The sequence below is a fragment of the Phaseolus vulgaris genome, chromosome 2 (genome assembly GCF_000499845.2).
Source record: "Phaseolus vulgaris cultivar G19833 chromosome 2, P. vulgaris v2.0, whole genome shotgun sequence".
Classification (NCBI taxonomy): Eukaryota; Viridiplantae; Streptophyta; class Magnoliopsida; order Fabales; family Fabaceae; genus Phaseolus; species Phaseolus vulgaris.
The window spans coordinates 33,585,888-33,646,835 of NC_023758.2; the positions used below are offsets into that span (position 1 = coordinate 33,585,888).

The 60,948-nt window shown below is 31.6% G+C and overlaps 4 protein-coding genes across 6 annotated transcripts; 3 read left to right on the top strand and 1 right to left on the bottom strand.

Annotated features, from left to right (window-relative positions):
• The first annotated feature begins 17,447 nt into the window (after positions 1-17,447).
• Positions 17,448-23,193, top strand: LOC137811585 (probable LRR receptor-like serine/threonine-protein kinase At1g67720). Its single transcript, XM_068613377.1, has 15 exons — positions 17,448-18,128; positions 18,249-18,786; positions 19,006-19,517; positions 19,605-19,734; positions 19,960-20,031; positions 20,109-20,177; positions 20,287-20,358; positions 20,481-20,549; positions 20,717-20,883; positions 20,960-21,213; positions 21,456-21,582; positions 21,672-21,737; positions 22,041-22,227; positions 22,309-22,441; positions 22,626-23,193. Exons 1-15 carry the CDS (start codon positions 18,059-18,061, stop codon positions 22,965-22,967), a joined length of 2,808 nt encoding a protein of 935 aa, XP_068469478.1. The 5' UTR covers positions 17,448-18,058; the 3' UTR covers positions 22,968-23,193.
• Positions 23,194-31,371: 8,178 nt separating this feature from the next.
• On the top strand, positions 31,372-33,870 carry LOC137811586 (E3 ubiquitin-protein ligase AIRP2-like). Its single transcript, XM_068613378.1, has 5 exons — positions 31,372-31,732; positions 32,109-32,271; positions 32,652-32,718; positions 32,838-33,078; positions 33,168-33,870. Exons 1-5 carry the CDS (start codon positions 31,644-31,646, stop codon positions 33,376-33,378), a joined length of 771 nt encoding a protein of 256 aa, XP_068469479.1. The 5' UTR covers positions 31,372-31,643; the 3' UTR covers positions 33,379-33,870.
• Positions 33,871-37,543: 3,673 nt separating this feature from the next.
• On the top strand, positions 37,544-43,026 carry LOC137811587 (probable mediator of RNA polymerase II transcription subunit 19b). Of its 3 annotated transcripts, XM_068613379.1 has the most exons (6): positions 37,653-37,837; positions 37,993-38,106; positions 40,567-40,877; positions 41,499-41,785; positions 41,882-42,118; positions 42,722-43,026. In XM_068613379.1, exons 3-6 carry the CDS (start codon positions 40,754-40,756, stop codon positions 42,767-42,769), a joined length of 696 nt encoding a protein of 231 aa, XP_068469480.1. In that variant the 5' UTR covers positions 37,653-37,837; positions 37,993-38,106; positions 40,567-40,753; the 3' UTR covers positions 42,770-43,026. The 3 variants fall into 3 exon arrangements, with proteins under 3 accessions (XP_068469481.1, XP_068469480.1, XP_068469482.1); XM_068613380.1 differs by lacking the exon at positions 40,567-40,877 and having other exon boundaries at positions 37,544-37,660; XM_068613381.1 differs by lacking the exon at positions 40,567-40,877.
• A 3,594-nt stretch (positions 43,027-46,620) lies between these two features.
• Positions 46,621-52,720, bottom strand: LOC137811589 (hydroxyproline O-galactosyltransferase GALT2-like). The gene is made up of 7 exons (XM_068613382.1): positions 51,231-52,720; positions 50,546-50,778; positions 49,891-50,181; positions 48,450-48,578; positions 48,147-48,320; positions 47,504-47,611; positions 46,621-47,394 (listed from the first exon to the last, which is right to left on the bottom strand). The coding sequence occupies exons 1-7, from the start codon at positions 52,135-52,137 to the stop codon at positions 47,185-47,187; spliced, it is 2,052 nt and encodes a 683-aa protein (XP_068469483.1). The 5' UTR covers positions 52,138-52,720; the 3' UTR covers positions 46,621-47,184.
• Positions 52,721-60,948: the final 8,228 nt, after the last annotated feature.

The window sequence follows — 60,948 nt, forward strand, 5'->3', positions numbered from 1 at the left end:
AGAAGATGGAAAGACAATTATGAAATTTGAGAGAAAAGGAGAGGAAAAATAAATTCTAAACTTGAAAAACTAAACATATGAATTCAATATGTTTAACTAGAGCTTATTTATTTGTATGTAAGATCTGATTAGCTGTATTCACAAATATAATTATGGCTCTAATTAGGTATATAAACTAAGAAAGTCAAATCTACATGACTTTTAATACAAAAATACAACAAATTTGCCTCAATTTTTTTTAAAATCATAAAAAATAGAAGAAAACTTTGAATCCATAAAAACATTTACTCATTTTGAAGCCTTGGAGATGTAGAATCAAATGCAATAGGATTCAACCAAAAATAATATCTATAGAAAAAGTTATGGCAAAAAGAGTAAGCAAATGTCAAATTGGTTAGAAATACAAAATTAAAACAATTATGTATATTGAATCCAATTTATTACAACTAAAAATAAATTATTTAAAAACTCTAAATAAAGTATATTGAAATTATTTTCAATGTACATTAAATCTATAAATGTGTGCACAAAATATGTGTTTCCATGGTGTGTTTCTTATATAGTTGTCCAAAATAGTTATTATTATGTGTACTTTTTGAGTCATTGCTTATTAGAACTTTTCTTAGAGGGTGATGATTTTATTTTGACATCCTCAAACTTGTTATACTTCGAGGTGATTAAAATAAAATTTCTTATCTTTACAATTCACTTTATGTCACTAACAATACCAAAAAAGGGTTTCACACATTTATAATTGGTATTTGTGTCAAGATCTTTTTGAGATAGCCATTGTGTGCTAATTGTAGGAAGCTAAGTGTTAAGATTTTTTACATATTAGTCTCTTTAAATTGTGTATATTCTACTTGACCTGGATTGTTTGATGATTGATGATATCATAGGAGACATTTGTTGATAAGTGCTCCATCACGATCATCTAATCTTGTTTCTCCTTAGAGAGATGTATGATCTTCAATATTAATGTCTAACATTGCATAAATCTAAGAATACTCTTGAGAATTTTCTCTTTATCTTCTTACTTCTCATGATTTTCTTCTTACTTCTCTTGATCTTCTTGTTGTTTCTTTATCTTGTTTGCTTCTGACACTTCACAATGAAAATTTGTTTCAACACAATTTTCTCAACTTTCATTCTCTTTGACTTAAAGGGCCCATGCCATGAGGATAAGTTTTGTGGTCAAGAAGAATATGGTTGTCTGCAAATGACAAAATCGTTTGGTGTTTTCTTACTTCTTCTTGTAACTCTTATTGATTTTTTTTTATCAGCAAATAATAAATTAAATTAATAGGATACTTCAGGGGTATCCCAACCCTTATACAAAAAACCTTGCTCTTCCCTCTTACTCACTAGATACACAAGTATGTAAAGAAGCTTAAAACTTGCTTCCCTATTACTAGATATATGAATTTGTAAGCTGGGAAGATTTTCTCAGAAAACCTTAAAAACAACATCCCTGTATTACATCAGGCCAGGAACCAACCTACTGATTCTTAAGACTTACCTCACGCCTTTTATCAGCCCTTTTGAGTTATGATCCAGGCCTTATAGCAGATTGTATTAGACCAAATTTCAGTTCCTTCGATTTGCTCGAGGTTCCTTTCACAAAACTACCCCACAACTTCTGAATCAGTTCTCCCCTATTGTGGCTCTAACTCGTGCCTTCCTGCTTCCCTCCTATGCAATACACCCTTGTGCAGATGCACTAAAGTCAGATCTTCCTAGGCCTACAGCAACCACTTATTGATGATACCTTTGTAGTATCGTCTAAGACTTTTGGAAAACTTTGTACTCTCGTGTAGCATTAATCTTCTTCTTTTGTGAGGTTGTCTAACATGACCTTCACTACAAGAAAATCATTAAATATAAATTAATTTTAGAGACCAAAATAATTAGTTATTATTTGACTAAATTAGAGATCATTAAACTAAAAAATTATTGGTATCTAAAGCAATTTCTATTATTAATAAAAATTTATAAAATAGTTTCTAAATTAGTATCTAACCATTAGCTACCAAAGTTTTAGTTACTTACTAATTTATAATCTAAAATATTAGTAGCTAAAACCTTGGTAGCTAATCTAGATACTATTGAACAATGTGTTTTGATGTTTCCAAATTTGCTTGGAAGACTTGAAGGATCTAATGCTGTGTGTGTGTTATTTAGTAGATTTTGAGTTGTCAATTTACATCTAATATTGATGCAAATTCACTTGATTCTTAATCTCTTTTGAAAGAAGTGTTAATTATATTTTCACTTATTGATGCAAGTTACTATTTTAAATTATATTTTCATTATAAACATGCTAGTTTTACATTAAAGATAATTAGGTCCATTAGCGAAATTAGTAATAATTTTTTATTTATTTAAAAGCTCCTACTAATAGAATTTAAAATAAATTTTTAATCTAGACCATGAATTTAAAAAAGGTTAGAATAACCTTAAAAGAATAGTGTGTCAATACATCATATTAAAGCCTTAGATTTGAAAAAATACGTTACACCTATTTTATTTAAAGATTAGCTTGACCCATTTTTATCTTATTTGTATATTTTAAAAATAGCTTTAAAGCATTCTAATTACTTTAAAAGGATATAAGATAATCACGTTTAATGGATTTTTTCTTGCATATTTCTAGTTTTATAAATTTGTTTTTACACAAATATTAAAAAAATAAAAAATACAATTCATGTTTAAAATAAACAAACGGCTATAATATTTTCCCAAGATATTATAATCCATACCTAATTAATATAATTATGGGAAAAAATTAAATTAAAATAGTATTTTATATTTAAGCTAAAGTAATCAATCACCCAATGGAGCAAATGAAGCATCCCACCACATTTAATTGGAGAAATAGTAATGCCCTTCTTAGCCAATATGCTTATGCCATGCATTCAAAATACTTGAGACTCTTTTTTTTTCTTACCACATACTATGTTCTTCTAATAAAATAATCACTGAAAAGTTACCCATTTCTTATACTCCAATACTACTATAGTATGAATAAACATAATTAATATGAGATAGAAAGAGAATAGAATAATTGAGTCCCTAATTAATTTCAGTAACTCAATGATTTGGGTCCAAAAACCTTAAAATATTAAAGTGGGTGTGCATGAAAACCCTATTTTTTTTTATTGTTTGATGCTTGGTAAGCCCTTATAATGCAAATCAACTTTACGTACTTGGAACTTTATTTTATGGTTATAAATGGTGGAATTTTATACGACATAAATGTGTTTGGCATCCAACATTTACAGGTTTAGAAGGTGATGATGTTGTCAAAGCCTAAATGATGGGTTCCAAAAAGAAGCATTCCAATTCTAACCAAGACATAACACATCAAAACGAAGAGGGACAAAACATCAGTGTCAGGTCAGGGCACACTAAAACCCTACTTCTTTGTCTCCAAACCATTGGTTTGTGTTTTCTCACTTTTTTGCTCATAAATTGTAACCTCTTCAATGTTACGTACACATGACGAAATCAGGATTATAGAGGTTTTTTATGAGAATCATCACACTTACACTCTAAATTTACAAAAACTTGTAATCTGTATGGAAATTTTTCTTTATAAAATATTTTTTATAAATTAACTTTTTTTTTCAAATAAAGAAACAAAAATATGAAAAATATAAAAGTTTTACATATTAAACTATAATTAAATATGTTTTTTTATATATATTTTTAAATCTAAAATTAATTTTTATCTTTAATCTAAACTTTGAAATAAAATTATTAAATAAGTAATTAAATTGACTTATTTCATAATTTTCCTTAGTACAAGTATTATAAGGTCTAAAATTTGAATTAAAAAAAATAATTTTCTATTATAATACATAGACGGAAATATATTTAATCCATTAATTTATATATAACAAATTTTAAACTTTACAAATATTTATTTAACTTGTTTGTTGTATAAAATTTTATAGAAAATTTTATTCAAGCATATTCTTAATGTTTTTTATAAATCTATATTATGTATTATTATTATATTCAAGACTTTATTCAGAGAAATAATATCAACTATAAATTCGTACTTAAGAATTAAGACTATTAGTTTCTCTAATATTTACAGTGATTATTTTGCTACTGTATCATCTAAGTTATTGTTTTTTTTTTTCAAATTTTGAACCTTTAACGACTCCGGGTTTTCAGAAAAATATTAAAACAAAAAGAGAATGAGAGACAGATAAAAGAAAGAAAAATGTTTTTTAAATGAATATATTAAATATTTAGAATATGTATTTATAATAAAATAATGGTTGAGTTTTATAAATTTTAAGAGTAAATAAATCTTAACTAATTACTACAACAATTATTTTTATTTTTTTACTCTTATTTTCTAATTGATAATTATTTGAATGATATATAATATTAACTTTTGAGAAATTTAAAGTGTAGAGTCGAAATGAACTATTTTAATAATATATAAGAAGAAAAACATATATATATATATATATTTTAAATATTGAGTTGTTTTTAATCAGCAATAAAAAATAAAATAAAAATTTAAAATATTGAGTTGAAGAAGATTTAATATATCTTATATAATTTGATTCGTGATTTATTCAATACAGTCTCTAAAATTAAAGTAATAAAAACTTAAAATTATAAATGAATGTAACACCAATAAATATTAAGACTAGATCTTGTATTACTATTCCAATTATTTAATCATTTGTTAAATAAATAAATTAAGTGTTGTATGACACTAAAAAATAGAAGTGTAAATATGTTGTAATTAACTCCAAGATCCACTCAATCCATTTTCGTGGACACATTGGGATGTATCTTAAGGAAACTCACTTAAATTTCAAATTCGATAAATTCGGTAAAAGAAGTATATAATAAGAATATAATAGCTTTTCTCCTATTTAATAAATATTAAAAATATGTATTTTAAGATGACTTTTTTAAGAGTTTATTATTTTCTTTTAAATTATACAACCCCAATTGTCGAATTCAACACAATCCAATTATAATTTAATTGCATAAGATCGATAAATTAAAATAGATACACTCAACATAATATAATTTAATTTAATTAAGTTGGATCAAGATTTAGATTAAATTCAATGTTCTAAATAATTTTTGTGTGCAATATGTTAGTTTTTTTAATTTATAAAAATGAATAAAAACTATTTGATTACATGTTACATAAAGATTAATTAAAGCTATGACTAGATTGGACTATGTGATGCTTTTTTAACTCCTATGGATTCCAAACTAACTCAAGAGCCAAACCCTTTTTACCTTCATCATTTGTAAAACTAAAAGTAAATGTTGTGGTGGAAACTTAATGACCACAACCAAAAATAAAGGTGATGATGACCACTAACAAGTCTAAACTTAATATATTATTTAAATAAAAATATAAACTTAATTAGATAAAAATAAAATAAAATAAAGGGTTTGAAATTGGAAGTGACCATAGATGATTACTAAATATTAATGGAGGTTGCACTAAAACAAAACCAAAATAAAAATCAATAGGTATCTAATTATCTCATCCCATTACAATCAATAGACACATTGCGTGCAACACAATGACATAAGATGATCCAATCAATAAAAGCTATAACCCACATTATATATATTATATATATAAACCTACTAGAGCAATGCGCACTTCATTTATATTCTCTTTCATTTTCTTTCCTCAGATGAGACTTGTCACATTTTAAAACCATATGCATTAAAGTTTATAATAAATAATACATCATTGATAGCATATTCTTTATATATTTTCAATTAGTTACAAACTAAAAACTAGTTAAGAGAATTAAATAAGTTTTTGATACTCCATTTTCAAATTTGTATCTAGCCTTTTTTAATGTTTTTTTATGTTCATTTAACTACCATGTTTAGTTGGAAAAAATAATTATTCTCTTAGTTTTAAATTAATGTCATGGCTAATTCAAAAGTAGAGTTATATTTTAAGACATTAAGATACCATCTTCCAAAAGTTTAAGATAATGAATTGTTTATGAGTCTTAATGTATGAATTGTGAGTATGTGGGTCAATTTTTTAGAGTGATAAAAAAGGGTTATTGAAGTAAAAATTTATAAAAAAGAAGAAGAAGAACATAGGAATGAAAAGTATTAAAAACTTTGAGGCTTATGATTGTGGAGGAAAAAGGTTAGTTTGAGAGGTTTGGGGGGGTGTTGAGTGGGGTGGAGTAGGGAGGGTGAAAAGAGAAAAGGAAAAGAAGTGTAGTAAGCAAAAAAATGAAATGAATGAGGCTGCAAAAGGAAATTCCCACTAAGAAATTCTTTATGATAAGGAAAGAATTATTTTATATAAAGAGAGGGTGGTGAGGCGGCGAATGATTGGCAACTCGCAAAAACACAAAGTGGATCAACTCCATGCAACCTTCTCCTTAGTGGAATTGCTTTTCATTTCTTTAATTAATCAATGAAAAGTTTACAAAATGTTTTTCCCTTATTCCCCTCTCTACACGATTCTTCTTTACCCCTTCTTCTTTTTTCTAATTTTTTACTTTTCACTTTGCAAATTTTCACTCTTCTTACCTCTTCTACTATGCATAGTGATGGTCTTAATAATGTTGAGAACTTAGAATGATAATAAATAAGTTCACTGGCATATTATATTATTAATTAATAAATTAAGTAATAGTCATCGGTTAGGAATTAGAGACTATGCTAATCTAGATCCTTTTTAAGTAGAAGATTCTTTGTTAGTCAAATATTATTACATGTATTCAAATGTTCGACAAATTAAGGGTAGAGCATATATAAGATGAGTACAGAATATAAGAGTTTATTTGATATTGATGACTTTTTACAATAAGTGTACCGCGTTGTCAGAAATAATAATGTGTCCTTAAGGACGGATGTCAAACCTATAAGGAACCGTTAAATATTCAAGTAAAAGTTCCGCTAAATATAAAACAAAATAATAAAAGTTTGTTGGGATGACAATGATTAACAAGAAAACAAAGCAAAAAGTTGTTGCTTCAATTGGAAAAATAAGGATTGAGTTTCATCTTTCTCACTCTTTTGTATTTAGATTAGCCTGATAATATTATGTCATTTGATTGATATTGATACCCGTATAAAAATCATTTATATTGATTTTTCGTATATTTATAAAAAAAACTTATAATCAAGCTCAGGTGTTAATAGCAATTAACATTTTAAGTCTATCCCTTTTAAGCTTTGTATATTCTCCTTCTGCCAATCATCTCCATTCTCCTTAGAATCCTGAAATCAACATCAAATTTGGGAATAAATCGTTCCTATTCAAATTAAAATCATAAAATATGTAAAAAGGTAGAAGTTCATAAATTAAAGATTATTTTATACTTATTTTAGCAATTAATACTCATAAGTGCCTATATTCTAATATGAAATATTAGTGAAATTTGACACTTATCAACTATCAAAGCTTGGAAGTGCAAAGAAAAAAGGCCAACATCAATTCACCATAAACAAATAATATAGACTCTAAACATTGATCAAGCCAAGTTCCTCTCGATTGAAGGAAGAGACATGAATGGCTCCCATATAGAAATTCATTGAAAATGGGGAATGCATCGAACAAGACAAAAAGATTATGCAAAAGAAGTGCTCTCATTTTGTAATTGTAGATGAGGAATTGTTCAAAGGACAATTGTGCCAAATATTTGAAGAGATGTATTAATTGTCAAGAGTATGGAAATAAGTTATATTTGAAAGACAAAGAGTTTCATCAAGTTAGTTCCATGTGGTCATTTGCAACATGGGGTATGGATAGGCTCATTCCCGCTTGATAAAGGCCATCACATGTTTATGTTGGTAGTTATTGGTTATTTCACAAAGTGGATTGAGGTCGACCCCTTAGCCAACATCTCAACTAAGAATGTTTAAAACTTTGTTTGGAAGAATATTGTGTGCCAATATTGTATCCCCTATACAATTGTAACATAATGGACATCAATTCACCAATTGAAGCCTCATCACATTTTATGAAGGTCTCATCATATGACATATTATTAATTCAGTTGAGCACCCTAAAACAAATACTCAAGCCAAGACAAACAATAAAGTTATCTTAAATGAGCTACAAACTTGGCCTCAACCTTCACCCTTTGTGCACATTGGCCTGAAGGGTTTAAGTGCAACATATCACACTCCAAGTGAAAAACTTATAAAGACATCAATTTTTCAATGTAGCTATGTCAACGCAACATTTAAAACCTGCAAAACACTCATGGTAAACTCATAGAAAGGAAAAAAGATGTGCACATCCGTGAACAAACACACATAGACACATATAGAAGAACTCATTTTGGGCTCCTTCCCTTCCATGGAAAACACTCTATGGCACAACAACGCTCAATGGAAACTATCCCGACCTCGACAATATTTGTCAACATGGGCACACTAGGCGAAAAAGACTCGACCATAGATGACCACCTATACTTAGAAAAGTACTTGGTCACATGTGTATCTCCCCAATCGTAACCTTACCTAAGGGGAAGGTTACTCTCGATCTACTCTGCAACGAGGTCTCTCGCTTTGCCAAAAGCATAAGCTTGACACAACAACCCCATCTTAAAAGTAAAACTCGCATTTTCAACACCAACTGAAAACTCACCATCATCACTCGATGACCACTCACTCAAAGAAACAGACATACTAGAAGAAAAAAACATGACTAACCTGGTAACATAAAGAATTCTCTGCACCTAGTCACTATTCAAATCTTAGGAAAGCCAAATGTGGTCTCATGAGAGTGACCCACCACATAGTTATAGCCAAAGAATCATGAACATCATGATGAACCACAACCATTAGATGGATTGAAAAATGGTTAGCATTGAACGCCAGTCACACTTCCCAAAAAAGATGTCCCAAATCACCCACATCTTATCATAAACTATCAAGTATGTGCATCAACATGTCATCCATGACTTTTCGAGATTACATCTCTCGAGAGCCCGGGGACTAAGAGAAATAGGTAGCCAAAGTGGTCTCGACCAAAAAAATCTTGGGATGAGAGATTTTCTTTCAAATCTAAGGAGAAAATTTTTCTATCAAATCTTAAAAACTCTCAAACTAAAACTTTCTGAGTTTGGGGGATTAATGTACTGTACATAGTTGAAATGGTCTCAAATGTACATGACCAAGACGACATTGGAATAATAATCAAAATGATCCAATAAACATATCCAAATACATATTGAAAACCTATAACAATATTCACTTACAAATTATACTCGTAATCAACAAATTAAACAATAATAATTCGATAAGAGACACAAATCTCACAAAGACTCGTTATAACTTTATAAATAAGTTGACATATTTTATATGTATAAAAATATTTTAATAACATTTACAACTTATAAATACACGTATACTAACTTAAAAATGAGTAAATTTTGCATATAACCCTATACTTAACTAAAAGAATTGCTATTTATATCCATTTGGACAAGAAGGTCTTGAAACACCACAGCATAAACATGAGAAATAGTATGATAATAGAAGAGGAGCCCCTCTTAACCCGTGTAAGAACACAGAATATGCTGAATAATGCAATGGCCTACTTCAATTGGGGGAATATTCTTGCTCCTAATCATATTGAGCCACTTGCTTTCACATATTGCTTTGTTATTCCTTAGAACATTGTTAAATACAACTCGTGGGCTTCTCATGTGGGTTTCTATGTGCTTCATTTTAGTCTTTTGTTTTTTATTTAAAATTTACCTGAAATTTATAAAATATTTCATTAAAGTAAATTTTGTATTTCATTTACATATTCTAATTTAAAACTCATTTATTATTGGACATACAAGTTAAAAATTACATAGTATGAATTTGTTTATATAAATGTTTTAAATATATTATTATCCTAAAATTTGGAAATTTCATTCTTTCTTTCACGGTATTTTGTTTATAGTGATTATTTCTGATCCAAATATGATGATATATAATAAAAGGCATTATTAATTGAGGCAGTTTCTTTTTTCCCTCCAACATGAGGTGTAATAGTGGATGTCTCGGCCCAGCATGGATGTCACTATTATTGGGTCTTTCATTAGGAGCTGATTCTGCCTGCACCATATCATATCTTTATTTGCACCCAACATACTCACGTGAAATGTTCATTTTGTCCTTAATGATTTTAAATTTTTATTTTTTAGATATTTATATCCATAAGTCAAATAACAAAGTTCTAGATATATAAATCCAGAACTAATATGTCACTTCTGGATTTCACCATCCGAAAACTTATTTGGACAGCATAAATGACTTTCTGGATGTCAAGATCCATAAGCAAACATAAATGAATTTCGGATCTTAATCTTCAGCACCATTTACAACACACCATTACGGATATAAAAATCAGGAACTCATTACTCACTTTCGAATATGACCATCCAGAAACTTAAATGAAATATGAAAATGACCTTCCGGATTTTGAAATCCAAAATGTATAAAAATGACTTCCAGATCTGAAATCCATAAGTAAATGTGTGAAAAGGGTAAAATAGGATTTTAAAATTTTTGTTGGGTGGTAGTCAAAATTGATTGGTTGCAGCAATTACCCAAGTTAGACCTGTTAAACATAATTTTACCTAGGGCTATTTCACTTCTTTAAGAGAATATTCTTGTGAAGACGTAGTTACAAAATCATCCCGAAGAGTGTATTCATCAATCTAACTTGTTGTTTCTATCGGGAAAAAAACACACTAATGTATATAAGTATCATTTGACTTGGTAAATACGTAATACTTTTTTTTTTCTTTGGGACAATTGTGATATCAAATATTAGGACAACAAAGTTTAAATCTTATCTTAAAAAAAATTATTAAATAACAATCAAATTTATAGATAAAAAATAATGAATTACTAATAAATATTATTTTAAAGATTAAAAAATTATTCGTATTTAAAATAGTTTCTATTATTAATAAAAATTTATAAAATAATTTTTAAATTGATATTTAAATTACTTATCAAAATTTTAGCTACAAATGTTTTAAAGACTAATAAATATTAATTTAGAATATAACTTAATAAATAAAAAAACTTTGATAACTAATAATTAGATACCAATTTATAAATTATTTTATAAATTTTATTAATAATAGAAACTAATTTAAATACTAATAATTTTTTTTAGTTTATAAAATGATTTCTAATTTAATTAAATAATAACTAAGTATTTTGTCTTTAAAATTAATTTATATTTAATATTTTTCTTGTCGCAACCGTGTGTTTTTTTTGACATAATTTGATATAATATAACCTTTCTTGTGTGTGGGAGAAAAAAATTAATATTTTATTAAATTGAAATATTGGTGAAGAGGAGTGAATTGAATTATAAAAAAATCTCCAAAACTTAAAAAAAAGGAGTAAATATTTTTTAAATAAATTAAATTTGAGAATTTAAAATAATTTAAAGTTGTAATGATATTATATTCAAAGTTCTTTAGATTCTAAAGATGAAAGTAAGAGAAAACATAAAGAAATATTGGTTCCTCTCTCAGGAAGGTCTGCATATTTTAGATTTTGTCATTTGATATCCAAATTTTGATGATAAAAAATAAAGACAATTTTAATGTGTTTAATGTAGTTTATTTAATATGTCATGAACAATAGACGACGCTTGTTCTTTGCACTAAGCATCGTGTGCATAAACCTGTTTCATGAATGGTAACTGCTCAAATCAAGGACCAGTGAGACGAATGGCGCCACTGGGTTTTCATTTCAGATGGAGATACAGGTAGGTTTGCGCAGGTTCTTCATCTTCTTTCCCATGCTGAAAAGAAGAACAAGAAATCAACAAAATAGAAATAGGTAAAATCAGCGGAAGAATGAAACAAAATTAAGAAATTGACAAAGATCAACGAAAGAGTGTAAGAGCAAGAAGAAGTAATTTCAAAAGAAAAATAATGAACAAAAGGCACAACAAAACTCTTATACCAACACATTAATCTCTAGTCGATGTGGGATCTCCAACACACTCCCTCACGTTGAGACTACCAACTCGTGCGTAGAGATATATGTTATGGGTGGTCCGATAACGACCGATAGCGGGTGACCTGATAAACCCAACAAATAATCGCTAGGATAAGCTCGAAATAACTCTGATACCATGTTAAGAAGTGAACTTTAGGCTTAACTCAACCTCATAAAACCGGCTCAATGAAGTGAGGTTTGCATCCACTTATATACTATGAAAGATTTTAATCTCGAGTCGATGTGGAATCTCCAACATCACCTCATTGAGCCGGTTTTATGGGGTTGAGTTAGGCTTAAAACCCACTTCTTAACATGGTATCAGAGCACCGATCTTGGTGTCATGACAACTTCTCCATTTTTATCCCCTAAATAAAAAAAAATCATGTATAGCAAAGAAGGCATGTCTGATACAAACCCCGTACAAGGCTTCAGTGCCGAGCAAATTCAGCAATTGGCAAAGGCTATTTACTCGCTCAACAATAATGGTAAAAGTGACACGTTTGTTAGCTCTGCAGGTCTGCTTGCCCATAACTTCTCTTCTATTTATGCTTTTACAAAACCATGGATTTTGGATAGCGGAGCAACGGTTCACATTGAATCTGATTCACAATTTTTCACACACACTTCATCATCATTTATTCAAAATGTTAATCTGCCCACAGGCTCAACTGTGCCCATCTCATCTACGAGCACAATTAAATTCAATGACAAAATCACTCTCAAATATGTTCTTTGTGTTCCTTCTTTTAATTTAAATCTCACATCCGTTAGTAAGATAATCAGTTCACTAAATTGTTTTGTCGTTTTTACTCCACATGGTTGCGTTTTGCAGGACTTGGCCACGGGGAGGATGATTGGCTCGGGTAAACAACACGCAGGCTTGTACTACATGTCTCCTCTTCCAAACCAAGCTCCCGCATCTCAAATATCGACCGACCCTTATTTATGGCACAAGCATCTCAGAAATCCTTCTCCGGCGTGTCTACAACTTGTATCTTCCTTACTACCTATCCCTATCAGTAAAAATCTCATTCCCATTCATAATAATGGTAGTATTTGTCCCAAAGCTAAACAGACAAGGCTACCCTTTCCTTTAAGCACAATAAAATCTCATTCTCCATTTAATTTATTGCATTGTGACATTTGGGGTCCTCATAAAACCCCAACTCATTTTTGGAGAAAACGTTTTTTTCTCACTATAGTCGATGACTATACTATATGTACTTGACTATTTCTTATGAATCACAAATCTGAAACTCATCATCTCTTAGAGTCATTCATTACATTTGCACAAAATCAATTTCAGGCATCTACTAGAACCATCCGCATTGACAACGGACTGGAATTTATTTCAATGTATGATTTTTTTATCAAAAAAGTATTGAATATCAACGCACTTGCGTCTACACTCCTCAACAAAATGGAGTAGTAGAACGCAAATATAGACACATTTTAAACACAGCACGAGCCCTCCTATTTCAGTCCAATTTACCATTAGAATTTTGGGGGAGAATGTGTTTTAACCGCCACATATATCATTAATCACTTGTCATTACCTTTACTAAAAAATAAATCACCTTTTGAGCTACTATGTAATCAACCACCTTCACTTTCTCACCTAAAAACTTTTGGTTGCCTCTATTACACAACTGTTGTTTCACCTAAGCAAAAATTTGATCCGTGCACTCGAAAATGCATCTTCATTGGTTATCCTCACAGTAAAATAGCATACAAATTATTTGATATAGATGCATGCACTTTTTTTACAAGTCGGGATGTCATCTTCCATGAAAGTGTTTTCCCATTCTGCCAACAGTCACAGACACAATCCTCACCTCCATTACAAGGTATTTTGCCCACTATTGACATTGACTTACCCACTCCTGTCCAACATTCACTCGATCAACCTTCTTCTCTTACTTATCACAATGCACCTGAACCTCCATCAAACCAACCTTCTTCTCCTACTTGTCACAATACATTTGAACCTCCATCAAACCAACCCTCTTCTCCTACTCGTCATAATGCACCTGAACCTCCATCAAACCAACCTTCTTCTCCTACTCGTCATAATACACCTGAACCTCCAATAGACCAACCTTCTTCTCCCATGCTAAGAAGTCTAGCACCCATTACCAAACCTTCTCCAACCGACCTTCCTGTTCGACGATCCAGTCGCACATCAACCCCACCTTCCTAGCTTCAAGACCATGTAACGGGATCCCAAGCCAATCATTCGACCACTGCCCAAGACCGACCGAATGGAACCAGGTATCCTATGCATCATTTTCTTTCTAATTCACGATTTTCTTCTACACATAGTGCATATCTTGCTAACATCACAACCACCAAAGAACCTCACACTTATGCTCAAGCTATCCTTGATCCAAATTGGCAAAAAACAATGGACGAAGAGTTTTTCGCCTTCCAGCTAAATCAAACGAGGACCTTGACACCGTTACCCGCTGGGCAGAAACTCATCGGATGCAAATGAGTCTATAAAATAAAGTACAACGCAAATGGTAGCGTTGACAGATATAAGGCGCGCCTTGTCGCAAAGGGGTACACTCATATTGAGGGTGTCGACTATTCTGAAACTTTTTCACCAACAACAAAATTAACAACTTTGAGGTGTCTCCTCATCATTGCAGCAACCAGAAATTGGTTTACTCACCAACTAGATGTGCAAAATGCCTTCTTACATGACACATTGCATGAAATTATTTATATGGACTTGCCACCGGGCATCATTGACAGGGGAGAACATTGTATGTCGACTCAACAAATCCCTTTATGGTCTCAAACAAGCATGTCGGACATGGTTTTCAACATTTTCTCATGTGATTAAATTTGTAGCATTTCAACAGTCCAAGACAGATTACTCTCTATTCACAAGACAAAATAACTCATCATTTACTGCCCTTTTGATTTATGTGGATGATATTCTTTTGACAGAAAATGATTTGACAGAAATTAAGCGTGTTAAATATTGTTTATTACAACAATTTTGCATTAAAGATCTTGGAGACCTAAAATATTTTCTAGGGATTGAATTTCCCCCTTCCAAAGCTCGTATTTACATGTCCCAAAGAAAATATGCGCTTGATATTTTGTAGGATATGAGATTCGTCCAGTCAAATTTCCAATGGAACAATACCTAAAACTGACACCAGACGATGGAGAGTTATTAAAGGATTCAGTCAAATACAGGCGACTCGTGGGAGGACTGATATACCTCACGTTACTCGACCTGACATAGCATTTTCGGTTCGGACCCTAAGTCAATATATACAGGATCCACGGAAACCTCATTGGGATGCCGCAATTCGATTCCTAAAGTACATCAAAGGATCAATCGGGCAAAGATTGCTATTGCCATCCGAAAACAATCTAACATTGACAGCTTATTGCGACTCAGACTGGGAGGTTATCAGACAACTCGGAGATCAGTATCTGGGTATTGCTTTTTCTTAGTTCTTCTATTATCTCATGGAAGTCAAAAAAATAGACAAACATATCAAGATCATCAGCGGAAGCAGAATACCGCGCGATGATACTGTTGCAGGATTTAAATGTGTCATGTAACTTGCCAACTCAACTTTTCTGTGACAATCAAGTGGCATTACATATAGCAACAAACCCAGTATTTCATGAACGCGCAAAACACATTGACATAGACTGCCACATTGTGCGAGAAAAATTACAAGCTGGATAATCAGTCCTTCATATGTATATCAACTCACAAATATTTTTATGAAGGCACTGAGCAAAGAACGGTTTTTGACGCTACAACAAAAGTTGGGGTTCATGATCTTCACCTACCAACTTGAGGGGAGTATTAAGGAAATAATAATTATCAAATTATATGCAATTATTGTATGCAATATTGTACGATATTTTACCCAATTATATGCAATTAATTTAATAATGATAGAATCTCATGATTAGGATCCCTACCTAATTAGATTGTAATTTAGAGAGAGAAACTCCCTATATATTTCCTATACATAAAGTGATGTAACCATGCACATAAAAGAATAAGAAACATCTCTTCTTCTTACCATTTTTTTATCATTTTCTTATATGGTATCAGAGTCATTTCGAGTCTATCCTAGCGAGTATTTGTTGGGTTTATCAGGCCACCCGCTATCGGACCACCCGCTATCGGACCACCCATAACATATATCTTCACGCACGAGTTGGTAGCCTCGGCGTGAGGGGTGTGTTGAAGATCCCACATCGACTAGAGATAAGGACATTTCATTGTAGATATAAGTGGATGCAAACCTCACCTCATTGAGCCGGTTTTATGGGGTTGAGTTACGCTTAAAGCCCACTTCTTAACACAAAAGGCACAATAAAGCTCCGATACCATAACAAGGTTACCGTTGTGCATTTGAGAATAACATTGAGTAAGAAGATGAAGAATGAAGAAAGATCAACAATAGAGGTTTGTTTTATTAAATTTCAATTATTATATTCAATTTTCACGTGAAACCATAAGCATTTTGAAAAATGTTTAAAACTTGTTTACCTTTAGTAACTGTAGTAAAAGCTTCCTCAAATATATTTTATTATATATCTTATACTATAAATGAGTAATGGTAAGAGTATATTTTGTCAATAAGCGCTTTTGCTAGAACACACAACTTCCTATAATTTTCTTTTGTGAACTTAAAAACCGAATGAAGGAAAAAGACATATTCACTGAAGTTCCTATAATTACATTCTTAATATTGAAGAAAATAAAGATAAACATAAAAAAGCAGAAATACTCAAACTTTCTTAAAAATCATTTGAATTTTTAACATAATACTCTAATACATTACCCTTTGAGGGGTACGAGAACTTTAGTGCACATACTAAATATTTTGTTTACTTCTTGAAACTATAACACTTTTTTTACTCCATTTTTGAGCATTGTTTCTAATCTCACCTCGTAGATATCACAGCTTTCAAGTTGTAATTTTTTCCAATTTTGGGTCTTGGGGGAAGTTGCAATCCGAGGAGTGAGAGAGATAAATAATATAGAACAGAAGAAAGTGTCAATGGAAAAATAAAGTTTCAGTAGAACATGTGAATGTGAAATCTGTGGCTTGGACCACTGAATAGATGCTGAGGTATATGAGAAGGACCACACCACACTCTTCTAGACTTAGTCTGTCTTCATGTCCACTTCATGCTTCATTTCTAATATGAAACTTACAATAAAGATCATAGTAGTATTTTTCTTTCTGCATTTTTCTCCAATTGAATAAGCTATTTATGTAAGAGTAGATTTACTCAATTCATATTGTGAGACTGATTAAAATAATATTTTATTCAAAACCATTCTTGTAAAAAAATCCATACAGATTTTTGGGTATGCAAAAAGCACCAATTGAAGTACATAATTGATGGCCCTCAAATCTACATTATAATCACTTCCTCCTTTTCAATCATTTGCCTTTGGCCACTTTTTTAGCTTGGTTTAAGCCCTTTTCGATTCATAACATATTACCTCATAATTTGGTTAACATTTTCTTGTATGCATCATAAACTAAAATGGGTGTGGTCTGAAAACACAAATTGTGTGCAACATAATGCTAAAAATGAAAAGTGGCCAAATGTGTGGATCATTAGGGTGGCGCATGGAAGGATCAAAGGTACAACAACATCTTATGTCTTGGTGTTGTTTTGTAGCCCCAAGACAAATTGTTATATGTTTTTAGGAGTTTCTTATAATAAAAAACAAGTACATGGGTGGCTTTCGTAGGTTGTGCCTGTGCCTTTCGTGTCACTCCTTTTTAGAAAAAAAGCAAAAGAAAAAGAAAAGGTGAACCAAAAATCTTTTGTTGGAAAAACAAGATTCCAAACATACGTTCAGATAAAGAGATGAACGTGAATGAATAATCAACATTCAACAAAGTCATCAATCGATAAAGTTAAAGTTGATTAGTGGGAGAAAGCTGGTTCAAGTTGAGATGCTGAACTGACTCAACTCAAACAAACAGTTAAATTAATCAACCACTTAAAATTCTTGTAGCAAAATTATTATTTTCTCTTCCTCACATCGATGGGTTTACCTTCTCTCCTTCTTGTTTTAACTCCTCTGCTGACATCATTGGCTATTTCCCAACCTGAAGGTGAGATGCATCTTTGTGATTCAGTTTCAGTTGAAGGAACCATGGTTCCTGAAACCTCCTTTTTCAATCATCATGTCATGTAATGATATAGAACACAGAATCTAACTTCTTCACATGCAGAGTTTGTGAGCATTGATTGTGGGGGATCAAGTAATTACACTGATAACAGCACGGGGTTGGCATGGATCTCAGACTCTGGGATCATGGAACTTGGCATTTCAGTGAAAGTGGAAAGTCCAAATGGAAGCATGGTGCAATATCAAAAGAGGAGAGACTTTCCCATAGACACCAAGAAGTACTGTTACACACTGAGGACAGAGGAGAGAAGAAGATACTTGGTGAGAGCAACGTTTCAGTATGGAAGCTTGGAGAGTGGAGACACGTACCCTCAGTTTCAGCTCTACTTGGATGCAACCAAGTGGGCTACTGTGTCAATATATGATGCCTCAAGAATATATGTTAAGGAAATGATAATCAGGGCTCCCTCAAATTCTATTGATGTCTGTATGTGCTGTGCTACTACTGGTTCTCCTTTCATTTCCACTCTTGAGTTGCGACCCTTAAATCTTTCAATGTATGCCACGGATTTTGAAGACAATTTCTTCTTAGAAGTTGCTGCCAGAATAAATTTTGGTGCTCCAACTGAAGATGCTGTCAGGTATGAAAACTGCCTCATTTTTATTTCCTTTAGTTTGATTTTGCTTTTTGGCAGATAACTGAAAGAAGACTTTCCAAAATTTTACCTCAGAATAAGCATCAGTATAAGTATACAACCGTGTTGCCTTTTTAAGGAAAAAGTGCAGCATGGTGGGAAGAAAATTCACTAATGTGATGACATGAGTTTGGTTCAATCGTTTTAAACAAAAGTATTCCTCAGGTACCCGGATGATCCATATGATAGAATTTGGGATTCTGATCTCATTAGAAGGCAAAATTATCTTGTTGGGGTAGCCCCAGGCACGGAAAGGATTGCCACTACAAAGAACATAGATGTAGAGACAAGAGAATACCCACCTGTTAAAGTAATGCAAACTGCAGTTGTTGGCAGAAAAGGAGTACTCAGCTACAGATTGAACCTGGAAGACTTCCCTGCCAATGCTCGGGCTTATGCATATTTTGCAGAGATTGAAGATTTGAACAAGAATGAGAGTCGAAAATTCAAATTAAAGCAACCTTATATAGCTGACTATAGCAATGCAGTGGTCAACATTGCTGAGAATGCCAATGGGAGCTACACTTTATATGAACCAAGTTACATGAATGTTACTCTAGAATTTGTTTTATCATTCTCCTTTGTTATGACCCCAGATTCCACTCGAGGACCTCTTCTGAATGCTCTGGAAATAAGCAAATATGTAGAGATTGCTGCAAAGACAGACAAACAAGACTGTAAGTTTTGAGTGGTAGTTTTTGCGAAATTAATTGGCTGATCCTGAGCCAGATAAACTGATTTCTAACCATACTTTCACTTTGCAGCAACCGTTGTAAATGCATTTCGGTTATTGTCGTCTGAAAGTTCCAAGACAAATGAAGGTGATCCTTGTGTTCCAACTCCTTGGGAATGGGTGAATTGTAGTACCACCACACCGCCAAGAATTACAAAAATGTAACATCTCAAATTATTTATGTGGGCAATTTTGTTTCATAGCAAGTGAATTACTGTTCTCTGAAACATTAATACCCGACACATGTTTTTGAATACTTATGAAATTTGGATTCCATAAAAAAAGTTGGAAAAACAGAATGGGAAATAGTGTTGTATTTTTTGCTATGCTAGACACTTACTGGAAGTTGAAAACAACTTTTTACTAATCGCAATTGTTTGTATTAGAATTATGTCGAGAAGAAATGTGAAAGGTGAAATCCCACCTGAGCTTAGCAACATGGAAGCATTGACAGAGTTGTAAGTACATCGATCTTCAAAATAGAAATGCTTCTAGTTTTTTCTTTAATGAGATTTCTCTTGTGTGTTTTGCTTAGGTGGTTAGATGGCAACCTTCTTACTGGACCATTACCTGACATGAGTAAACTTATCAATCTAAAGATTGTGTAAGTTCAGTTCATAGTGATGACAAACTTACTAATTTTCATAAACCCAAAAGCATTCTTTCTGTGTCCTCTATTTTCTTATTTTCCTTTTTCAATTGATGACATGCAGGCATTTAGAGAACAACAAGTTGTCTGGTCGACTATCGTCTTACCTTGGTAGTTTGCCAAGCTTACAAGCACTGTATGTAGCACTTATTCCCAAATCTTTCTCATTTCAAAGTTTAGAGCATACTTTTCCTAGTTAGCCTCGCTTGTCCAACTTCAACTTAACTTCTATGTGCTACCCTCATATGTTTGTGACAGGTTCATACAGAACAACTCATTTAGTGGGGAAATACCAGCTGGATTAGTGTCTGAAAAAATTATTTTCGAGTAAGTATGCTCAGCAACAGCACAAATTTTTTAACATAATGTAACTGCAGTTGCTTTAAATACTCACTGATTTGACTTGACAAAAAAATCAGTATGAACATAATAGAACAAGGATCTTTTCAGCTAGTCTTGTACCAAGATAATAGCTTATTTACTTTCTGTTCCAGCTTTGAAGGTAATCCTGGACTATACAGAGGGAACAAGAAGCATTTTAAGATGGTAGTGGGAATTTCAATTGGAGTACTAGTGATCCTTTTAATATTATTCTTGGTAAGTTTGGTGCTATTGCTCAATACACGGAGAAAGGCATCTCAAAAGAAACGTGAGGAAAAAGGTTAGCCATCCAATTTAAATCTAACTATTTTGTATAACTTGACTGCAATAAAACTTCTAACAAAGCATTACAACAGGCATTTCTGGACGGACTAATAGTAAACCTTTAACTGGATACTCATTTCTTCGGGGTGGAAGTTTAATGGATGAAAATACTACTTGCCATATTACACTGTCAGAGTTGCAAGAAGCTACTGAAAATTTTTCAAAGAAAATTGGAAAAGGAAGCTTTGGATCTGTTTACTATGGGAAAATGAGAGATGGAAAAGAAATTGCAGTTAAGAGCATGAGTGAATCGTCCTGCCATGGGAACCAGCAATTTGTTACCGAGGTAGAGTTCAAATTTGTCCCTCAAAATTTTCAAATTTGAATTCTGATTAACTACAAGTTCTGTTGTGAATATTTTTTACCATAAGAAGTTTATACCAACCAAAAAATATTATATCCCATGAATTTCACTAGTATGACATTCTCCAAAAATAAAAACTTAAACACCTCATGCCTACTTCATAAAACATGCATTTCTTATATAGTTACATGTGCAGTTATTTGATTATAGAATCACAAATGCAGGTGGCCCTCTTGTCCAGAATTCATCACAGAAATTTGGTTCCCTTGATAGGATATTGTGAAGAAGAATGTCAGCATATTCTGGTGTACGAGTATATGCACAATGGCACTTTACGGGATCACATTCATGGTTTATTGACTAACCTCGCAACCTCGTATGCATTTATTTACTTAATAGTAAATTTTGTGTCATGACACATCTTTCAAATCTTACGACAGATAGTTCCAAGAAGAAGAACTTAGACTGGTTAGCTCGTCTTCGTATTGCAGAAGATGCAGCTAAAGGTTGCTCAACAACTACCTTCATGGTCCTTAAGTAATTTTAGTATGGTTTAACATGCTTGTTAGTTCTTATCAGTAACTGTAATATTTTTTTTTGTTGATTTTGCTCAGAATTTTAGAAGTTTAGAAAATGATTTCTATCCTCTAGTATAATAGGACACACATTTAGTCATGTCACCTTCATGCGAAAACATGACATACAACTAGATTATCACATCATATGTCATTTTAAGGTGGTTCCTGACATATATACTAGTATTTTTCTTCGAAGTTAAAAGAGTTGAGTATGAAATTTGAATTCTACAGGTCTTGAATACTTACACACAGGATGCAATCCTAGCATCATTCACCGTGATATAAAGACAGGGAACATTCTCCTGGACATAAATATGAAAGCAAAAGTATCAGACTTTGGACTCTCTCGATTAGCTGAAGAAGATTTAACCCATATATCAAGCATTGCACGAGGAACTGTAGGCTACTTGGATCCTGAGTAAGTAATGGGTCTCATGCATGTTTGTGTTTTCCCAACAATGTGTTGAATTCAGTTTGTGTTTATTCTCTACAATTTCAGGTACTATGCAAGTCAGCAATTGACAGAAAAGAGTGACGTATACAGTTTTGGAGTTGTTCTGCTGGAACTGATATCTGGAAAAAAACCTGTGTCAGCTGAAGATTACGGTGCTGAAATGAACATTGTTCATTGGGTATGTGTGTCATCTGAAGATTAGGCTTACTCATACCATGACCTTAAGTTACTAATATTCATTAATAAAAATATCATGAAACATAGTTTTTTATAAATGGAATTTTTAAACTCTTATAAAGTTGTGCTTCTCAAAGATGTTGCAGACTTGGATGAAAAATCAGCATTGAGTTTAATTTTTGCAGGCTAGATCTTTAACTCGTAAAGGAGATGCAATGAGCATCATTGACCCTTCTCTGAATGGGAATGCTAAAACTGAGTCCATTTGGAGGGTGGTAGAAATTGCCATGCAATGTGTGGAACACCATGGTGCCTCAAGGCCAAAGATGCAAGAAATCATTTTGGCCATACAAGATGCTCTAAAGATAGAAAAAGGAACAGAAAATAAGCTAAAATCACCATCTTCATCATCATTTTCAGGTAGCAGCAGTTCAAAGCCACACTCTTCACGCAAAACTTTACTCACAAGCTTTCTTGAAATTGAGAGCCCTGACGTGTCAAATGGTTGCCTCCCATCAGCAAGATAAATTATATCTACCTTACTTACATTCCATTTTGTTTGTATATTTACTTCTTTTAACCAACCCTACTATACACCAGGAACAGTGTGACACTAACTAGTCACAGCATTCCCATTTTTGCTTTGCAACCAATGAAATTGTAATCTTCTTAATGATGACCATCACAATATGATTTACTGTGAATGCTATTTTCCAGAACATAAACAAAACATGGAAAACTAACTTTTTTCCACATTTCTTGAAAATGACGAATATTTATATCTTCTTTTATGTATATATATTATCGTACATATAAACCTAATTTTGTCTTTGGTGAGGTTTATGATAAAAAAATAATGAATTGACAATATGAAATCAAATAAGTTAAAAGTAGAATATGAGTAAATATAGAATGTTATTGGCATATAACTGGTGAACATTGGTTTGCCAACCTAACTGAGACGTTAAGGTTTATAGTAATGCCCTTTATAAAATGTTATTAAAATAATGACATAATACAAAATTAGTATCTTAATTATTTATCCTCAAATATGCTATAAAAAAGTGATGTGATGACAACTAAGATTAAGGAATAATTTAAAACATTTTTCGTTAAGTTTAATTTAATTTGGTGTGAATAAATTATCTGAATGTTTTTAACTGAAATTGTGTAATTTATTTTTAATAGATTGGATTTTTATTCATTTGGAAGGAAATGTTAAAAAGAAAAATATTGGAATGTTTTGACAACAATTTTATTACTATGATAAAATTTTGTCAAGGTAATGGTGACTACTTTCATAATGATGACAATGTTTGTTACAACAGTGATTGTTTTTGGAACACTTCTGGTTGGATACTATAATTAAATATATAATTTTCATTTTTTTTGGAGTAATTTGGAATGGAACAAACAAACTTTCGACTTGATTATTGAAATATGTTGGGTAAATAGATGTATATAAGTGTTGGTTAAAAGTGATTTTGTAAGATGAGTTGAAGCAGACACAACTGAGTGTCTCTTGTTTTCTATAGTAGGTTGGGATGTGTATATTATGAATTGTTCAATTGTGAAAGAATGTTTGTAAGTCTCTTGATATGGTTGATTTGATGTGTTTGTAGTTTGGAATGTAGACTCGAATGAGGGATTGTGTTATGTTTAGCACTTGACCAACCAGACAAGTTCAACTAGGTAAACTATTGTTGGAAGTACAAACAAGTATTCTTTACTCGTAACTCAACTCAAACATTCTTTCAACAAGCAACTCCTAACTCAACCATGATATTCTTTCAACAAGCGCCTCTTAGCTCAACAAGTATTCTTTGAACAAGTCATTCTTGGCTCATAACAAGTATTCTTTGAACAAATCACTCTTTATTGACTAAAGTGGATGTATTTGGTGTTCTCAAAGCTCAACCTTGAAATCTACAAAGTTGTGGATGTGTGTGTCTGTTTAGGTAGATTTTGTTGTATATTTATCACTATGCATAAAGGTTCAAAACATATCCAAGAAAACGTTTCTAAAACCTGTTATGTTTTAAAATCAAGTTATTCAGGTTTTTAATCAATTAAATCCATTTAAACCGGAGTCATGTGACTTTAGTAAAGCATTTTAACAGATTAATTTATCGTATCAACTGAGTAAAAATACTAAAATCTTTTAAACGATATAAAAGTCAAATATTTTTATACTTGACCTTAAGACTTTAATATTAAATGTTTTTGTCTTTTCTATTTAACGAAATCAACTAATTATTTTAGTAAATAAACCGAGTGGTTTAAGTTGATTTCTTTTGTTAAATAAAAACAGTCAAATATTTCGGAAAATCAATTAAATGTTTTTAATATATTTATGTTATGTTTACCAGTCTGATTTTAACTAACACAACTATTTTCGTTAATTGGAAAAAAATGGCAATCATTAAAACCTATATAAAGGTGTTTACTGATCATTTTAAAGGTAACGAATTTCTTAAGAAAACAGATTGCAAAAAGAGTCTTTGAGTTTTTGGAGATTATTTTTTCATCTTGGATCCTTCTGATACGTGAAGAAGCTTTTCCTAAATTTGTAATTCTCTGCTTTAATATTTTGTAAAAGATTAAGGTGCTTTCGTTTCATACTTTCTTGTATTCTATTTTTAGGAAGATCCGAATAGGATTTTTGGTTTTTCTGTTGTGTTTGTGAGAGTTTTTTTTTTTTTCTTGAAGGGTTCAAGGAACTAAGCTCTTTTGTGTAGTTCTTGTGTAATCTTTGATTATGTGTTTAGTGAAACCTCACTGGGAACTGGATGTAGCTCTTGGTTAAGAGTGAACTAGTATAAATTTCTTGTATGATTCTCTCTATCTCTATCCTTGTACTGTACTATTTTTTTTATTTTTTGTTTTGATCAGCAATAACAAAAATATATAAATACGAACCACTTCAGGGGTGGATCAACCCTTATACATACAAAGTCCAACATCTACCAATACCCACCAGAGCAAGGACCACATACACTGCCCATACTAACAACCCAAAATACATCAAACAAACAGTCACATACATTCATGAGGTTCCAAACACCAGTTGGAAAAAGGAACCGGAGCAGATCAGGATTTTGCAGAAATTCAAGACCAAACCTTTACTTGCATCAAGGTACAAACTTCAGACGCGTCGGCCACACCTCTATTAAAATTAATAGAATTTCTGTGAAGCCAGATTTCCCCCACCACCCCATCCCAAATTGTACTCCACACATCGTTAATTGAATCCGAGCACGAGTTCATCCTGAATTGAGCAAAGTTTGTCCAAGGATCATTGTGGTACACGAACGACACTCCCAACCACCTAAAACAAAAATCCCAGACCCTCCAGGCAAAACTGCATTAAAAAAACAGGTGACAGTGAGATTTTTCCTCCTTCCCACACAAACAACAAATAGAACTTTCAACCAACACCCCACGCCTTTCCAAATTGACCCTAGTAGCGATCTTGTTCTCCAACACCCTCCAAGCAGTAAATAAGGTTGAAGGTACTGCTTTACAACTCCATAACTTACTGCAACCTGGAGAGAAATCCGCTTCACAATCCCTCCTAACCAGAGAATAAGCAGAATTAACTGAGAACATATGATGGCCCCCTCCCTTCCACTCCCACCTATCCACCTCTCCCAAACCCAACCTCACCTCCACACACACCGTCAGACCAAGCCCCCATCTCAGCCACCCTGACAAATTTGTTTGAGGAAATAGAAAACAATCTTGGAAATACTCTCTTCAACTCACCACATCTAAGCCACCTGTCCTCCTAGAACGAAATATTCTTTCCATCGCTGACAAACCACTTGAACCCATCTTCAAAACTACTACCCCACCTCTCTGAAGCCCAAACCTCTTTCAAATCTTTCCACCAAAGAGAGTTTCTGCTACTTTTACCTTCCTCTCTCAAACTTCTCCAACCACCATACTTAGAGACGAGAATCTCCTTCCAAAGGCCACCCTTATCCAAACCCAACCTCCAGATCCACTTTCCTAACAAAGCCAGGTTAAAAAGCTTTAAATTGATGATGCCAAGACCCCCAAGATCGCGAGGTTTACACACCTTTTCCAAGAAACCCAAGCAATCTTCCTCCCTTCAGCGCCCCATCCCCAAAGAAAGTTCCTTTGAATCCTTACCAGCTTGTTAACCACCCCAGAAGGCAGTTTAAATAAGGACATAAAAAAAAGCGGAATAGAGGAAAGAACATACTTGATCAAACAGATCCTCCTTGCCAACGATAAGCACTTTCCTTTCCACTTGCTAAGCCTAGCCTGTACTTTCTCAACTACCCCATTCCAAAACACCCTACGTTTATGACTCCCGCCAATAGGCAAACCCAAATAAACAAAAGGGGAAGTCATCATATCACAATTAAGAATGGCTGCAAAACTCCGAAGCAACAGATGACTCACCCCCGTTCCGCCAATCTTGTTTTTCAAAAAGTTAACCCTAAGTCCAGAGGAAAGCTCAAAGCATTGTAGAATCTCTTTAATGTTAAAAATGTTTTGTGTTAGCTTCACAAAAAAACTAGGTATCATCTGCATACTGTAACATACTAACCTTCACTTTATCTCTGCCTACCTCCACGCTGTCAATCAAATTCTTTTCTTCTGCCATCCTTGACACCCCAGCCAGCCCTTCTGCCACGATAAGAAAGAGAAACAGAGCAAGTGGATGTACTATTATTTTTTAGTTTCTAATTAATAATTCAATCAGTTAAAATAAACATAACAAATGGTTTATATTCTGATTTTATGTTTGCTTCTCTTTTTACAATCGATTGAACAATGATTTCAGTTGGTTGAATTTTATGAAATTTTCAATCTGACTTAAACATTTGCGAAAATCTCTTGAAAACAATTCATCCCCTCTTGTTTTTAAGCCACATATTCTAACACTCTTAGCTCAAGACAATTTTTTTATCAATAGATCACAGGGTTTGCTTAATAAAGAGGATTTGTGTTTTTCAACGTTTACAAGGTAAGCTCTCTTTTTGTGGTTTTCTAAATGAACACAAATTTTGTTCTTACAAGGCTATTTAGGGGAAAAAAACATTTTAGCAGCGTTTTGACACTTTTGCAATATCTCTATTCTTCTCTGATGGCTTTATATAGGCATGGAAGAAAAAAGTAGTTGTAAATCATTTTCTGGCTATTGAGTCAGCTTCAAACTCACTTAAGTGTCTTTTTTGTGTCTGATGAACTTTATAGTGGAAAAATGCATTAAATGTACTTCTCTTCTTTAAGCAACATCCCGATAATTATTCTTGTCTTTGAGCTACACCCATAGGAGAATACTCCACGATTGGAAAATCGTGGCCAAACCATTTCCTAAAGTTTAGGCCACGATTTTTACGCTTTAGGTCACAATTTTATGTTGTTGCGTAAAATGATATTTGTTATAATGATCTCTCTTCTTCTTCTTAGATGGATTTATATAGGAATGGAAGAAAAGAGTAGTTACAAATTCTTTTCTGACCAGCTTCAAACTCACTTGTGTGTCTTCCTTGCACTTGATGAGCTTTGTAGTGGAATATGCATTAAATGTCTTTTTCAAGCAACATTTCCATAACTAGTTATTCTTATTAGGTCTTGATCAAAGAGCCTTTAATTGAAATTAGGTAAAGCATAGATCAAGACTAAGCAGATAGTCATTTCCATATTTGACAATGGAAGCACCAGGGAGTTGGTGAGACAAAACAATTTTAGTTCAAGTTTCAAGATATCATTAATGTGAGATAAATCTTTAAAGGGTGTCATATTGGTCAATGAAGGTAACAAACATTTCCTACAATATAAATTAAATTAAATGTATATATATTTATGAAGTACAATGTTAACTTAAATTATGCACATATTGTTTAAGCATGTGAGTGTTTATCAAACATAGAAACTAAACTATATAGTATTATATCGTCTAACAGACAAAATACTTGCATATTTCATCATTTGTTATTTTAACATACGAAGCACATTCATGCAAACATGCTAGTTTATGTAGTTGAGGATTAAAAAGGAGATACATAAGTTCATTATTACAATTTGTCCAAGCTCATAAGTCAGCAGTTGAGATACAATCAAATTTTAATGTTGTTGACAACTTGCCTCTTTTAGAATCAAATATAAAAAATGGATAACATTCCACATTTGAACATATAAGTGAAGAACCACATATTATATTCTTAAAGACTACAAATATTAAAATGATAATTGAGAGTGAGTTTGAAATATCATATTACTTGATAAGTCATTAGTAGAAAGAAAAACATGTTATCAATTGAAAAACATGGTTAACTAAGTAGGACTTTAAAAAAAATGATTTAATTTACTCTTTTATGTTTTAGATTTTATTATTGAACTTATGTTATTTACATAAGATTATTTTTCTTAGTTCATGAAATATATGTGATTTACATATGTAATTTGTTCTGAATTATTCGACACAATTTATGTCATAAATTATATGAATGGTTTATTATAAAATTGTAACTCATATTAAAACAAAAAATTGTTTCAGTACGGTCAATATAGTTCTACATCGCTTAGAAATAAAGGACAATGACAATTTAAATACACATTCTTTCTTACCCACCAAAAAGTTAAGGGCAAGTTTGTTTAAATAACACCGCTAAGTTAATAGTTAAAATAGTATTTTATGTATATGCATATTTAAATTCACCATTGTAATCAATACTAATAAATAAAAATCAAGATTTTTTTTTTTATATACACTAAAAAAAATTGAAAGTGCTTATTAAGAGTATAAATTAAGGCATAATTTATTCTATTCGGTGTAAACGTGTGTATTGATTTCAACATATTATATTAATACTCATTTATATTTTAAAATTATATATATATATATATATCAGTTACTATAATGGTTAGTTTTTATTAAATCTAATTATATATTATATATAATAATTACTTTAATTAGTACTGTTGTAGAAACATATTTTTATTTGTCTATTTATGCAAATACCACACCAGTAACATTAAAACCATTAAAACTTTTCCAGTATACTTTTCTTGTATATAAATATTGCTATGGATAGATTGTAGAGTAATTATTTTTATTATCCAGAATCTTCATTGGTGATTCGATCATATTTTGATGTATTTTCTAATAGAACACGTTATGTGAATACTAATGCAATAATAATAGGTTTTTTGTCAAAAAAATATTTAATTATGTGCTTCAAAAGTGATAACATATTGAGCCACGGAAATCAGAATAAGATGCATAATTTTAAAAGCAAGAAAATGATGTATTTAATATTTCTTCATCTTCAACTTCAACTCATTCACAGAAACTAGTTGAAGTCCATAATATTTTTTAAACGAATTGATATAATATATACTTTTATTCTTCACCTAATGTGTTACATGTGCATATCTTAATTAAATATGGTTTGACTGTAATTATATAATTCCTCTAACCATACCATTTAAAAAAAAAACTAATTCAATTGGGTTAGGAGCAGAGTGAACGACTGATTCATATGAAGATATTTCCTAATTTTTTTAAACAAATTGGTTCAATAGCTTTTTCTTCTTTTATTAGGAATGATTTTTTTTTTTATATTTTATCTATTTTTAAAAAATATTTTAATTTAATCATTTTTTTAAATGTGCCAATATAACTTTATCTGTCAAATTGATAATAATAAAATATATGATATGAGTAATGAAGGATGCTAGTACCATTATCACCATAAATTTGATGAAAAATAATATTATATTGACTTTTAAAACAAATTTAAAAACATTCAAAACAATAAAGCGAAATTGAAATTAAATGAACTTTCACAAATTCTTTTAAAAAAAATAAAATTAATTTTTATTAATTAAATTTAAGTGATGTATTTATTAACATATAGAAATTTTGCATATGGTCATTTTTCTTAATTTATGCATAAATAAATTTTAAGTTATAAAGGAGTTAGTTTCATTTTTCCTAATTTTTATTTTTAAAAATACCTTACAAAGAAGTTTATCCATGATTAGCACTCTCTCCTGGTAGTATATTGCATTTTATATATAATACTTTTTATTGCTTTATCTATAAATGTAATAAAAATAATTAATATTTTATTTATAGTTAAAATTATTTATAATTTCTGTATACATTGTATCGTTTGGTTTTTCTCGGTTATTATTTTTTGTAATTTAAAACAATAATTAATACTATATCGAAATTTGATGAATATTAAATGATTCACTTTAAAGTATATTATCTTTAAAGTATATTATCTTTAAAGTGAGACTGACATTTTTATATATTTTATCCTTTAAATTTAATAAAAGATTCTCATGCATTATTAGATAAGAAAACTCGCTCCAGACTCATTGGTAGTAAATAAACGTCAAATGTTTAGTTTTTCAAGACTTCAACAATAAAATAGCGGGTTTAGTTAAGATAACATATTTCATGATTTTAAAATTCATTTTTGGTTTAGTTTTATCAAAATATTTTTTAAATAATGCTTTTTGAAATTATTTTCCATGCTTTCCACAAAAGTATTCGCACAAGAGGTTTATAAAATTTATTTAATATGATAAAAATTAAAAAGAATAGAAAAAATGCACACAAAAATAATGTATATATTTTGGATCTATAATATTTTTGTTCAAGTCTTATCCTAAGACACGTAGATTTAAAATCTGAATTTTATAAGATTTTTTCATTAAGATATATTACTACCACATAAATATAAAATTCTAAATTTTAAATAATACCCTGCATAATAAAAAAATATCTAAAAGAAACAATGACTAAATAAGAGGGGCAAAGAAATACTAAATATAATAGCGAACACTCTGTTATCTGTTATTTCATTACTCGTGTCTGTCTAGTTACATCATGACTCAGCATTCCACGTAATCACAGAACACAACAAAACGCAACACATCACATTGTAAGAACACAATCGGTTTCACCGTTACCTATTCATCCTTCGTTCTCTCCTTCCACCACCAAAACTGTGTCACCCACCACAAAACAAGCATGCAAAATTGAACAAACTGCCAAATCAAAAGCCTTTTTTCTGTTCCCTCATCCTCAGCAATTGGGTTCAGATTACTACAGCCCTACTGGGACTGAAGGAAGTGAGGAGTTTTTGCTCTCTTCTCAGACCCTTTTGATTTTTAGTTTCTCCTCTGAAAACAAGTAATTGGGAAGAAAGATGGAAGTGATGGCATACCAGCTTTCCCGGTTACCTTACTCGGATTCCCTCAAACTGCTCGAGGCTGATATACACCACGCAAATGCTTTGTTAGTTTCATTTCTCTTCACCTCTTCTTTATCTCCTCACTTTAACACCTTATCTGTGCTTTCGTTTATTTTATGAAACTGAAAAAAAATGGGGTTGCGTGTAGAGAACAAGTTTTGACTTGAGTAAATGCTTTACGACTTGAAATGGGGGCGTTTAATTGATTTGTTGTGCTTAATGAAGTGGGAAAAATATGTGCTTTTTCATTGAATTTGTGTCTCAGACTGGTGTTTGATGATTAATTTGATTGTGAAATTTCTTGTTTTGGACAATGAATATGAAATACTATGTGTTTATGTGTGGGAGTGGGTGTGTTTTGTTTCTTACTTTTGTGCTGTGTACCCCTCTGAATTTCAATACTGGGTCTGTGCTCTCTAGGGCTGCTGAAATAACCAGAGCCAAGGGTGGGACTCTTCTCCAAATGAAATTGGCTTACGACCATTTGGCTCCTCTCTTTCTGTTGTTGCTACAGTGGATGGATTTTTCTTGTACATGCTTTCTACTCAGATATCTTGACCTCTTCCACATAGTTGTATACAAGGTAAGCACAGCACCTATTCTTGGAATGTTAAACTCTATATTCACTTGGTTGCTGTAGTTGTCTTGTCTCTATTTAAAATTTTGGTTCTCTTCCGAAAAAATTGTAAATTTAGTCCCTAAACATAAACTGAAGTTAAATTGTAAAACCGCTATAAAACTTTCTGATGGTGATATAAAACCTACTATTTTTAGGACAGAGACTAGAACTTAAAAAGGGACAACTATGGAGACCAAGTGAATCCTTTAGCCTTCTTATAATAAGCTTTTGATTGCATAAATTTTGTTTTGTTTTGGTATAGGATTCTGAAGTTTATTTATAAATGAAATGACCCTGTTTTTCATTTGTCATTGGTGTTGCTCTTCTGTTTTATTTTACCGAAGGTACACAATGATGGTAGATCAAATATGACTTCTCATGGAAGGAAAGCAACCATCAGGGACTTTTATGGTGCGTGTTTCAAAAGCAACTATTATTTTAGTTCTTTCGGCCTAAAAAAATGATCATTTTTATGGCTGGTTTTACTGATTATTTCTCACTGTTTTCTGGGGTCAAAAAATGAACTTTAGCTATTATTCTGCCATCTCTTCAAAGACTTCATGGTAGCATGGAGAAATTAGACATTTGTAAGAAAGGACATTCCAGCGTAGATGGCTCAAGATATGGCAAGAAAGTGATTGAAGGAGAAGCAAAACCAATCAATGTCGATTTGGAAAGAGAAGATGAATGTGGGATATGCTTGGAGCCTTGCACCAAAATGGTTTTACCCAATTGCTGTCATGCCATGTGTATCAAATGCTACCACAAGTGGTATGTATTCACATTAAATATCCAACTGAATGTTCAAATTGGTATATAATCAATTGTAACACTCTTATGCTGTTCTTTCCAACCTGTAGGAACAAACTGTCAGAGTCTTGCCCTTTTTGCCGTGGCAGCTTAAGGAGAGTTAATTCTGAGGATCTATGGGTACTCACTTGTAATGAAGATGTTGTTGATGCTGAAACAGTTTCCAAGGAAGACCTGTTACGTTTCAACCTTTATATCAACAACCTACCTAAAGATCACCCGGATGCACTTTTCTTCATGTATTATGAGTATCTGATTTGATATATATATATATATATATATATATATATATACATGTTTCACTGTACATATAGGGAAATCCGAACAGCAATTGTGAATAGAGTCCTGGTTAGAAATATTTCTGATAATGTAAAGTCCTGGGACTACACCATAATAATCTTGCCTAGAGTCATCAGCATGCATCTGGTGAAAAAAACTAAATAGAACATAAGTTTCTTCAAAGAATGAACTTCAAAGCCCATTAAACAAGGCTGCAAAGATTGGAGATATAAATCCTAACTCCCTCCCTAAGCTTTTAGATGCAGATGAAGAGGGTATCGCATTTGAATAAATATCTGCAAAGCATCAAAGCAGTTAAGAGTATAATAAATTATAATTAAACCCTTAGAAAAGAACAATAACAAACAAATTTAATACATGTGTTATCTTTATGTATTCTCTTCTCTCCACTCCAACCTTGAAATATTTCATGTATTATAAATAAATTCACATTACTTGGATATTTGCATATTTTTCACAAGACTTCATGCTTCCAAGGACTAAGAAGTCCATTTTTGCAACCTGTATGCAACACCAAAAATAAAAATTAAAAATAATCAAAGAAAAATTAACTTATTTACTTTTTGTGATTCAAAATCAAGTTGTGGTTATGAAACAAACATACCATTTAAGAGAAATTGTGGTTGATCTGCCAACATTTTGTTGAAAAACCAACTCTATAAGAAATGAAAAACTTATCATTACTTAATACATATTTAATTGTAACATTAACACATAATTGAAACATCAAGATACCTTGGTCAACACATTGAAACTCTTCAAAATCATAGTCTAACAATGATGGTAAAGGTGCATCTTTTAGCCCATTTTGTGTACAAATAAGTCCCTCCACCTTTTGACGTGATAACGAACTACAATATGGATTAAGTCCTCTTCCTCCTGTGCTAAACGCGGACTCAAATGCTATTGTAGAAATATGCATAACTAACAATTATCGCGCTATGTTTGAAATGACTGAAATTCTACATGAATTAATTTTCCACCAATCTAGAATATTCAAATTTGCACTTGTATCAAACTCTTTCTCTAAATATTTTTGAAGCTCGTGTTTGTTTGAAGAGGTTAACCTTGTTGTTTGCAAAAAATTATTTCAACCATATGGATTATTCTTATAACTAGGTATCTTTGCATGTATTTGTTGTGTGTCGTTTTCATCTCCCCCTTTTTGACTCATATATTCATCAAACAACAACTTCAAAGAAATATATAATATTGACTTTAACACACAGTTATTTGTCTTTTATGAATAAAAAAGTTGATCAATTGTCCAATTCATATATCTCATTTTGTATCTATAGGATCTAAGACAACAACAATTACCAACAACATATTGAACTTGTTGGGTTCACCCCAATATTTCTCATTTTTTCATCCATCTTATATGTAGCATTTTTTGCACTGTTGGACTTAAGCAAATGATTGATCACGTTCCAAATTCTCACCACCTCTAACATGTACATATTACTAGTAACATAAAAGGTATCGGAGATGCACAAAGTAGCTTCATAAAAAAATACTCAGAAAAAAGTAGAATAAACTCAACATACTCCCAATTTCGTAAGAAGACAAACCAATAATCTTTCCTAACTCAGTAGCATATTTTGTATCACGAAACTCAAGCTCATCAAATACCTTTTTATTCTTCAAAGCAACATCTAACATCAAATAAGTTGAATTTCACCTAGTTTCAACATCCAAACAGATGTGACCCTTATATTCAATGTTTTATTTTTTTAACATACTCTTTAAATTTCATAAATCTAGAAGGAAATGATATAATATATTTCATTGCAGCATGAATTCTTAAAACAGAGTTGTCAATCTCTTTTAGCCCACTACTCACAATTAAGTTCAAAATATGTGCACAATAACACATATGGATATAGTCACCTTTCAAAACCAAGTTATTCCAAGATACTAGTATTTTCTTCAAGTGTTGAATCCAATGTCATTTGATGTAGCATTATCTATTGTCAAGGCCAAAACACGATTCAAACCCCATTCATGCAAGCATGACTCAACAAATTTAGCCATGGCCTCTCCTGTATGACTTATTACTTGGCGAAAATTCAAAATCTTTTTGTGCAAATTCCATTTATTATCAATGAAGTGGGTTGTCAAATACATATAACTTTTATTTTAAGATGAGGTCCATGTCTCAGTAGTGAGACAAACTCTCTAACAATGTTGAGAAAGAAACTTATTCAAGTATACCTCTTTTGCATTCCATAATGATACAATATTATGTGATAAGGTATAGTGTGAATGGATCTTAAATCTTAGTTGCAACTCATTTGAATACCTCCCAAAAGCAAGATGCTCTACAAATTGTAAGGGAAGTTCAACTTCCACAAACATTTTTATCAATTCTTCTTGACAAAATTCTTGGTCAAATCTATTATAAGAAGGAGAGTTAATATTTCCGTCAATTGTTGAAGATGCACTTGCTTTTTACCTCTTTTTTCTTCTTTATTGGTGTTATTTGGACATCTCAACACATGATTACACATTGAACTTGTTCCTTTCTCGTATCATCGAATAAGAATATCAGAATACTTGCACTAAGCTCTCTTATCCGACTTAAATTCTAGTTTAATAAAATGATTCCAAGCTTCTAAATGATTTTTCCTTCCCTCATGGCAAGGAGGTCTCACATTTGTAGAGCTAGAGATAGTTGGTAGAGTATAAACCACATGCTCAATTGGTTTTGAGACTGAATAATTGTCTTCTTCGTGCATTGATGACATTGAATAAACTAGATGTGAAAAAAATAAATTAGAAATTGCATTCCATAAAAGCATAAAAGAAAACTAAAATTATGAATCTAGTTCAACATTCAAGTTCACATTATCTCCTTCTCTCTTAATATCATAACCTAAGGCAAAGTCTTCTCAAAATTCCAATTATGTCACTTCAATCAAAGTAATAATTTATTTTAATGGTTGTATTGGGTGAGATATTAGTGATAATCTTAATGATTACAATATCCATTATGCGACCATTAATAATAATCTTAATAGTTATTATATCAAATACAACTATTTTCGACTAGAAAAAATATGTTCCCCCGTACATCTACCTTAATTGACATATCTTGTACCTTAGTTGACATATCTTAGAAAGTTACACAAATAATATTATATAGACTAGAAAAAAGTCACAAAAATATAATACTAATATTCAGTTCTTTCTTAATAAGAAAACTTGTTTTAATCTTAATTTTTTAAATTTAGGATTTGGGAATCTTAATCTCTCACAAATATTAGTGATAATCTTAATATTTTTATATTCAAGTTTACAATATAATAAGGTCATCCATAAACTAGTTAACTAAAAAATTGATGACTATGTAGTCCAAATGTTGCAGGACATAACACAAAACTTGTGCTATAAAAAACAATAAACATAATTGAACTATTTTATATCTTTTCTATTTCATTTAACTCTTATCTACATAGCATCCATGTTTTAATTATTGATAAAAAAATATTTAAATTATTTTTCTATAAATGATCAATTACAGAATTTACTTCTATTAATAATAATAAATTTAAATAATAAAACATAACAAAATTTAATATTTTAAATGAATAATTAATATTAATTATCATTACTCAAATTTATTTTATACTAATAATAATAACTTTTGTTCAAAATAAAATTTAACAACAACATTTAATATTCTTTTAATTTTAATATTTATTTTAGACTGTTACAACATTTAATAATTTATATTTAAATAAAATTGAATTAGTACTACTATTAATATTGATAATGATTAACTTTTTTCAAATTCATAAATTTATTAACAATAAAATATATATTAATTATTTAATTAATTTAATTTAATTATTTATATAAATGATCAAATAAATAATTTAAAAAATAAAATATTTCTTCAATTTCTGTTTTTTAAAAGATAAAGCAAATTCAAGCATGGAAAAAAATACAGTGTTATCTCTATACGTTTCATACCTTTGTACTTCTTTTTTTTTCAATCAGTGCCAGCTGGATTTTTTTTTTATGTTTTTCTGCTGTTTCTGATTTCCATTTGTAAGGTTTTCTTTTTATCTTTTATTTTTAATACAAAATGAAATGTTGGGAACTTTTAGTGTGTTTAAAATTTGCAACAATAACCTACACTATCTTGAACCCTATCTCTCTCTCTCTCTCTCTCTCTCTCTCTCTCTCTCTCTCTCTCTCTCTCTCTCTCTCTCTCTCTCTCTCTCTGCTTTGTTCTCAGGTATTTTCCTCTGTTCATTTCCCGAGCTTTGTTTGGCGAAGGGTATTTAATCGGATTTACATCTGTTGCCCCTTCGGTTTTAATTCACTCTGAAGGTGTAAAGTTTTTAACTTTATTAGATGATAATGCATTTAGTTATTGGGGTGGATCTTTTTTTGAGATGGAACGTTTTCTCAGGTGGGTTTATTGTTTGAGATAGATTGATGCATGCTTTTACATATTTCAAGAGATGTCATGTATGTGTTAGATACGGTACTATAGTCTCAGATTTTGTTAAGGGTGTACAGTTTCAGTGCTTAGAAACTTACTCACTTGTCTATATTTTCTGGCAGTAACTTCCAGTAGGTGGTGGATGTATTTGTTAATTATGACTGGTAGATGCACTTGATGTGCATGTTGTGAGGTCATCCGAAAGATGGATCTTGAAGACAAAAGTTTTGGAAGGGGTAAGAACTTCACATGTACCTTATTGATTGTTTGTTTTTCTACTTTTATTGATAATGTGGATGTGAAAAATAACTGAAAACTGGATTTTTCTGTTGTTCTTGTGATTACTTTGTTAGAATAGTTGAGCTGGAAGCCTGTGAAAGCGTATGGTTTACTGTGGAGCATACCCATTAGATTTCTTTTATAATTCCTTTTATACCAATGGATTTTAAAAACAGAAGATTGGTAGTTACCAGCACTTTCTGTACCACAGAACTTGTTTACAGAAGAACTTCCCTGATTTCGTGGTTCACTGTTTATTGGAGCCGCACGAATGGAGAATTTCGTGAGGTTTAAAGTCAGTGATATATCAAATGGAGCTTAATGGATCTTATGATCATGAGATGGTCATGTGTAAAATCCCTGTTGAGGGTTTGCTCTAATATTTATAAGTGTGAATGGCCCACCTTTCTTTTGACATTAGGTCACTGATGAGTAGATAATGTGTGTTCAGGCTCTATTATGTATGTTAATTTATTATTTATCCTCAGTGGGTTCTTTGATAAACTTGTTGCCGATTCCCACATTCCCTTCCTTGTTACTACGCATGTATGGCTGTTATGTGAAAGCTAGTATGACTGATTGTTCTTTATTTTCTAGTAAAAACTTAGTAAAGTTTGAATGTCTTTTCCCAGCTCTCCCCTTTCTAGTTATACTCCTCTTCTGAACAACTCATCAGACTAATTTCATTATCTTTTCAAAAATTAAAGAAAAACTGTTAGTGCTGACATTTTCCATGTCTTAAATTTGCGATGTAATTATCTTCAGGCAAGATAACTCTCTGTCACTGATTGCAAAGAGAATAAGATTACTAATTCATTATTGCACACCAGTAGACATATTTTCTCTGTTCTTATGTTTTTCTTTCTTGAGGATGAGCTAAATCGTGTGTAGAAATAGGCTATCTAAAAACTGGAATTAGATGTTTAGGTAAAGTGACATAGATATTATTTTTGTGTTGAATCTTTTGACTTGCAGATCTATTTTAACTTGTTTTCTAGAGTGTTTGGCCTTGGGTACTCTCATATAGTAATTTTGGATAGAAAAATAAATATTATTAAATTGGAAGGAAAGAAGTACAAAGAAGTACAAAGGTCAAAAATCCTCCCAATGAAGTCACAAAGCTAAAAGGGTAAGATTAATCATAAGAAATGAAAAATAAATTATTGCTAAGGTTTTGGATGTGACTCACCTTATAAAACTTAAATGGAAGTGCTTAAAAGCAACAGTTTAAGTCAATCTATAACCGAGACTGTTTTGAAGCAGTGCTCGTAATGAATCCCCTTTCACGGAGCATCACAAGTAAGTTACTTGGTAGTTAGTTAGTACCTTTAAAGACAGGGATTTGCATTAAACGGTGTAAAATGCTTCATGTTGACAGCTCAAAAAATGTCTCTTCACGTAGACATTATTGAAAACCACTTACTGCCGCCTGAACATTTTCTGAAGTTGTGGAGCCAGAGCTTTCTCTTGACTCTGATGGATTAGATAGACAATAAAATCATGTTCACTCCTTTTACTCACGGATCACCTAAAAGATAATTCAATATTGTTAGGATTGTGAGTTAGCTTGTAAAATCATTCAATCCTGTGTTAGCATGCCCAGCAAGGCAATGAGGCCTGATTTTTGGGTAAGAGTCATCTCACTGCTATCCTATAAGTTCTTTCCTGTTCTGCCACCCACAACTGTCACACTCATGGTTGTAAAATTCTTGAGTTAACTCATGATTTTATGATTCTACGTATACAAGACAAGTTCATTCTATATCAAACTTTGTGGATAGACTTTGGTAGCTTTGTAAACTTGCGTAAACTTGCATAAATTCTCAAGTCGAGAAATGAGTTGATGAGTTTGAAATCAACCGTAATTTTGTCCCCATTGATCTCACAATGACTGTGTTTTAACACCACTTAAATGATTTGAAGAAATGAACTCCTTTTGAAAATGTTTTCACTTAAATAACTTATGTTTGTTTGAATTTATATATAATTTGATCATTTATTTAGTTTTACCTTATTAAACTTTATTATTGTGATTTGTTATTTTGTTTCATTAAGAAGTTGAAATACTGAATTCTTGTGTAAGACTAGTTCGTTAAGCCTATATGGCATTAATTGGTTTTTGAATATTATTTTTTTACCATGCAAAAGAGTCTACTTTATTAGTTGAGTTTATGAAAGCTCCACGAGTTTATGTAAATTCTTGAGTTTTGACAGCCTTGATCGCACCTACACCCTGCACTGCTGCCTGCAACTTTTCTTTGCTCTGAAAAGTGAGAACAGCTGCTGCCTACACCCTGCACTGCTGCCTGCAACTTTTCTTTGCTCTGAAAAGTGAGAACAGCTGCTGCCTGCACCCCTCTGTTCTCACTTCTACTGATTCTGGTTTTGAAATCTTCTTTTCCTTCTATCTTTTTCAGTCTCTCTACACCCTGTTTTGTGTTGGACTGTTCTCAGTGTCTGCATTCAAACATATTTGTGAATTGAAGATAAAATGGCTTCAACGGAACCAGTTGGAGGCAGTGACAAGCTGCAAAGATAGTTCTATATCTGCCAAAAGGGCAGTGAGTGGAGCATGTGAATCTGCAGCTAAAATGCACTGCTGGAATGAGGACTGTTGTGGACTGGAAACATATTGTTTCAGTTGTCGGGGATACAAGAAAAGTCAATTGCAAATACTGTGGGAGGGGTTTATTGTTTGAAGCATCAGTTAACCAGAATCACAAAAATGGTTAGAACATGTAGAGCTTCCTCTGAAGATGCTCATATAAAAATATTGGGCATTGTTTTCTTCATTGTAAGAAAAACTCATTCAAGAATCAAACGATTGTAAAGGAGATTATGCAAACATGGGTCTATGAGAAAATGAGGTTGGGAAACAAAAGATTCACGAAGATATTGGGATTCTTGTAACTGCAATTATTTTCAGGAGAACCGCAAGCTCTCAATAACCCATCAACAACATTTTCAAGAAGAGCTTCATTTTATAATTAGGTTCAACTACTCAAGTGGTTCTTATAGTCAAACAAACTCTACCTTTTTGTCCCTATATTTAATCACCCTTTTTATTTTAGTCCTTATAAATTTTATTCTTAATCTCTTTTAGTCCCTATGAGTTTAGATGGTAGGGACTAAACTGATTAAATATAATATGCATAGGGATTAAAAACAATTAAAATGGTGTGTCATGCTATAAGTATTTGTTATTAGGTCCTGCTGATTAATTCATGTCAGAACATTGGTTTATTTGGCTCCTCTGTTTGTTTTCTATTTTTAAAAACGTGCAATGGATGCATGGAATTCATATTTCTTCAAGTATATTTTGTTAAGTAAGGTTATTTCTTGGAATTAGGCAACAGAGAACTTGGAGGTACTCGTGATCTCATAAATCAATATAGGCTTTGGCCCTATTATGAATTCTTCTGCAAGAAGCCACTTCCAGTGTCAATTTCCGAGACACATTATCTTCGCAATGTGGTTGGTGACACAAAAGTCAGGAAAGGAGAAGGAATGGAACTGGATCAGCTCTGTCAGAACCCAGAACCAAGTGAGAAAAAAGCTTCCTTATGCCCTTTTGACTTGGATTTACTAAGTGAAGCTTTCCATTTGAAGGAAATGAGTCCAGTCCACCTTTCTTCTGTAAGATTTTTAATCTCTTCTATGGCTGCATGTTTGATCCTTTTATTAAAGAAAACTGAACAATTCAAAATCACGTTTCATTGTCATGTTAAAAAGACATGTTATGCCAATGTGCTATACAATGGTCAGAAGGGGCTCCCAAATGCAGTGCTCAAGGCAGAGAACCAGTCCAGAGATCACGAGAGGAAGAAAAAAAAGGTCAAAGATAAGGGTGAAAGGTACAAGAAGCAGAAGCACAGACTACATCGAGTAAATAATAGAAGTTGTATAGAAAACATCAGAATCAAACCCAATGATCCTCATCCCTTGCAATTGAAGAACCAACAAAACAAGGTTTGTTCTTAGTCTTTCTTCCCACTATTATGTATTGTGTATAATGTTAAATTTTACGCTAATTTTAACATTTACATAAATGTCACCGCCCTGTAAAATACCAAATGCCAGGAGTGGGGTGTTCTATAATATATTATTGACCTTGTTTACATGCCATAAACAAGTATAATCAGCAAAATGAAAAGGTTTAGTGGATTATAATATAATCAAATGTTAACTACTTTCACCCTCTTATTCTTGGATTAACTGAGATTCTATTTTCAATGATTTTTTTTTTAATTTTTGATCTCAAATTTAAGTGAAAGACTTCAGGTAAAAAAGTTTATTTTAAATTTGATTTGTAGAATTAAATGATATTGACTAACTTCATTTGCTTAAAAATTGGTTAATTTAGCTTACATCTGAGTTCAAAATGAGTAGTATATTTCATAGTATCTCTTTGAATGGGAACAGCGAATAGTTACTACCCAAAGCCACGTTAAGACATGATATTGGTTACCATTTGTAATATGAATATATTATTGAGGTTATCATTTGTACATGCTGTTTATATGCAGACTTAAATTGCACTAAAATCTAATTTTATCTTTATTTAACTCTCAGAAAAGGAGGACAGATTCAAGCAAAGTTCCTTCTGTTTGCAAGCGATAAAAACACTTGAAAGAGAGGCAGAATTTGACTCTTTTTTTTCTGGGACATATGTGATGAATTCAGAAGCTGACAGTAAACTCTATTTTTGTCACATTTCACATTGTGTTCTCTTCTACATGCTTTAGTTTCCAATATGGCTCGCCCACGTATATATCATAGTAGTTCTATAGATGGGTTCAGAGCTATGATTAAAACCATGTTCATCACACTGCAGTAATTTTTAATAACTGGTAAGGTACTTTAAATTTGATTGATAATTTAATTCGTAAAATGATTAATTTGACCATCTTTAATACTGCTAATTATATGGTCAGCATTTCTTTTTTATCGTGAGAAAGTGCTGTGAAATTGAAAGAGGTAAGCCAATTTTGACGAGGAAAATATAGAAAGAAACAAAATATGTATAATAAGTGTCTTTCAAGTAGAAGTGTTTGTGTATTATTATTATTTTTATGATGTATTCGATAGTGTTGTGTTTATTAACTTGGTAGTTTTTATTTTGTTTTATGATAATATAAAAGTTTGAGAAGTTATCAATTTTATTTCATGATGATGCAAAAGGAGTTTGGTAAGTTATAAATTTGGTAAATTATACTAAGAAATTTATTACAAGAAGTTTGCATGTTAAATATGAAATATATCTTCTTCGGTATGTTAAATATGAAATATGTATCTTAGCGTACAAAAAGTTTATTTTCAGTCTTAATAAAGGAAAATATTTAATGTAGGTCATAAATACGGAGATAAACTAAATTAAAATAATATAGCATGGGTCACAATGGTGCATATACTATATATATATATTGTTATAAACCTATTAAAATATGCTAAATATATTTTAGAATCTAAAAAGTTAAAAAATTATAAAAACGTCTAAATATTTTAAAATCATCATGTTTAATAACAATATCAAGAATCTCATTAATATTAATAAAAAGTTATCCTTTATAATATTTCATAATTTAATTTATTTTTTATTGTATTTTGAAAAGTTATTGAGAGAAGACGGAAATTGTTATGAACAAACAAAATCCTAAACCCTAACCTACAAAATCACAAAAGAAAAAGGGTTCTTTATAAACAAGATTTAAAAAAAATTGATGTGTTTGTCAACTTATTTCGTAAGATGTTGATATTAAGAAAATCTTATCAAGTTAAAATATTTTCTGACTATTTTCATGAAACGATATTGTGAAAATCTTTTAAACAATTTAGTACACAATTCAAATTTCTCTTTCTTGTGCATTCTACATATTTTTTACAATTATAATTATTACTTAAGCTTTTACTAACTCAATCATCGAAGACTTCTTTTTTAGGTTTACTTTTTAGTCTTTAACAACTAATTAGAGCACGAAGAGTCCATAAAGTTCATAAAGAAGACTTATTTCTTCTTTCAATAAGAACATTTTACAATTGTTAATAATAAAAAATAAATTATAATTATCATAAACCATTTTAATCTTTTTTAATTGAGTATTTTATGCCATGTACGAATTATAATTAATTTTACCAAACTTGTAAAATTAGGTAAGACTTCTAATTTATTTTTTATTAAATATAATATAATTTTTTTGTGAATATAATATACGAAAAGGATGACAGGGAAATATTTGTATTTTGTTCCAAGCTCCTCAATGAAGGAAGATTTTGTTGATTCCAACCTTCTTATTTGATTATATACCCAAGTAGGGTATTTTGATATTGTCTTTGTAATGGGTTTTGGTCATCTTGTTGGAAGTATTTCTTTTATTTTTATTTGAACATTAACTATGTTAAAGAGCGTTTGAATTTGTTTTGGAGTCATTTTTGGTTGAGTTATATTTCAGTTAAAATGTGTTTTCATATATTAAAATGTTTTTAGATTTGTTAGACTTGCCATGAAGAATATTTTAATCATTTAAAATAATGAATTCATTGATTAAAATTACTTAAAATTCAAAATTATAAATTTGTCTCCGTTTTAATAGATTAAAATGACTTTTAATTGATTAAAATTACTTAATTCTTAAGTCCTTTCTTCTAACTTTGTTTTAATAGATATAAAAAATTAATCAATTCAAATAACTTAGAGTTTAGAATTTAGTAATTTTAAGAAATTAAAATCTTGTTAAATTTACCTCTCGTTATTCAGGCCATTACTTTTAAATAAATCATAGCTTGATTCACAACTTTTAATATAAGTCTTCATAATTATAGTGACAATTGCAAACTTAATAGTTTTTTATATATATATATACAATAAAATTAAAATTAGAATCCAAAATATAATATATTATTACTACAAGAAAATTATTAAATAAAAATTAATTTTAAAGATAAAATATAATTAGTTACTATATTTATTTCACACTATAAATATATCTAAAACAGTTGTTATTATTAATAAAACTTATAAATTAGTTTCTAAATTTATATATTTAAATTCTTAATATTAAGTTTATTATTATAATATATATTAATGTTTATAGACCGAGTTGGGATATATTTGTTAGTATACCTACTTAATTCAAAAATTTAATAAAGTTAATTTAATGAACTTAAACTAAGAAAATAAATATAAAAATAGAGTCAATCCAATTTTTGTATATCATAAACATTCTTTCTAGTGGGTGAAACACAAATTTTGCTAATTGTAAAAAACAAATATGAAATTCAAGGAGAAAACTTCATTAGGAAATTGTCTATTTTATTGATGAGGAACAGAATGCATTTGTAGAATTGAATTAAATTTTAATAATATTTTTAAACTAAACTGAAAGGTATAATTAAGGTAAATTAAATTAAACTGCGTTACATAAGTGAACAAATCCAAATCAAAACAAAATCAATTTTGATCACAAATACGCAAGCATAGAGTATGTATATGATGTATATGTATTATATTTATGGAAGGGTTTTACATTTTTACCCCTAAATTCTTTTGAATAATCTCTAAATACTTTTTTAGTTTTCTACTTTCTATATTTTTATTTTATTAATAATTTTAATTTCTGGTATCAAATAACAAAATTAATTAATAACATAATAACCACATTCCCATCATTAAATGAAATAATCAGATGCAGTATTTAAAAAAAGGTAAATAATGTCTCAGCCTAACTTCTCTTCTTTCTCCTATGCAGAAACCTCAAACTTTGACTAAATTTAAACAAAAAATAGCATATTGGCCGAATTTGGAAAAAACTTTATTCCATATACGAAAATAAAAATATTAAATGAACTTAACTACTGTTTCTAATCCATATGAAAATAACTAATTTTGTTTATAATTTAGTATGGAGCTAGTATGAAGGAAGAAGAATCGATTCATTATAAGATCAAATAAAATTTTGATAAATTTAAGAGTAAATTACAACATGTACATTTTTCAGACACATCATTAACCGTAATAATTTCTATTACTTCTTATTAAGTGGAGAAACTCATTGTTTAAAGTAGTATTACATCAATTTAATTTTTTTAGTGTTATTCACTTATTTGTTGACACACATATTCAAGTTTCTTCTACTTAAAAATTTTCAAATTCTGAAAATCTAAAAATTGAATTAATTAAATTATTCTAAACCTTCTATTCAAGACTCGTTAACTAAAACTTGATTTCACCTAAAGATAAACCAAATTTTCTTCTTTCAAATCCTAATGCCACATCTTATAAAATTCCTCAACTTTTATCAAATTTCTACTAAATTTCTAACCTGAACTTTTAAAACTATTTTATTTCCCTAATTCATTCCCAAATATTTGAATTGGAAATAAGAATTTAAGATAAAAGTAGACATAGAGAAGGACGAAATTAGTTTAATTTTAAAAACAAAAGGACTTGATGCTAAAAAAAACTAAGAATCAAATTTAATTTAAAAAATAAATATTTATTTAAAAATAAATCCTACATGGTATTAGGTACAACTTCTACCACTACACTTTCATTCATTGCTAAAAGCCCTCAGTAAACATAACTTAGCCATGAAATAAGGTACTCTCCCCTCCCCAAACAGTTTGTTTGGAATAGCAATAAGCAATTAAACTGTTGAATTGTACTATCACATAAGTGAATGACATCAGAGATCCTGCGATGGATGGTAGGTATGAAGCATAAAATACCCACAAAATTTAACCCTCATCCAGAAGTATGCACAAGTACCGAATGGAAATTTCTAAGACTACAGTGATTCACCCTTCACTCCTCTCCCAGACCAACCCCATAGTAGTGTATGATGCCTCTCAGTTCCTTTTATTCTTCTCTATGGGAAACATTTGTGCAAAATTCTATTTCTTGCAAATTGAATTTGTTATAACTTTTGTGGCCATCGTAGTTTCTTCAAATATTAACCTAGGTGGAGTAAGATGGGTTCAAGGGTATAAAGAATACAAAGATACAGTGACAAGTCAAAGAGGTAAAGTTGTACTTGTGGTCATCTGAAGTTGCAGCAACGAGCTCGACCTCTTGACAATTTGTCCCACAGACAGATCATCTGTCTTGGTGATTGGTAATGTGCAGTGAAGTAGCCATCCATGCATCCATACTGACAAAACTTCCAGTTGTGAGAGTACTGGACAGGTGCAACAGTATTGTTATATTTCTCAACCCACATTCCCATGCTTACATCCTCCATTTTAAACAGCTGCCATCAGAATATATTTCAGTCATCAATGATATTTATTGATGTGGCACTTGAAAGTGAGGGGGGAGGGGAGACTGCAAAGGTAAATGAAAATAGAAGGTTGACTAACCCTTAGGCTCCTATCCTTGTGTTGAGATAGGATGAAGGCAACAACATCACTGGAAATTACATATGCTGGCCCATTAGCATAAGGAGGATAAACTTCTTCTGGCCACTCCTGGAACAACAAAACACAAACCTCAGATAACAGAACAAGAAAGAACATTTTATAGCATTTCTTGCATTATCTGTACTTGTCCCAAATATTTTAGAGAAGCACAACAACTAAGCAAAAGAGAATTCAATATAAAAAAAATGTAAATAAAATTATGAAACGCTACTGCAAAAGTTCCAGTGAAAAGTAGAAGAGTGTAGTAGAGTAACACTGCCAACAGGTTCCAATCAAAGAATAGAAATAGCAAAATCATATTTATACTCCTATGCATATAACTCGTAACTAGTAGTAATCGTATTAGCCTGCCTTTTAGGGACCCCTATTTGGGTTAAAAAAGAAAAACATCACCCACACAAGTGTCATGAACAAGCCTCACTCTCACATATTAGAGGGTGTAATAGGATGCACGGGAAACTAAAACACTAATACCTGTATATACTATTTAACCTCCGAGGAGAGCTGGAAATTGATTGTTAAAATTAACAAACAAAAGAAATAAAGCATACAGAGCGCATGTATGTTGTCACTATCATAATACCTCATAAGTGACTGCCCATTTGCCATTTCTTAGAGGCCGATGTAAGAGATTGAGATTGCCCATATAAAGGGACTTTTCTGGGGCCACCTTCTCAATTTCCTTCAAGACAGTATCCACCCTAATAAATGTATCATCGTCACATTTCATAACATATGCAGCTGTCACATTCTGAATCTGCATAAATGAAAATTAACTTATATCCTCAAGAGATTGAAGAGTTGAAGCAGGTTAAAGCAATTGAAGGAAAGAATTAAAGGAATTGAAGGGGAGGCAGTTTTCAGTAGCTGAAAGAATTGAACTCACCCCATACTCGCAAATGGCTACAGTTTTAAGCACAACAAGCTCATAGCGATCCATAAAGGGCAAAATGACAATATCACCAAAGTAAGCAGCCTCCTTCTTTAGCACTGCATTCACTTCCGTCCTTGTATTCTATAATTGTTGTTTACAACAGGAACAAAAACAGAAAATTTAGCCACAGAATATCACTACTAAAAAGGAGAGAGACATGAAACAAAAATACACAATACCATCTAAGAATTCCAAACAAACCCAAAACTCAGATTTTCATATGTACACATTGATTGCACCTTTCAAGTATATAACAATAACTAATCGTGTACAAATTTTAACTAATGATGTTCTTTGCAGTAATTGCATTATATTTCAAACAGGCATTTCAGGATAGAAAATATCTTATGAAAATCCAAGATCTTGGTGTGTATTTGTGATTCTATCACTATGCCTAATGTAGAAAATCAGTGTAGACCACATGATCGTAAAGGCTCTATTACCACACCATGAACCAATTATCAAAAAAGGTTAGGTTGTTAGGAGTGTGGAAAGGCAAATGAATGATTAGTATATCAAACGCTACTACGTAAGATTTATGAATTAACCTAATACGTCAATCTTGTCTAATGCATTTGCAAGTGAATTATAGCAACACTATGCGCTGAAGATTGGAAGAGTAAAAGTTGTATTTGCAGACATATTCAAAAAGGATAGCCTCACGGAACTCAACCAAAATTAGCTTAGTCAATGTGATGGCTATCTTAACTCCTAAAAGTCTCTTACACCATTCACATAGCATGCTTAAGTCACACACCAAAGTCAATGGGTTCCATTGCCAATGGATTTTGCAAGACCAATGCATATAGGTAAGGAACTTTGGTCCTAAGTTTTTTTCTTTTTGCTTTCTAAGCTAAATTCAGTACTACATACCAAGTCAGGCTTTAATAGACCAAAACACATTTCATTGATTACTGTAAACATAAGTCATACCTTCCACTACCCAAATGTCAATAATAGCACTAAACTCCAAACATATGTATAATTAATATGCTTGGTAGGTTGGTTAAGTGAAAAAACCCATAGTAGAGCTCAAGCTTTCTTCTGATTTGTTTAATATATTTGAAAGATCACACACTTACCCAAGGAATGAATTTGATACCAGATATCTGAAACACCAATCCTGATGTGGTAACTCCAAATTCTATTTGCAATAGATAACCAATAAATGCTTGAATCTCAAACCAGATATTCTATCATTTCCCATCACGATTTAAACACAATTTTCCTTAGAACTTCCAAGAAATAATCCTAGGAAAGTTGTTTTTCCTTTGTACATGAAACTTTTACTGTACCCTATGACATTCTTGGTATCAGGTGTCTATTGTGCTCAAGTCGTTAGTGAATCACTATATGCTTCTATGCCAGATAAAAATAAAGATAAAAACCTTACCAGTGCCACAAAGAATCGTGCTACTACATCAGAAGACTGGATTGCAGCAGATTGCATCCATGTCTTTCTAACTGCCATGCGTTCTGCAAAGTGATTTGAAGCTGAAAGAACACCAATGAAAAGCATAATAGGATGTTTTGGTAAAGGTCTGGCTTTCCAGGTCTGTGACATTTCCAGTACCCTTTGAGGTGAGAAACTAGGATGGGAAGTTGGAAGAGAAGTAGCATAAATTGAATGAACATCCAGATCCCCTTTAACTGCCAATCCTGTAGCATCCTCAAGTGTAAATCCCTGGAGATAAAATAGAAAGAAAACATGAGACAGGAAAAACTGCTGACCACAGCAGCAGATTATAGAAAAATGGAAATAAATTCCAAGTATTCTCAAAGTTTAAGCTATGGGAGTCACCCTTCACGATGTATAACAGGAGCTATTACCATTAACACAAATTGTTGAGGGTAAACCAAAATTCTAAATCTACCATCATATATGCAAAACAAATTAACCAAAACTTTTTGAACTCACTAAAACAAATTAAAAACACATATCTCACCAGATTACGGTCATTAAGAAGTTAGATATGCAATTACACACCATCTAGATGTTTAGCACATTCATTAAATGAAAACACCTAATATTATCTCAAGAAACTTACAGTCCGATATGGAAATGAAGTTACATGGCGACCCCCAATATTAATATGGTATCCATCAACACCGGCACGCAGTGTAAGGACAAACATTCTGCCCTCTATTAAAGGGAATGGCCAGGTCATTTCTGGTTTTTGCTCACGCCCAATAAACCGCTTAAACCATGATGTTGTCTTGGACTCTTTAGAGTCTATAATGTCATTCCGCATCCATTTCTCACACCGTCTGTATCCATCAACTGCCAAATAAAATAATAAAAAATTACAAGAATACAAACAGATATAATTTATACATCACCAGACTCACACAATAAACAACTGGAATATCATTAAATGTGAAACAAAAATATTCATAAGACTACTAAAAATTGAAAGATATAAGACGCTATTTCTATGTTCATGCATATGAGCAGTATAACATATAACTGCAATAACCATTACATGTTTTAAGTTTTACAGCTTTATTAAAATACACCAATCGGGAAGGTAAAAATTATTGCTCTGTTAAACACGTAATAACCAAGTAGTAAGGTGCGCCTATTTTCATTATTTGTTCGGTTTTTCTTATTCCACATTTACAATCATATCAAATGCTTTTTATTTTAAATAATGACAGTGGGGGTACTCAATTCTGCAATACTTTTTTGTTCTCTAAATAACATGCTTCAATATGAAATATGATATATCATACCAAGCATTTCTTCTTCATCCCCAGATGGCAGACCGTCACATCTTTGAGAGGCTCCCCAGTGCATTCTGTAACAGGTATTATGCTCAATTACCGGTCGTTTGCTCCAATCTCCCCTTATTCGAGGATTCAAGTGGAGGATCTTTGGAGGATCCTCCCCATCCACTGACTTAAGCCCCTGCAATTCAACCATGAATTGTGAAACTGAAACCAGCCCTCCACCTTTATTTTTCTTGGAAAGCTGGGGAACATACTCCTTGTGAGCATAATGAGGTGTCCCAACCACAGTGATTGAAGAACCAGCTGCAAGCCCACAGGGAAGAAACATTAAATTATCTCCTTTCATCAACTCATCCCCACTCATGGACACCCAAGAAGGGCATGACTCAGGCTTTCCATCAAGGATAGAGCTCTTTACCGGCTCCTTCTCATCAACCTTATCTACTTCCTTCCAAGCCTTCAACCCCAATATCCATGCCTCCTCCTCCATCTTCTCAAGCACAGACAAATCGTTGGTCCTCTTAAATTCCCGCATTATCTTCCCAGTTATCCTACCATACCGAGAGGGAATCTGCATCGGAGACTCCGGAAGACGCTCTTCCTCCTTTTTTGGCTCCGTGTTTGGCCTCAAGGGAGCATCCTGGTCCCCATTATCTTCCAATCTCCTGTGAAATGCATCTCTATAAACAGAACTCACAATAGACTTGCTCAAATCTGAATCTTCAGAGTCCCAAACAGCTGCCCCCTCCAACCTATTATAACTCTCATCCCCACTTAACGTTGACACGATTCTTAAAAACTGTGGAAATTTACACGACACAAACAACAAGTACAACACCCCAATGCCAAACAAAAAGTGAGACAGTCTAAACCTCCGCGGGTTAGGAGGATCACTTTTCGATTTCTTCATCTCCAACAACCACACTCTCTACAAACACAACAACAATCTCCTCTCCCCACAAGACCAAATTTGGAAGGCAAACCCACATTCAAATTCTCAACAAAAATGTAAAGGTCCTACATCAGGCAACGGAGCTAGACATTTTCACCGGAATCAGAAGAATCAAACCTCAGCGATGCGGGAGAGATCGAGCTTCGGAAATCAACCAATGTAACAAGGAATCAACGAATTGGGAAGAAACCCGTTTCAATTGGACCCGGAGAACCATTAAAGCTTCAAGCTTTAGACAGAACTCCGTGAAAAACTCGATCTCCACCCTGAACCCTAATGCACTACCCTGTAACGTGAATGGCTATGAGCCTGGAAATGAACGCTGTAATGATGACATTTGAAAACGAAGGGGAGGGGACCCAGAATTTAAAATAATAGTAACAATAACAATAATAATAATAACAATAAATAAAATAAAAGAAGAATAAATCACTGAAAAAACAGAAGTCACTTTATTTTATTATTTTCTTATTTCTTATAGCCAAATTCCCGATACTAAATGTGATACCTTTTTAATGTCCAGATTTCATTGGTAAGGAGCATTTCGAATTTTGTCTACTGCAGTTAGTTAATACCATGGACAACAAATATTAATACTCACATAAATAATCCTATGATAGGATATTTTATAGTTTAAATTTCTAGAAGTGATTACTTTCACGTTAGGTAATAATCTCAAATAAATTATTTTATTTTTACTGCAGTTTCGTTAAAAACTAATCACCTTATTTATAATTTTGTACTTTTCACAAAATAAATTTATATTAATATATTTGTTGAGTATGGATAAAAACATTTGATAATATATAAGTGAGGATAAATATTATTTTATAAATCAATTTTATTAGATTAAATTAAATTTAAAATTTATTTTTTAATAATTAAAAAAACTAAAGTCACCGCATTTGTAATTATTTTCTTTTTTCATAACGTTGCATTTTTAATTTGCTTATAATTTATTTTTCATGTAATATAATTTGTAACATAGGTAATTCAAATTGTACTTTTAAAATTTATAATATATAGTTTTTTTTTTCACTTGATAATAACATTAACATTTTGGTAAAAGCATTTTTGGTTTGATCGTTTTGGGCATATGTGCCTTGCTTCATCACTAATTAGCTTTTGTCGTGTGTTGGTAGCTTGTGCAAGTTTCTTTATTATTTGAGGAACCACGTTCTCATTATTTGCCGTCCTAAGTTTCTTGGTATCTAAGAAGTTTGCATCAAATAAAGGAAATAACTTAAAATATCGGTTTGTTGCATTTTCTTCAAACATCTATAGTTAGCAAATTGACAAGATTATTCTTTACCTATATAAGATTAAAGTTACATGCTAACTTAACCTTATCTTTCATCTATTATAGGGTTTTTTTTTATCAATTGGAAATATCATTTTGTTAAAAAAAAACTTGTTTAAAAGTTTATATCGCATGATAAATAAATAAGCTAGTCTATTAGTTGAAATGCTTTTTTAAAAGCTTAAATCACTTTTCCCCCAACAATACTGATATTTATTGGTGACTATAATGGCCTAACTGGTGTCATTAGAAAGAGTTTTCTAAACAAAAAAGAATTTATGTTTAACAAGTTAGGCAATCCACTCTCACTAAGTAATTCACCATATTTTCATCCTTCCACTGCTTAATTACTTTTAAGCAATATTTAAATAAATAGAAAAGGATAAATAGTATTATCTGATATTTGTAAAAGATTTAGAATAATGTTTTTCAAATTATATTTATTTCATTTTCCTTTGCTTTATAGACATATATAATATTTTTTACTTATTTTTAAATGTTATGATTTTGTTGTACATTTATTATTAGTTTGATGTAGAGCACCTATGGTAAAGCATTTTCACGACTTTAGAATATTTCTTCCTAAAATGTCTCAATATGTGTTACTTTTTAAACTGGAAAAGTCTCTCCTAGACTTGATCCTCATGATTTTCATCCTAAAATAATCCTTGTTATATTCATATCCTTCTTCTCAATTTCATAATCAAGTGATGACTTCAACATTTTTATTTTAGTCTTGTCATGAGATGTTATCATAATCTTGTTTACATATAACAACAGGTACACAAACTCACCATTTTTCACCTTATGAAAGACACATGGATCTTAAAGACTTTTATTTGACTCTTAAGAGATGATACACTGATTAAACCTCATATACTATTGTTTGGGAAGTTGTTTCAGTTTGTACAACGACCTCTTCAATTACACACATACTCTTCCTTACCAACCACATTGAAACCTTCTTGTTAACACATCTAAATGCCTTCCTCCAATTGGCAATGGAGGATGGGCATCTTCACATTGATTTATTCAAACTCCATATTTCAAGTTTCTAATAAAGTAAGAAAGACCCTAATGGATGTGTGTTAGGCTATTAGTCGTTCGTTGAACTTCACAACTTCTAATGTAAGCATTTCACAATATGCATTACCATAATCCTTTTGTCACCCTCAGAATAAGCAATTATCTCTTGAAACATAGTTGGCTCAAATGATTCCACATCCTTTGCTACGACCAACACATAGGTCAATATACCATCAAACTCCTATCTCTAAGGTTGTCATTGTTGCCTTTGAGACCTTTGAACAAAGGTTTTAGAGTCAGACAATTGTTGTTGCTCTATTATATGATTGTGCATAATTCATGGATGTCACAGGTCTATCAAGTGATTCCTTGAAAGAGAACTCCATTTGTTCCTAGACTCCCTTCAACTCACCAAATGCTTTGTTAGTGCCTCCGTAATACTGAACCTTCCTGAAGGCTTTTAATTTTTGTTGCATCATGAACACCTAAGAAAAATCTTGAATAATCATCAATGATTGGGAAAAAAAAAATACATGGCTTCCTTGATAATGGAACTTTTAATGGCCTCCAACAATTAGCATGGACGCAGTTCAATGTAGCCTTCATCTTGTGCAATCCTATTTCAAATATTTGCTTATTTTGATTCCTAAACATGCAATACTCAAAAACAAAAAAAAGCTTCCCCCTTCTACTTACGTAGTAACCTCTATTTGAATAAAATATCCAAATTGTGAACACTCATATGGCCTATAAGCATATGCTACAAAGTATTGACAAGGTGTTAGATGATGAGATGGTTGCAAAACTAGATTCGACTACAAATAATACTTAAAGGGAATACAAATTCCATTCCCTAGTTTGCTACATCACAAAACACAACTCCCTCATTTGATTTGCATCACTTGACCCTCAACATAGTATCCCGACCCTTCATATTTAAGGCTCTTATGGATTATGATTTTTTATTGACAAGTTATGGTGATAACTCAATGAAGATTGTCACTGGACACGAATTTAACTAAGTGGTTAAGTAAGTGTGAAGGTTCTCTTCAAAAGAGAAAAAAGAAAACCCACACTTTATGATGAATGATGAAAACGGAATTAAAACAAGACATAATAAAAGGAATTGACTGAATAAAATGGAAGAAAATTGAACAAAGGAATGAAGAACATTTACGAAAAAGAATGGCAAACAAAGGAAAAAAGTAAAGAGATGAAGAAACTTATGAAGATGGAGAAACATAGGTGATTTACGCCACATGGGGGAGGGAGCTCCAAGATGAGTGAGGAAGGGAGTTGCCACTTGCAGCCATCTCTGCCAAGATAAGACTCAAAGGAAAATTTAGACACTCCGGAATCACTCAAGCAGAGTTTCTTTACTATTCATTCAATGTCTTTTACAATAGGTGAGGCGCCCTATTTATAGATACAAGTGCCTTGGTGAGCAAGAGAGTTAGGGAAGGGGCGACACATGACCAGAGCATTCTAGAATCTAGGGTAAAGGTGTCCCACACAAGGCTTTTAGAAACCATGTTAAATTTGTGAGGCAATAGGAGGACGACACATGGGGACCTATTCTAGAAGCTAGGTCAAAAGGTGGGCTTTTGACACAAGCCTAATTTATACTAATTAAATCCTAATCTACTGAAATTCAAAAAAAGGAAAATAGTTGGTGCTCAGGTCCAATTATGTAAGCTTTGCTCCTGGTAATCCTCTAATGTATAAGAGGCTCTAAGTCACTGACTAAGGACTAAGTCTGACCTAGCCCTGGGTCCTGTGTCATGCTCCTGGTCATCCTTCTAGAAGGTTGGGCTAGCTTAGTGGGTGCTCTATCAGTCAGGGTTTCATCAATATATCACCCAATAGACAATCTCGAGATAAGAGAATCTATGAGTTTTGACGATAACAAACATTATAAGATGTGTTAAGAATTCCAACAAAGTTCTCTCATGTGAAAATTTAGATAAAGACTTATTAGACATTCTAGGTTGATTAAACCTATTAAACGATCATGCATTAGATTATCTTACTCTATGCATAGACTAATCAGACGATCTCGTAAGACATCACTAGAGAATCAACTTGTTAGATAGTTTACAATGTTAACGTGATATAAGGTTTCACTGGAGTAAACATACCAAACAATCCAACAATAGAAGGTAACACTAGAAGATCTAGCCAAACAGTCTTGTCAAACGATCCCTAAAGACATATCAAGTCAGACATTTCCAAAGCTCAAGGAAAGCTAAATAAGACTGTGCTCATGGACACGCTATATAATTAATTAAGCTTGTACATAACATACAATCAACTCGTTTTCTACACATTGGACAATCTAATGTATCAGAGACTGTCTATACTTGACTTTTACATTCTTAGAATGTTTTTTGACATTGCATTAATTTTTTTGAACCTTATTTGATGATCTTAATTCATAGAAGTCATAGTTTTCAAAAAGGATAATTGACTAAGTTTGGAAAGTTTTCGTAGTTGTGAACATAAAATAGAGCATACCAAAAACTCCAAATATTGAGTCTCTAAATGTTTTATGAATGAAATACATTTATATAATGATTATAAAGTTTTTCGATATTGTTATTCTTTAAAGATTAAAATTAAGACAATATTAGAAAGTTTTTGTATTTACAATGCTTAACTGGAAACTTTTCAAAAAACAGAGACACATTTGTTCACTTTATTAAAACTTTTTTCGAAAAATATATTTGAAATATACTTAGGCTAAGTCTGATTGTTTTTCAAAATTTAAATCTTGAACAAACTTGGAAAGTATTTGCAAATGCATTTATAGTAGAATTTATGGAACGGAAAGTTTAGATAATTTAGAAGTATCGAAGATAATGTTTCAGTGATACTCATGCATTATGGTGATGATTATTATTATCTTTGATACTCATAATGTTTCTATAAGATGTTGAAGGAACTTAAAGATGTGAATGAAGATCAAATTTGAAGTTTCGCTATCAGGCGTCTGATAACAGAAAAATGATGTTATTGTGCGAGATTTGCGCAAATGAAGATTAAGGCAATATGAAGTTGTTGTGTATAAAGATATACAAAGAGAAAAAGGATTCCAAGAGCATATTACTTATTGAGGTGTTGAATACTTGTGTGATTGAAGAGGTGTTGAATACTCATGTTAGTGAAAGCTCTTAAGCAGTTTGCTCAAGGGGACTAGAGGTAACCCAAGTTGAGTGAACCAATATAAGTTTGTACCTACTTCTGTCTCTCCTTTTACTTTAAAGACGTTATGTTTACTTTATTTTTCTTATACGTGATTTGGGTTGAGACTCCATTCAACACCCCCCCCCCCCTCCCCCTCTACAACCAGTTGTCCTTACATATTACGACCTTCAAATTCTTCAAACAAGGTTAACTAGTCCCTTTAAAGACTCATATGAAAGGAGAAACCAAAATTTAGCACCCACCGGGTAGATGGTTATTACCTTGAGACAACTATTAGCACCAAGTCTTCATCAGGTAAGGAATCTATTGGGGAAAATTCCAACACACATAATTTTGATTGTGTTGATCACAACAAAAAATACAACATGGTCATGCGTCGTTTATAGGACAAAATTGTATGTTCAAACAATAAATCATGTAAGATGCAAGTGTTTTATTTGTCAGATGATACAACATTGTACAATATTATTTTACGACTCATAAGCAATGTGTTTTCTCAGACGAGTGCGCATAGTCTTAAGTTAACACAATACTTCACAAATAGATTTATGTTTATTCTATGTTATCGGGATTGTTTATTTCTTAAAGTTGCTTTACTTTTACAACTCCAAAGTGCTTGTTTTGTCAACTCTAGAAAACTTTATTTGCTTCATACAACTGTCTTTTACATAAATTCAAGTAAAGGAACATTGTCTAAGGAGAAATAAGTAAATCCAACAATCGTTGTGTTGTTTAAAGAAGAGAAGAACATTTAATGCATGCATGAAACACATTTAATGCATCTTCTCTGTCCAAGATACTAAGACGCAAGGAAGTTGCTCAATGTTTTCAGAAAAGGATTTGCAATTACTCTTTTTTTTTCAACACCTATATAAAGTTATCCTTTGACAAAAAGAACAAAAATCTTGAGTCATTGTTTGCAAGTGCTAAAACGCTACCAAAATATTTTCTATGCTCTAATAGCTTTCTAAGAACATTATTATGTTCATCTAGCAAACTAGAAGAGGGAGTTTAAATTTTGGACGAAAGGTGGAGTATGGTCCAATTAGAGCCAGGTGATATCAGTTTTCAGCCTTCACCTCTGGAAAGCGCTCAACCTCTGTAGTGAGCAACCTTGTGATATTTTGGTCACGCCCTAAACATTTCTTTGTCTTAGCCAGGAGATACTGTGTGTTAAACAATAGTCCATTTTTAGCAAGAAAGTGTCAAAGAATACTTGGTGGGTTAGTCAAGAATGGTTACATTCCGAAACAATACTCATATGACTTAGTTAGGAGTGGCAAAAAGCCAAAACAATACTCGTTTGTATCTTGCAACGTTAATCTGATTCATGAAACTCAATCAGTTGATTAAGAATTGGATGTAGTTAACGCTCCCAGACAAACTAATATAAAAATATCTTGAGTAATTTTTTCCCTCCCTATCTTGCTTATATTACTTACACTACAAGACAATAATTAAATATCAACTAATTTAGAGACCACAAATAATTAGTCATTATATTTACTAACTATTTTATAAACTAAAAAACTATTGACATCTATAATAGTTTCTTTTATTAATAAAAAATTACATAGTAGTTTTTAATTTGGTAGCTAACATTAACTACCAAACTTTTAGCTATTAACTACTTTAGATTCTAAATTAGTCTTTAATTAAATTAGTGACTAATTTATAATCTAAAGTAGTTGGTAGTTAATGTTAGATACTGATTTAGAAACTAATTTTTAATTTTTTATTAATAATATAAACTACTTTAGATATTAACAATTTTTTAGTATATAAAATAGTGTCTAACTTAATTAATATAATGACTAATTATTTGTTGTCTCTAAATTAGTTGGTATTTAATTATTTTCTTGTAGTGATATTATTGAGCCTACACTAACTTAAGAAGGTGAAATTTTCAAACTCAATTTGTAAAAAACTTTGTTAATTCATCTGACCAGTATAAACATATCGTACGATTACACATCTTCATATGATACTTATGAAAAACTGCAAAAATCACAACACTATTTTGACTTTAGGCAACGCTGAACTAGGTCACACATATATAACATTTCCTAAATAGAAAAGGCAACAACTTTACAAATTCAGTTTAAGGACTATCAAAGACCAACAATTGATTATTTATACTACATTTTTTTAAGTGTTGTCTTTATAATGAATATATGGGTTAAATAATAAAATAGTGGCCTAAAACTGACCACATTCATATAAATGTGGCCTAAAAGTGGAAAAGATATAGAGTTATTGAGATAAATGTTTCAAATTTTTTGGAGAATCACTAGAGTTACTTGCGCTATGGTGGTAAATATGTGATGTGAGTTGATTTTAGGATTGCACATTTTTAATTGGTTGCTCTTGTTTATGATTTTTGATTTACCAATTTAAGGTGAGAACCTTAAGAATATTTCCACTGAACACGAACATAACCAAGTAATTAAGTAAGTGTGAAGGTTCACTTCAGAAGGGCAAAGAGAAAAACACAGATATATAGTGATTATGATGATGAAGGTGCGGAAGCTAACATGAACAAAGATGAAGATGAAAATATATGGACCGAAAATAAAGAAGTTAAGAGAATGAGTATAAGAGGTAAGACGGCACAAAAGAGGAAGCAAAAAGGAAAAAGATGAAGGGACAAAGGAAGCTTATGGAATGGAAGATGTCACGCCACTTGGAGTAGATGAACTCCAAGATGAGTGGTGCAAGAGCCGCCACTTGAGATATTACCCATCCAAGATAAGACCCAGAGCCGCCACTTGGGATATTACCCACCCAAGATAAGATCCATATAAAAGGAGTACTCAGACTCACAAATTCACAACAATAGACTTTCTTTACTTCAAATTTCAATGTCCCAATACATGAGGCAATGCGCCTTATTTATAGGAATGGGTGTCTTGGTGGACAAGTTGGGCAAGGGTAAAAGGGGATTAAAGGTAGGGGCGGCCAAGGGGTCGACCATAGTCAAAATCGCCCCTTTGGCTAGGTCTGAAAATAAAAAAAAACTCAATTTGAAAAGGTAAAACTCAAGAGAGATTGTATTAGACAAAACTCAATGATTAAACAATAAATGTGACAAACAATAAAGTAAAGGTATTCAAGAAAAGCAAGGATTCTAAAGAAACCTAAGAATGACACAAGAATGGATTAGAAAACAACAAAAACTAAAAACTAGAATTATGGGTAGTGGTACTTGATTGATTTATTTATTTTAATAAAAATATGAT

Bases quoted from the DNA above. Each gene is read 5' to 3' on its own strand.
- LOC137811585 (XM_068613377.1), top strand. From the start codon at position 18,059: ATGGGTTTACCTTCTCTCCTTCTTGTTTTAACTCCTCTGCTGACATCA. The intron at 20,032-20,108 runs GTAAGTACATCG...TGTTTTGCTTAG, and splicing joins ATGGAAGCATTGACAGAGTT to GTGGTTAGATGGCAACCTTC. The intron at 22,228-22,308 runs GTAAGTAATGGG...CTACAATTTCAG, and splicing joins GTAGGCTACTTGGATCCTGA to GTACTATGCAAGTCAGCAAT.
- LOC137811586 (XM_068613378.1), top strand. From the start codon at position 31,644: ATGGAAGTGATGGCATACCAGCTTTCCCGGTTACCTTACTCGGATTCC. The intron at 31,733-32,108 runs GTTAGTTTCATT...TGTGCTCTCTAG, and splicing joins ATACACCACGCAAATGCTTT to GGCTGCTGAAATAACCAGAG. The intron at 32,719-32,837 runs GTGCGTGTTTCA...AATGAACTTTAG, and splicing joins AACCATCAGGGACTTTTATG to CTATTATTCTGCCATCTCTT.
- LOC137811587 (XM_068613379.1), top strand. From the start codon at position 40,754: ATGAGGACTGTTGTGGACTGGAAACATATTGTTTCAGTTGTCGGGGAT. The intron at 41,786-41,881 runs GTAAGATTTTTA...CATGTTAAAAAG, and splicing joins GTCCAGTCCACCTTTCTTCT to ACATGTTATGCCAATGTGCT. The intron at 42,119-42,721 runs GTTTGTTCTTAG...TTTAACTCTCAG, and splicing joins TGAAGAACCAACAAAACAAG to AAAAGGAGGACAGATTCAAG.
- LOC137811589 (XM_068613382.1), bottom strand. From the start codon at position 52,137: ATGAAGAAATCGAAAAGTGATCCTCCTAACCCGCGGAGGTTTAGACTG. The intron at 50,182-50,545 runs GTAAGTTTCTTG...TTTTATCTCCAG, and splicing joins CTTCATTTCCATATCGGACT to GGATTTACACTTGAGGATGC. The intron at 48,321-48,449 runs GTGAGTTCAATT...TCATTTATGCAG, and splicing joins TAGCCATTTGCGAGTATGGG to ATTCAGAATGTGACAGCTGC.